Source organism: Euprymna scolopes, chromosome 32, assembly GCF_053919585.1.
Source record: "Euprymna scolopes isolate OS-2025 chromosome 32, ASM5391958v1, whole genome shotgun sequence".
In the NCBI taxonomy this organism is placed as follows: Eukaryota; Metazoa; Mollusca; class Cephalopoda; order Sepiida; family Sepiolidae; genus Euprymna; species Euprymna scolopes.
Genome location: NC_136513.1, coordinates 84,404,100 through 84,476,188, shown reverse-complemented (window position 1 = coordinate 84,476,188; position 72,089 = coordinate 84,404,100). Strand labels below are relative to the sequence as shown.

The 72,089-nt window shown below is 34.8% G+C and overlaps 2 pseudogenes; both read left to right on the top strand.

The window, feature by feature from the left end:
- Nucleotides 1–27,346: 27,346 nt before the first annotated feature.
- LOC145256694 (U11 spliceosomal RNA) lies at nucleotides 27,347–27,464 on the top strand (annotated as a pseudogene).
- A 14,440-nt stretch (nucleotides 27,465–41,904) lies between these two features.
- LOC145256693 (U11 spliceosomal RNA) lies at nucleotides 41,905–42,026 on the top strand (annotated as a pseudogene).
- Nucleotides 42,027–72,089: the final 30,063 nt, after the last annotated feature.

Genomic DNA, 72,089 nt, shown 5'->3' with positions numbered 1-72,089 from the left:
TAGATAAAAAAATGTATACTGTACATGTGTGTGTTTTAATATTGGAATTTTATTGTATGTAGGTTTTGATATTGGAAATTTATTGTGTGTATGTTTTAATATTGGAAATTTATTGTGTGTATGTTTTGATATTGGAAATTTGTTGTGTGTGTATGTTTTAATATTGGAAATTTATTGTGTGTATGTTTTGATATTGGAAATTTTTGTGTGCATGTTTTAATATTGGAGTTTTATTGTGTGTATATTTTAATATTGGAGTTTTATTGTGTGTATGCTTTAATATTAAAATTTATTGCGTGTATGTTTTAATATTAGAAATTTATTGTGTGTATGTTTTAATATTGGAAATTTATTGTGTGTATATTTTAATATTGGAGTTTTATTTTGTGTATGTTTTGATATTGGAATTTTATTGTGCGTATGTTTTAATATTAAAATTTATTGTGTGTATATTTTAATATTGGAATTTTATTGTGTGTATGTTTTAATATTGGAGTTTTATTGTGTGTATGTTTTAATATTGGAGTTTTATTATGTGTATATTTTAATATTGGAATTTTATTGTGTGTATGTTTTAATATTGGAATTTTATTGTGTGTATGTTTTACTATTGGAGTTTTATTGTGTGTATATTTTAATATTGGAATTTCATTGTGTGTATGTTTTAATATCGGAAATTAATTATGTATGTTTTTGAATAATTATTTTAAGATATTTTGAACCTGAAATATGAAAACGTTTATCAAATTATTAAATTTGGCATCAAATATTACCAAAATGTTGACATCCTGGGCCCAACTCTCTGCTTGCCCTACATCAATGATATTCCAAATTACATCTTTAGATTATGCGTAGACATTTATGCTGACGAAACTACCATCTATGGCAGAACATCAAATGCCGTAAACGACCACGTTCTGTCTGATTCTCTCTTCTCTGATCTTGAGCATGTGGTACAATGGGGAAAAGGTGGCTGGTTACTTTTAATGCATCTAAAATAAAGCTTCTCTCTTTACATCATCAATGCTCTGATCCCTATCTGGCATTAATTGAAATGAATGGCTCTCGTCTTGGGGAGGTTCCATGTTTTGACAAGCTTCTGGGCTTGATCTTTATTCTTGACCTAAAATGGAACACATACATCAAATCCGTTGCCAAGGTCGCTGGATAAATGATCTAATCCTTCTATCGATCCAGTAGATATGTACATGCTGATACAATTATCTATCTATATAAGAGCCAGGTACGTCCAAGGATGGAGTATTATTGCAACATCTTGGCAGGAGCTGTTAGAAAGAACTTATCCTGCCTTGATAGAGTTTAAGATAGACTTCGTAGCCTTGTAGGGGATGTCCTTCTCTCTTCTCTGCAACCTCTTTCTCACAGAAGAGACGTTGCGAGCCTGTCTCTGCTCTATCATTATTTATAAACGAAGTGCTCGTCTGGGCTCCAATCTATGGTCCCCCCTCGCCAAACTTTCACAAGCAACACTCGTCCAGCTACAACCACTATCAATAATTTAACCCACTTTTTATCTGTGCCTAAACCTAAACGTAGATTCCATGAACAAAGCTTCTTTCTTAGAACTGCGCAACTGTGGAACTTTGTTCCGTTTGCCTGCTTTCCAACTGACTACAATATGGTCGTCTTCAAGTCCAGCGTAAGCAAGTTCTTGATGAGCCGTTCCCCTTTAAGTAATCCGATTCGCCAGATTTCCACCACTAACGATTACTATATTGTCCCACTGACTACTGTACTCTCTTTAAGCCTTATCCTCGAGTAGCCTCTAGGCCTTGATAAGTGGTGCCTTGTTTGTAAAAAAGAAAAATGCCGTAAAGCAATGCAACCAACGAAATACCAATATGAATAACATGAAGCATGAAACGTTCATAAAAAAAGATTTGGCATCAAAAGGTTGATATGCCGTAAAACTAAACGAACTAAGTAAAATATGAAGTAAACTACGGTGGTTGTTAAAATCGAGTTGACAGATTGACTTTTTAATGTATCCTTTCAAGCAAAAATAATATTACTTATTAAATTTTCATGTCGAAATTTATCATATAAATCTCACTTGTATGTTTAAATGTATGTATGTATGTATGTATGTATGTATGTCTGCCTTAAACTTTCGACAGAGGCGACGGATTTTCACAAGATTGGTATCGTTTTGAAGCTCGACCCTTCAGAAGACAAATATCGAAAAAATTGGTTAAAAACATTAATTCCTTCACCCTAAACAGGGTACTTTTCTACTACGCTTTTTTCGCCGATATTTTTAAAAGACATCTCCTCTTTTCAATTGACTAACCTTTATTAAAACCTTTGCCACTTCCAGTTTGGCGATGGACGAAACAGCAAAGACGTCACTTCTTTTTAACTTTCTTTTCCTCCTTCGCGGTACGGGTTCGAGTCTGCCTGCCTACTACCACTTATTTTTTTGCTCAACACACACCTTCACACACCCGGGCAACGCCGGGTACCCAGGCTAGTTCGTAATAAACCCAAAAATTACCAAAATTCATCGAGTATAAAGTTATTTATAGTTAAAAGTAATTTTTACGTAAAATTGCGTAAAATTGCATTTTTCTTAGGTGTTATAATGTAGACGGCGAAGAGAGTTAACACACAGGAGACATAACTCAGAACGCAACATTTTAATTACACTTATATGTGTAGAGTATAGCGATAGACTCTTTTTTACTCTTCATAATTGTTGGATACATTACTATTATCGACATGTCAAGTAAGTAATATTGCTTTTGCTTGAAAGGACATATTTTAAAAAAATCGATCTGTCGACATGATCATAATACGCACCTCATCCACATTTTGAGGAAACCTAATTCATTATAATGCGAAGTCTTTGGTTTGATACTGCAGGTGTTTTATTGCAGTACGTGTTTACCAGACGAGCATCGTGTAGATGAAAAAAAAGAAGAAAAAGCAAAAAGGGCGGGTTGGCGGAGGAAAATGTAGTAAGGGTGGTGGGGGAGGATGTTTCGCGCACGGGTGTGTACCCGTTTGTTTTGAGCCCGGATATTTGGTACAGCGTACAATGTGCTTCTTGTTCGGCGCTGTGGTACGTGTGTTCAAGGGGGATAACTGGGAATTTCCTATTCAGAACGCCACGACCAAGTGAAACGGATATTTGCGCAGACATGCGGGGGTGGTTTTTCATGCGTGGGAGTCATACGCGGGGGCGGGGAAATACCTCTACCGTATAACAATACGGCAAGAAGAGAGATGGAGAATGAGAGAGAGGGAAAGTAATAGAGAGGAGAGAGAGAGAGAGAGAGAGAGAGAGAGACGAAGAGAAAAGAAGAAAGAAGTTAGCAAACGGATGAATTAAGGAATAACCAACAAGCAGACATAAATCATCTTCAAACACAAACCTTCCGCTTTTCCTCGTCTTCTTCTTCTTCTTCTTCTTCTTCTTCTTCTTCTTCTTCCTCCATTACTACTACTACTACTACTACTACTTCCGCATCTTCTGTTTTCTTTCTCTTCTCTTTCTTCTTTTCCCTCTTCTCTTCCTTTTTCTTTCGCTTCTTCTTCATCTTCTTCTCTTTCTTTTTCCTTTTTTTTTCTTCTATTCATACTGCTGCTGCTTTTTTCTGCTTTTTCTTTTTTTCGTCTTCTTATTCTTATTTTTCCTCTCCATCTTCTTCTTCTGTTTATGCTACTGCTTCTTTTTTTTCTTCTTTTTCTTCTTCTTTCTTCTCCTTTCTTCTTTTTCTTTTCCCTCGTCTTCTTTTTTCTTCTCCATCATCGAGGTCTTCATCATTTTTCTTCTTGTTCTTCACTTTCTCCTTCTTCCTCCATCTATTTTTCTTTTTCCTCTCGTTTTCCTCAAATGCTCCTTGTACTTCTCCAATTTTTCCTCTTCTCCCTTTTTCTTGTTTTCCTCACACTCTACTCTCATTTCTTCATCATATTTTGCCTCTTCCTGTTCTTATTCTTTTACTCCTATTTCTTCTTCTTCTTCTTCTTCTTCTTCTTCTTCTCCTCCTCCTCCTCCTTAAAAATGTTTTCACTTCCTCCTCTTATGTATTCATCATCTTCCGTTCTTCCATATTTTACTTTTCTTCCTTTCCCCTCCTCGTATACATCTCTTATTCTCACCCGTTTTCTTTGCCTCTCATTCTCTCTCTTCTTCCCATCGACGTCTTCTTCTTCTTCTTCTTCTTCTTCTTCGTCGTCGTCGTCGTCGTCGTCTCCGCCTTTTTATCTCCTCTCCTTTCTTTTTCTTTCTTCTCCTTATTCCTCTTCTCCATCTTCTCATCTACCTTCTTCTTCTTCTTCTTCTTCTTCTTCTTCTTCTTCTTCTTCGTCATCATCGTCGTCGTCGTCATCTTCTTCTTCGTCGTCGTCGTTATCTTATTTTTCTTATCTCCTCTTCATCTTCTTCCTCTCTTCTCTCCCTTTCCCGACTCCATCCTAATTTCTATCCCATCCCTTCTATCTTGTTAATAAGACAAGACATCCGGTGTCTTCCCTTTCTCCACTTCAGCCTATTTTGTCATCAACCGACATTTTATATTTTCTGACATTTGTTTCGGTTTGCTTGCCTCCTGGAGAGGGGGGGGGTGAAATAAAACATAAAGTCGATATTAATGTGAATACAATCTTCCACCCCAAAAAGGGCACTCTAGATCGAGACAAAATAAAACTTGCACCAGTCGCGAAGGATGTCTCCTTTCCTGGGCGTGGACAGCAAAATCTGTGAAATTGTATTGTGGTAATCAATCTCTGCCAAATGCGCCTACCTTGAAATAAAAACTTTTCTAGATCATTCACATTTTATGGTTCTTTTAAAATATTCTTAAAAAGCAGTCCATGTGGTTAACGTTTTAGAGCAGTAGTTCCCAACCAATTTTTGTCTACACCCTTTGTCTCAAACCTCACAGGCCCCAAAATTTATATTGTGGTCAAGGTTGTATTAAGTTTATTCAGCCATGTACTCAATGGTCATTTAATAACAATGTATGCATGCAGTGGCCATTTTCTTTTAACAGAGTCGGCGACCACGGCTCTCCAAATTGCAAATAGTAATCTCGGGAAGACAAGTAAAGACGGTAGTTTCCCGTTGCCTTCCGTCTTTATTCGAGGATACATCTCCTCCAGCGAGTTAAACGCGCCTCCAGATACCAACCTGGCATTTACTATGCGGTACATACACGTATTTCATCCATCTAGCGCAGCCGCGGCCGAGATTGAACTCACTACACGAGTTTTTAGTGTCAATCGAATCTTGTAGGTAGCTGAATACTTGATGCTTCGCCACGGCTATCAAGAGTATTTTTATCGTGACGCCATCACTAGACGTGGTGTCTATCACAACTTAAGAAAGTCCCATCTACCCTCGAGAAAAGGATAGACCGCTCCAGTTTCTCAACCTGGTTTTTTACCTCGCGGTACATACAGCGTCTCGCCTTCCTAAAAGGTCGCCCATCTGGTACTGGCCAGGCTCAACGTTGCTTAACTTCAGTAATCGTGCGAGAACCGGTGTGGCAACGTGATTATGCCATAATAACAATACTTTACCCTAAATCCTAACCCTAAAATGAAAGCAATAACTTAGTACAGTGCGAAATAAAAAAAGGTTACATGTACTGCATTTTATCTAAACTTTTGCCGCATCTCCTTGAAATATCGTCCCGGACCTCCAGGAAATGCGAGAACTCTCGGTTGGGAACCCGTGTTCTCGATTATCTGGTAATAAAAACATTTTGTTACGCGTACGGCACAATCATATTGATACACCCGTTCTCGCTAGATCGACGAAGTTAAGCAACGTTAATCCTGGTCAATACCAAATGGGTGACCATTTGGGAAAGCGAGGCGCTGTATATATCGACAGGTAAGATACCAGGTTGAGAAACTGGCGCGGTCCATCCTTTTCTCGAGGGTAGATAGGACTCTCTTAAGCCATTGTAGGCACCCCGTCTAGTGATGGCGTTTTTTTTGTTTGTTTTTTTTTTTTTACACGGTGGTCACCACTTATCAAAGCCCGGAAGCCACTCAGGGATAAGGGTTATTGCAAGTACAGTACGTTAGTGTGAAGATTTGATGAAGTGTTTACTTAATTGGGCGGTTCATTAGGAATTTGTTAACGTTGGACTTGAAGACATCCAAGTTGTAGTCAGGTGGGAAGCAGGCAGACGGAACAGAGTTCCACAGGCGTGCATTTCTAAGAAAGAAGCTTTGTTCATGGCGTCATGATAAAAATACCCTTAATAGCCCTGGAGACGTACCAAGTATTCAGCTACCGACAAGATTTGAATTACACTACAAACTTGTGTAGTGAGTTCAATCTTGGCTGCGGCCGCGCTGGATGAATGGATGTATGGTTAGAATTAGATATGCGAGCGCAAAAATCGTCTGAAAGGGGAGAACTTTAGTGTAGTTTCTGAGTAGGACTATTGAAGTTTTAGTTATCAGTATAAAAAGTACGCGATTTTTAAGGAACAATTTCTTAAAAAACGTAAAAATTGACTGACAGTTTTTCAGACATCATCATCATTATATCGTACGAATCCGAAGATTCTATTGTTGGTGTTGGTTTCCCCGATATTTTTTCAGTCAAAATTCTTTCTAGAAAGGCATCGAGTAATTACAGGAGGAACATGTGAAGGTTGCTAATATCATTATCAAAAGTTATTTTGTGAAACCAACTGAATTCGAACTTGGAACATTCAAGTTGTCAGTCCATCTCGTTAACCACTTGACCACTATCACGTCCCAGATTTTCTGTAGTATAGTAGTATAATGAATATTTTACGGAAGGGTATCATGGATTGGAGCTCAGCCGAGCACCTACCATAGACATGTCCACACAGAAGAGAAAGGCTAGCAACGTCGCTTCTGCGTGAAACAGTATGAAGAAAGGGAAAAAAGCATTTCTTCCACTAGATTGCGTAGTTGGTTTTGTATTTTGTCAATACAAAAAGTGCTCAGAGAAGCATCTCCCCATCTATGACATTTGCACTCCAGCTTATGGAATATCTGCCTCTTATACGGGTAGAGGCTTGCGTTTCGACTAAAGTACATTCTAGAGAGGTAGAATGGTTCAACGATTATTCTTAGCAACTTTAGCTACAGATTTGGTGTAAGTCTTTCAATACATATCTGGTTTGGTTGTTTTGGTTTACGGCATATCAACCCTTTTCGGGTTATTTAATGTCGAATCCAGTTATTTTGAAAATAGTATTTATGTTGCATCGAGTTATTTTGTGAAAGGCTGTTATTCTTCAAGCTTTTATTAATCTTTAATTGCTAGTTTGTAGTGTTTGGTTTGGTTGTTTTATAGTGGATTTTATCGGAGTTTTTTGTCGCCTTCCAATGCAGAACATGAATGAGTTTTGCAATAAGAGAAGAAAAAGGGTTACAGTATTAATGTTTGGTTCATTTATCAGTCAGGAACTGGGGGGGATAGAAAGAGAAAGGGGAAAGAGGAAGAAAGAAAAGGTGGAAAAAGTTTTGTTTTTGGTCTTGCTTTTACAGAACATAATTAAGTTTTACAAAAGGAAGTAGAAAAAATAAAAGGATAAACGTTAAGTGCATTTCGTCTCAGGAAGCCAATATGTTCAGACAGCCTGATCTGGTAGCACCAGAATTCATATGTGGGGTAAAAGTCAGTGCTATAAGCTTATCAAAGAAATAGGATTTTCTTCGAGGAGACAATCCTTCATTTCGACTGGAGAGAAGTGAGGATCCGAGCCTTAGTTGTGAAAAGAGAGAAGCTTGGTTTTAGAGGCGTTTAAATTAATACACCACTCCCTCATTGCACAGCGTGCTCTAAGTCAGAACGATTATGATCATCAATGCCATTCAAAAGTGTTGCCATAGATGCCAGTGTCATCTGCATAGATGTCAACGAAGAATCTTAGAATCTAATTTAGAAATGCATTTATGAAGATCGTGAAAAAATACCGGATTGGATACTTGACGCACGCCAGCATGCATGCTATGTACGTCAATAATTACTTTTATAGACCTATATGAGAAAATTTTATGGTTGAAAGGACGTTTCCAGATATTCCATAACTAAAAACGCTTGTAGAGCAGAGCTCTGTGCCAGACCTTATCAAAGGTATTGGATATATATAAAGAGCTATCGCCCTTGAAATGAAGACTCCGTCGACGGATTTACTGATTCTGTGTGACATCATAGCCAGTACGTCGGCTGTAGATCTAGCAGGACGAAATCCATATTGCTCATCACTAAGAAGATTGTTTTCGTTGAGGTGGTTGAAAGCAAATTGATTTGCTACAGATTTAAGCATATTATTCAGGATGCACAAGAGACTGAATGGTTTGTACTGAAATAACGAGAACTGCAAAGATCAACGAAGTCTTCCAAGGTTTTTCTTTTATAAGCAACGATTAACTAGTAAGGATATGAATTGTTTCAGGTTGAGCTTTCTTGAGTACTAATACCAGAATGTCGTCGGAACCAGCCATCTTGCTGTTATTGAGATTCTTAATAAGTTTGACGACATCTTGGACAGCTATTCGAAGTGACGTCACCGGGGAAGTAAAAAAAGAGTATGTAAAAAAGAGAAAGAGAACGATCAAGAAAGAGACGTAGAGAAGGGAACGAGATAACGTTCAAGATCTCGTGACAGGCTTGGAGAACGTTCTAAACTACGTGGGTAACATCACGGCTGTAGCAATGAGAAGATAAATGTTGCTGATACAAAAATGGCGAGTTGGAGTTATTTCCTATTCTTCGTTTTGGTCTCCTTTGCGACATAGACTAAAAACTACAACTTGTTTTGATTTCTGGACAATATTATGTTCAGATGTCGCTTAGAGTTTTTTTTTTTTTTTTTGAAGTTATGGGAGTGGGTCGTTCGAGGTAGGTGCTCCAGATAGCAAAGTGTGGAATTCGTTGTAAAGTTTTCTGTGAAAATTTTGGCTCTATCAGCTATTGAGGATACCATCTCACGTCTATTAATAATGGTTGGGATAAAATCCCAGAATTTGTTCACGATTTTGTTTATTATCCTTCTTAGTTGTTTCTGAGAACTCGTCAACATCTTCTGCAAGACCACATTACAAATGAGGGAGTTAAGAACGGCTTAAGGCAAATGATGGAGCTACGAGATCTACTGATGAAGAAGAGGAATATAAAGTATGGCACAAGATCGTAAGACAATTCGGCAAACGTTAAAAGTCGTGGCCAGAGCAGAATTAGAGAAAAAAGAAACTGTAGGCATTAAAATAGCTTTATGTTGTTGTTGTCGTTAATTATTTAACTAATTAATTAATTGTTAATTTTTCGGCGCTTCTACACTATTAGGACGAAATTTCAGAAATCATAAAACTGAATTTCACATGAAAACAATGGTATCTACGTATTCCTCGTATTTTTAAGATGATTATATCCAAAAATTACGAAAATCGATGAGGTAAAAAATTATTTATTAAAGAAAGTACAAATAGAATGTGAAGAAAACAATCGTAAAATAGAGAGTTCAAAAAGGAGGTAATTTTCCGTTTCTATTTAAACAAGATGGCCGCAATTTTTTACTTGCTAACACGATTAAAATGTTTTTTTTTTTTTAATAAATCAGTAATATTCAGGTAATTTCGACTGCATAATTTGGAAGCTACTATTGTAATTTATTAGAATTGACAAAAAAAATCAATAGAAACCATCTGAAAACTTCATTTAGCGACTATAAAAATTTCGTTCCAATAGTGTAGAAGCGCCAGTTTTTCTTTTGTTGATTATCAATTCTTTCATCTCTATTTCAAATTTGACTGATTCTCTTTCTTTTGGTCAATTTGTACAATGTTCGCTTTCACCTACATCATCTCCTCCGTATATTCTTTGTCTTATTTCCTCCTTGTTTAATTTTTCTTCATTCCCATCGTGATAGCATGTCGAGTTAAAATCTACTTAATGCATGTAATTTGAGAAAAACACGCTTGAAATGTGCCAACAATCCGTGAATAAGCTGACGACTGAATTTGACCTAATGTTGTGTTATTTCTCTTATTGGTAAAATGTTAGTACATTTTAAAGCGTGCTTTTCTCAAATTTACATTTTTTTCATAGGTGTCATCAAGGCCCGGCGGCCACTCGAGGATAAGGATACAGAGTGTACAGTAGTCAATGGGATAATATTGTAGTAATCGTTAGTAATAGAAACTTGGTAAATAACGAAGCGGTTCATCAAGAATTTGTGAATTTGTTGAAGACAATCAAGTTGTAATCAGCTGGGAAGCAGGCAAGCGGCAAAGAGTTCCACAGGCATGCAGTTCTAAGAAAGAAGCTTTGAACATTGAATCTACGTTTGGATTTAGGCACAGATAAAGAGTGGGGAAAATTATTGACAGTGGTTTCAGCTAGTCGGGTGTTTTTCATGAAAGATTGGCGAGGTGGGATCAGAGATTGGAGTTCAGACGAGCACTTGCCATGGAAATAACGATAAAATAAAGACGGGCTCGCAACGTCTCTTCTGTGGGAATAAGGTAGCAGGGAAGAGAAAAGGGCATCCCTCACTAAGCTACGAAGCCTATTTTGAACTCTGTCAAGGCAGGATAAGCTGCTTCTAGCAGCCCCTGTCCGGATGTGGCAACAGTACTCCATCCTTGGACGTATTTCGCTTTTATATAGATAGAGTGCCTCAGGAGTGAGATATCTACTGGAGCTGTAGAATGGTTCACACAATTTTTCCAGCGACCTTGGCAACAGATTTGATGTACGTGTTTCATTTCAGATTAGGAGTAAAGGTCAAGCCCAAAAGCTTGTCATGCGTAACACTGAATAGATTTTACATCGAAACTATTCCTCATTTAATATTATTTACTATTATATGAAAGGAATTTATGTCTGTGTGGGAGAGTTCGTTTCCTATGGACTCGAAAACGGTTGGTCCGATTTTTATGAAACTTCACACGAGTGTACTTTGTGTGGCTGGCAGTGTTCTTAGATAGGGTTTGTATCGAAATGTCTTCGATAAGTATCGATAATCGGTAATCGAAATAATCCGATGAAATAAGGAACAGGCGATTTTAAACAAAGTTAACTCCTTATACAGCCTAACATCACTAGTGGGGTTGAGAAGTTTTATTACAACACATGCCAAAATGCCCAACATATAAAATCCACAGCAGGTTCTTCGATATGACACGGGCGCGTTTTTGTTCAAAGCACAATTGCACAATGATACTTAACTTTTCATTTTAAACTTAAATTCAAGATACAAGCAGTAAGGCCAGGCATATAAAATCAACAGTAAGTTTTTTTATATGACAGGGGCGCAGTCGAAATGATTGTTTCTGTTTAGAGCATAGCTGAATCATGATACTTGACTTTTGCATTTTAAACTTTAATACAAGGTATTATATAAAAAATTAATTTATAAAATCAACACTAGGTTCTCTACAGTGCAATGTAAACTACAATGTATTGTAGACTAAGTCAGTTCGGGGGGGGCATGTGAAGCTTCCTCTTGGTGGACCGCGTTGGGTCCCCAATTAGAGCAGGCGATCAATCGATTTAATAAAAAAAAATGAGCAATTTCACCGATTTCGATGACAATATGGGAGTGTAAAACATTCGTTGGTCTTCATATTATACCGGGCAACGTCGGTGTCCCTGCTAGTATGAGATAAATAGCAACATACAATCGTTTTAATACCGACGGATTTTTTTTTTTTTTTTTTTTTTTTTTTTTTGCATTCAGCTCGGGACGAGACGTTTTATGTTTGCCAAACATCGAGGGAGAAAGAGGAGCAGACAAAGAAAGTGGTGGGAGGATAAAGCCGGCGCTGAGTAACACGCTTAGGAGAGCAGAAAATCGTGAGGGCTGAGGAAAAGTGGTTGCCAGGTCATCTTTGACGCCCCAACGATTATACACACCACGTGACAGATAATGATATTCATTGGAGTTCGTTCTGTTTCTGTCATTTATTCAGTTCTCCCCCCCCCCATATTTGTCGTCAACGCTACACACATTTGCAGGATTTGTTAAAAATTCAATTATAAAATGCACAACCGGAAAGAGGGACCAAATAGTTTTAATCTCTCTCTCTCTCTCTCTCTCTCTCTCTCTCTATATATATATATATATATATATATATATATATATATATATATATATATATATATATATATATATATATATACTTGGGGGATTAGAACAAGAGTCTAAAGAGCAGAGTATATTTTAATGTATTAGTAAATTCATTAATAAAATTAAAAGAAAAGAAAACAGTGCTCGTTGTAATGTAGATATATAATAAGCTCGATAGGCATATATACACTAGAGCTATTTTAATATTAAGTAAGATGATTGATAATTTATAATTAAAATTAAAAATTAAAAATCGGTTTCATAAGAAAGAACAAACAAAATCAATAAATTGTACGATCGTTTCGGGAACGATGTTTTTATTGTGATAGACATGCTCCGCCTTCTAAAAGTCATACGTATCATCGTCATTGCATTCATTTGGATGGTAAATGAATGTCGCACCATTACGCTATACGGCTGATGCTGTGTGGGTAATGAATTGACGATGTTTTTACATATATATATATATATATATATATATATATGTGTGTGTGTGTGTGTGTGTGTGTGTGTGTGTGTGCGTGTGTGTGTATACACACACATATATATATATATATATATATATATATATATATATATATATATATATATATACACTCATGAGCAAAAAAATGGGCCAAAGTGAAAGAAAGAAGAAATCGATTTTTCAATATTTTTCCATTAACTTTTGTTAATTTTAATTGAAAATTTCTATTTTGCAGGTCATTATTATTATAGCATATAATAATAAGTGGAAAAATTAATCCTTATATATATATATATATATATATATATATATATATATATATATATATATATATATATATATATATATATATACACTCATGAGCAAAAAAATGGGCCAAAGTGAAAGAAAGAAGAAATCGATTTTTCAATATTTTTCCATTAACTTTTGTTAATTTTAATTGAAAATTTCTATTTTGCAGGTCATTATTATTATAGCATATAATAATAAGTGGAAAAATTAATCCTTAATATGGTAGGACCGCGTCTTGGCGAGGATATAAAAAAACGAATTGCAGTCCAAAATGACTTACAAGCAGATGTTTGATATTTTAAGAAAAGAAAAAGTGAAAACATCTCTTTCTGTACTGAAGCAAATTGGTCAAAGGTTCGAAGTGAAATGCTTAGTAAAAGGGAAATCTGGATCTGGTCGCCCTACATCATTCACTTTGAAGGACGAGCACAGGCTTAAATTAACTGTTTTGAAGGATTGAAAGAAAACCTATGTTGACCAGAGCAAAGAATTCAAAACAGGGGCTGGAAATTCTCTTTCTAGATATACAATATCTAGACGAATGAAAGAAATGTGATTTTCTTCTAAAAAGTGTGCAAAAAAGGCATTTTTATCTAAGAAGAACATCAATGATAGAAAGAGATTTTTCTCGTAATATGGCAAGAAAGATACAGACTGGTTCAGGAATATATATATATTATTCCTTAATTGGAATTTTTTTATTTTGAGATGAGCATTTTATGTTAATTTTATTTTTATTTCGGACTATTAGTCTCATCTTTATTAGTTGTTGTTTTTTTTTTTGTTTTTGTTTTTTTTAAAAAAAAAAAAAAAAACAATAACTAATAAAGATGAGACTAATAGTCCGAAATAAAAATAAAATTAACATAAAATGCTCATCTCAAAATAAAAAAATTCCAATTAAGGAATAATATATATATATACTAATCGGTACGGACCCGACTATGGAAGATCAGATGATAAATAAATGTGGATTTATAAGATCAAAGAATCCAACCTTGATCGCCCTTCGGGGCCCGTGGCGCAGTTGATAGAGACGTTGAATCTCTACGGTTCCAGATGAACATTGTCTGAAGATAGCGGTTTCAATCCCACCCAAAGCGTGCCAGAGGTAATTGGTCAAAAATGTGGTGAGACGACAACAACTACGGATGGCAGTGATGGCTGAGAATGCAGTTAGGAGATTCGAAGTTCCTATCCGTCGCGGTTACCACCTGACGAAGGCCAGAGGAAGTTGGCCGAAACGTTGTGAACCAATAAAAAAAAGATTTAAAAAAAAAAACAACAACAACAACTAATAAAGATTGTTCAGGAATGTTTTCTGGTCAGAGGAATCAAGATTTTGTCTTGTTACTGGTGCTCCCGATGCTCCCGAATGGTGCAATCGAAAGAACTGGAGAAAGATTTTTACCAAGTTGCATAAAAACGACAGTTAAACACGGGAATGGAGAGATAATGGTATGAGGAACTTTTACTGCAGCAGGAGTTGGTGAACTTATTAGATGTGAGAAATCAGTCAATGCAAAGGAATACATTCGAATATTATTTTTCTGGTCAAAGGTTATTAAATATTTTCTAGTATTATTTTAATTTCGTCCTGAGCCTTAATAAGTTGTTATTCTTTTGTAAAAACAAGGTATCTTCTTTCTACTAAAGTGTAGTAGTCAAACTAGTTCTTTTTCGTGCCATTAAGAAAGATTTATTTAGTAGAATCAGCGATATTGATTGGTAATATGATTCAATGTCAAAAGAAAAGACTTATTAAACATAGGATTTCAACCCACAAGCATTCTTTTAAAAATCCCTCCCTGATGAACCAAACCACTCTATCTAAACATATTTGGCGACTCAAAGATAAGAATATTTTCTTTCAATTTGAAATGGGAAATAATAGGGCCATATATAGCGCCGGGGGACAGATTCTGTGCACTTTGTATGTATGAGACCCTTAAGATTTTAATATATGACGATATCAAAAATAAAACCACCCTCCTAAATTCAAGGGATGAGCTTTTATCTTCATGCAATCATAAACGTCGGTTTAAATTTAACAAATATAAACCACCATTAGTCATAAAAAAATGTTTATTAATAATCTATCTTAGAATTTTTAATTTATGACTTAATATCCTTATTAATAAAATTTGAATCATCATTATTATTATTATTATTCATTTTAGTTTATCTGATATATTTATCACTATTGTATAAGTTTAACCTATTGTATAAGTTTAACCTATACTATATTTATTAATTTCAATAAATAAATAAATTATTAAAATATTATTAACTTTCAATAAGATCCTAATATATCAATAAGATAAAAAGAATAAACGCTAATTATCCCCATTTTATCATTTTATTAGACAAAAAAGATTATCTCCCCATATTTTTTAAAATCTTTACTTAATTTAAAATTAGGCGTTACTAAAATATTTTAACTGCTAAAAATATTCCATTAGCGTTTATTTTGAAAATTCAACATTTCGTAGATTTATAAGCTACATTCAACATCCAAATGAATACTTTGACGATAATTACAGTTTTCAAAAGGCGAACAATTAAAAGATATATATATATATATATATATATATATATATATATATATATATATATATATAACTACTTCATTTACGCACATAAAATTAATATACGAAAGTATAAATTTATGCGTAAACTTTAAGTATTTACTTCAAAAGTGCTCAATACGTAGGTAAAGCTAGTTAGTAATTTATAGAATATATATGGCGATTAAGCTACACTGAATATTCCGCGTTTCATCCACTCTAGGATTCTTCAGGCTTATGCGCATAAGACTGAAGAATCCTAGAATGGATTAAACGCGGAATATTCAGTGTAGTTTAATCGCCATATATATTTTATAAATTACTATATATATATATATATATATATATATATATATATATATATATATATAATTGTTAAATTTTATTAAAAACATATTATAACCTTATATTTAAACCAAATTCAGATTTATACTTTTATTCTAATTTTTATTCTTAACCCATATTACTTTGCTTATCAACATTAATAAGTAACTATTTTCCTTTGTATTTTAATATTTTCCAGATATATTTTTAAAAAATGCTAGGTTTATTTATGGTGTCTTTTATGTATAAAAAAAAACACCCAATATTTTCGCGTATGAGGAGACTTTGTTTTAAAAAAAAACTATATGTCAAAATTATTGTCCATAATTTAATGTCTATCGCAATAAAAACATCGTTTCCGAAACGATCGTACAATTTATTGACTTTGTTGTGTACTTATTATGAAACAGATTTTTAATCTTTTATTTTAATTTTAAATTATCAATCACCTTACTAAATATTAGAGTAGCTCTAGGATATATGCCTATTGAGCTTATTATATATTTGAATTACAACGAGCACTGTTTTCTTTTTTGTATTTGAATTAAATTAGTAATTTTACTATCACATCAAAATACACTCTGCTCTTTAGACTACTGTTCTAACCCCTTTTAAATTATATATATATATATATAACGATAAAATCCAAAAATGCAACTCAAAGAAAGTTAGTTAAATTTCCATTTGCACAAGTAAAATCCAAGGAAATTTTTATATTATTAATTTTATATAATTTTTATAATTATAAATTTGAATCAGTTTCAACAGGAAAGACAAACAAAAACGTGGATTTATAAGACCAAAATAATCCAAACTTAATCGTCCTCCGGGACCCGTGGCGCAGTGGATAGAGACGTAGAATATCTATGGTTCCAGGTGAGGATTGTCTGAAGATAGCGGTTTCAATCCTACCCAAAACCGGCCAGAAGCTTACTTAGCCAAAAACGTGGTGAGACAACAACAACTATGGAAGGCAGTAATTGCTGAGAATTGAGAGATTCGGAGTTCCTATCCCGTCGCGGTCACCACCTGACGAAGGCCAGAGGAATAGTTGACCCAAACGTCGGGAGTTTTTTGTTTGTTTTTTTTTTTTTTTTTATTCAGAAATACTATGTTTTCTGCCTGAACTACACCATTCTCAGTTAGTTATGTCATAGTTCTCAATCTCCACGTTCGTAATGTTTATGTTTTGTGCAGGTCTTTTACATGTTTCGATGAGTAGAATTCCACTGAAGCGTGTTTCTTCGTCTATTTCCTCATTAATATTTCGCTGTTAATTCTATGTTTAAAAGCTAACCTTTCCTGAGAATAACTTTCGCCTGATCCGCGATATTTTATTTAGCCAGTAGACATGTTCCATATCTCTTTCATCCGTTTCTGATATCCTTGTTCTTTTGGATGGCTTTTGTAATAGCATTCCATTACCAGTCTATTCTATTGTCCATTTCTTCCTCTGTGAGATTTTTGATTCATGGTGGATACTTTTAAAATCTAAAAATAGATAGGGTGCTTACCTGTTTGGAATCTGTGATATTGAACGAGCCAATATTCACAGGATGGTGACTGGATAAACTATGCTGGCCACCGAGGAAGCATCCAACGATCATGACACCAAGACCTTTCTTCTGGGTACCACGATTTGCAATATTTATTTTGGTCATTTTTGCATAGTATAGTTCATGGTCCAGAATTGTTTTACTTGTGGTCCTATCACAGGGATAGTGATTATCTCTCATAGAGAAGGGAGATAATTACACGTTACATGGGACAATGCGCAGATCTTCCGTATTGTCAGTTCTTTGCGGGGAATTTTGTGTGCAGTTCCCAATGACATCAAACTGTGCACTTATTGTCTCTGTAAACACAAGGCGGTTCTTATCCATTAAATTCTTTATGTGACCAATCAACTCTGGTATTCTGACTTCCTTACTCTTCCCACTCCTCTCATCATCCTTCGCAGGCTCCCTGCTTTCCTTGAATCTCTTATACCACTCAAAAACTGATGCGCGATTCATGCAAGATGGTCCAAAAGCAGTCTGAAGCATTCCATACGTTTCGGTAGCTTTTTCCAAATTTAAAACAGAATTTTATTGCAAATCATTCTTCTAAAGTGTCCTCGCGTCCAGATTGCATTTTTGAAATTCACCAGCTGTGACAACCAGGCTTTAGTAGAATGCATTCCAGTTCCTTCTGTAGCTGTTCATTTGAACCTGAAATCATAAAAGTTGGTCAGTCATCTCATAAGCTGTGTAGCAATTACATCGTGAATTTTCAAGTGTCTACGCCAATTTTAAATGCCTGTACAAAACAATGTCTGGGGTGTGATGGTCACAATACTAATAAGTTACTTATCGCCAGCCAGTGTCTGGTGGGTACAGATCACAATACTAAGTTATTTATGGCCAGACAGTGTCTGGTGAGTGCAGGTGACAATACTAAGAAATTATTTATCGCCAGCCAGTATATTGTGGGTGCAGGTCACAATACCAAGTTATTTATCGCCAGCTAGTGTCTAGTAGGTACAGGTCACAATACTAATAATGATTTATCGCCAGCCTATGTGTGGTGGGTACAGGTCACGATACTAAGTTATTTAACGCAAGTCAGTATATAATAATAATAATAATAATAATAATAATAATAATTATTATTATTATTATTATTATTATTATTATTATTATTATTATTTCATATGCTTGAATTATACTGTTGCTTGTAAGCATGTGTCAAAACCAGACAGCGTGGTACTGTATAACCGGAAAGACTCTTGTATGGAATGACATCGTAACCTGTCCTTTTCAAGTAATATATTATGTCCGCCTCTGCAGTTAGTTCCAGCGACAAGCCTTTTTAAAATATGCAGTGTTCGTCGGCAAATACATTTTTTTACGCCTCGTGTGACGTTTGAGAAAGAAACGTTGCATTTTAGGCTGCTCACGTCAATAAACAATATTTGCAAAGACATCATCCGGTGTCTGGACTCTACATATTTAACTGGATTGACATCTTTACACATTTAACTAGATTGACATTTTTTACTAATAAGTTACCACTTTGGAAGCTTGATATATATATATATATATATATATATATATATATATATATATATATATATATATAGAGAGAGAGAGAGAGAGAGAGAGAGAGAGATCTTAATTGTTTTTGTTTTTGCGATACATTTTGAATGAATTCAATTATTTACGAAAGTGCACTTTCACCTAAATCCAAGTTGGGAATAATTTTCCCTTTAACCAATTTGGTACGCCCACATGGGGAGCGGTATATATATTGTTTTTTGTTTGTTTGTTTGTTTGTTTGTTTGTTTGTTTTTTACACGAAGGTCACCACTTATCACCACTTATCAAGGCCCGGAAGCCACTCGGGGATAAGGGTTATTGCGTGTACAGTAATCAATGGGATAGTATCGTAGTAATCATTAGTATTGGATATTTGATAGAGTGTCTTAATTAAGAGGGCGGTTTGTCAGGAATTTGTTTATGTTGGACTTGAAGACATCCAAGTTGCAGTCAGGTGGGAAACAGGCAAACGGAAGAGAGTTCCACAGTCGTGCACTTCTGAGAAAGAAGCTTTGTTCATGGAATCTACGTTTGGATTTAGGCACAGATAAAGAGTTGGAAAAATTAATGACAGTAGTTTCAGCTAGACGGGTGCTTTTCGTGAAAGATTGGTAAGCGGGGGATTAGAGATTGGAGCTCAGACGAGCTCTTGCCATGGAAATAACGATAAAACAAAGACAGGCTCGCAAAGTCTCTTCTGTGGGAGAGAGGCTGCAGTGAAAAGAAAAGGGCATCCCTCACTAAGCCACGAAGTCTATTTTGTACTCTGTCAAGGCAGGATAGGCTGTTTTTAGCAGCTCCTGCCCTGATGTGGCTGCAGTACTCCATCCTTGGATGTATTTGGCTTTTATACAGATAGAGAATTGCATCAGTACTGAGATATCTTCCGTAGCGGTAGAAGGATCCCACCATTTTCCCAGCCTCCTTGGCAACAGACTTGATGTACGTGTTCCATTTCAGATCAGGAGTAAAGGTCAAGCCCAAAAGCTTGTCAAAACATGGAGCGTCCCCAAGATGAGAGCCATCTATTTCAATTGATGCCAGATGGGGATCAGAGCGTTGATGATGTAAAGATAGAAGCTTGGTTTTAGATGCATTAAAAGTAACCAGCCACCTCTTCCCCCAATATACCACGCGCTCAAGATCAGAGGAAAGAGAATCAGAGAGAACTTTGTCATTTACGGCCTTTGATGTGTTGCCATAGATGGCCGTGCCATCAGCATAGATGTCAACGAATGATTTAAATATATGTTTTGAGAGATCATTGATGCAGATCAGGAAGAGAGTTGGGCCCAGGATGGACCCCTGAGGGACTCCAGCATTAATACTGATGGCCTCTGATTTCTGCCAATCAACCACTACTCTTATGAACCTATCGGAGAGAAATGATTTAATAATTGAGAAAACATTTCCAGTTATACCGTAGCTGGAAATCTTGTGAAGTAGGCCCTTATGCCATACCTTATCGAAGGCCTTTGATATGTCAAGAGCAATTGCCCTGGAAAGGAAGCCTTTGTCAAGAGATTCACTAATCCTATGTGATATAACCATTAGCACATCTGCTGTAGATCTTGCAGAGTGGAAACCATATTGCATGTCACTAAGAAGGTTGTTTCTGTTGAGGTGGTTGACTACATCTTTATTTAATATGGATTCCAACAACTTACTCATGACACACAGGAGACTTATTGGTCTGTACTGAGAGGGAGATGACTTTTCACCTGAATTCTTAAATACAGGGCATACTGATGAGGTTTTCCAGGGTGTTGGAAAGCACTTCTCCTTAAGGCAACGCTTAAACAGTTTTGTAAGTATGGGGGCAAGTTCTGGTTTGAGCTTTTTCAGCACTATAACTGGAATGCCGTCAGGGCCAGTTGCTTTACTGGAATCAAGGTTCTTGATTAGCTTGGCGACCTCACGCACAGATCTTTGTATGTTGCATAGCGTGTTGTCTGTTATAGGGGGAATACGGGGAGTTGATGGCCTATGTCGCATATGGTAGAATTAGCTGCAAAGTTCTTAGCAAATAGTCTGGCCTTGTCTGATGCTGACGAGATGACCTCAACGCACGCTTCTGTTCAGGATCCTGTTTGCTATTTGCCAAAACTGGTGGAAATAAAAAAATAAAAAATAAAAAAACGTTTACAAGTGTTTTTGATATAGATTTACATAGGAATACTTTGATAAGTATGTTTTAACTTAAAAAAGGGATGGTAAATTAAAATTGTGGGGTCTGCGTTCGCGTCTGGCCTCCATAGAATGGAAATAGGCACAAACTTTAATAAAGACTTTTCATATCTATCTGCGTAAGTATACTTTGATAATTATGTTTCAGTTTGAAGAAATATGGTATAATAAAATTATGGGGTGTTCGTTCGCACCTGACCTCCATAGAATGGAAATATGTCACAAAGTTTAACAAGGTTTTTTAATATAGATCCACAGAATATTGTGATAAGTGTTTCTGTGTGAACAGGTATGGTATAATAAATTATGGGGTTTATCTATTTTATTTTTACTTTCATCATATTTTGGTTTGGTTTTGATAGCCCCAAATTCGAAGCTATCTCTTTACAACCCTTCCTTTTCATAACTTATCATACTTTCATAAATTAGAGTCCATTTTCTGTACGCTGTTTTTGAACCCAGTCAACGACAGGTACTTTTGCTAGTATATATATATATAAGAAGGTAGGCTCCCTCTACCGTGCTAGAAACCTACTTACGCCTGAAAGTATCCTGTACCTCTATAAGGCAACCATTCGCCCATGTATGGAGTAGTGTTGTCACATTTGGGCTGGTGCATCTGCTACTGGTCTCTCCCTCCTAGATAGGATTCAGAGGAGAGTCGCCAACCTGATAAGTTCTTAACTGTCATCTAAACTTCAGCCTCTGACCCATGGACGAAATGTTGTATCCCTCTGCCTGTTGCACAAGTATTTTAATGGTGAATTCTCTGACGAACTACAAGCACTTTTACTCCCTCGACGTAAATACATCCGACAAACCCGACAAGCAACTGAACCCCACCCCTACACAGTAGAGATCCCTAGGTGTAAGAAACCCTTCTACTCCAATAGTTTCTTCTCCAGAATTGCTAGACTTTGGAACTCCCTTCTGAGATTCTACTTTCCCAACTGTACTGACATGCAGAAGTTCAAGTGTTATGTGAACAGACATCTTGCTATTCATCTCCATTCATAATGTCCCTGCAACTTATGTCCCCGATATTAGCCCCCTACTTCAAATGTCACTGTGCCTTGTTTGGGGTGAAAATTGAATAATATATATATGTGTGTGTGTGTGTGTGTGTGTGTGTGTGTGTGTGTGTGTGCATATGTCATCTAGAGGTTAGATTGTCTGATTGTTTCTATACGTGTCACAGTCGTATGACGTGTGTATATACGTGTGTTCGTCTATGACCGTCCAACGTTGTGATCGTCTAATTTAGAGTTCGTTGTGTATGTATGTATGTATATTTAAATGCAGTCCATGACGGGACAAGAATATACAGAAATACCTTTACAACACAGAATAACACTTATTTGGGATTTCAACAGCTGACCAAACGGGAAGATATCTAGTCCATCTCTGGTCTTGTTTGACAGGAATCTGCAATAAAAATTTCCCCCAAGAAATGATAGAATCTCGGGTTTTATTTTCGGCAACTTCTTATTCCAGAGCGTATTTTCCCTTTTGGGAAGTTTCAACGCTGATTCTTATTATCACCATTTCTGCCCCCACCCATCACGATCTGAAGACCGTCTCTATCTCTTTCTCGACTCTGACTGACTTAACTAATTTCCACGTATCTCAAAAAGACCATTTCCCTTTCTAAATGATATCATTAGTATACGTTAATAAGATAATCACCTGATCTTTTACATGCCATTATATAGAGCCCTTACACAGTCAGAAATTCACAACAAATTGAAAAGCGCACTTACCATGGTTAAGGGGACGTCTCAACAATAACTTGTTTACATTGAACTTAAAGACAGTCCTGGAAAGCAGGTTAGCGGAACCGAATTGCGCAGGCGACCAGTTCTAGGAAAGAACCTTTGTTCGTGGAATTTGCGTTTATATTTAGGCACAGATAAAGAGTGGTTGAAAGTGTTGATAGTCGTTGCAGATAGACGAGTGCTTTTTGTGAAATCTTGGCAGAGGAAGACCATAGATTTCCGACCTCGTATCAAATCATCCCGCCGGGGGAGGAGGTTAATACCTTCTGATGTTTGTCGATCAGCAAATACTTATGAGAGAATCTGATGATTTCGAAAACATTGTTAAATAAATATTCTATAGCTAGCAACTTTGGGGGAAAACTCTTTATGCCAAATCCTATCGAAGGTCTTTAATGTATCAAGGACTATTCCCCTATAAAATAGAATTGGCGGGCGATAAGGTACATTCAAAGATGCAATTACGTTAGCATATTATTATATGAATAATTAGAAAGGCTACCCGACACAAAAGTGTAACATATTGCTATTAAAACTTCTCTTTACCTTTCTCTATCCATCTTCTTTTATTTCTGTCTTTCATCCTCTCCCATTCCTTCTCTCTCTCCCCTGCCCAACCCATTTTTTCTAGGCATACACAATACTTTTTATAGATTCTTTGAGGAATGAGTTGGCATTAGAGAGGTAAATCCATAAGTTGATATAAGTGTTTCGCTGATTTTATGCGATATTACAGTTAACATATTAGCAGTTGCAAGACGGAATCCGTATTGTTTACTGCTAGGTAGATGTTTTTTTTTGTTTTTTTTGTTTTTTTTTTTTTGCTGTTTTGTTTTTGTTTGTTTTGTTTGTTTGTTTGTTTGTTTGTTTGTTTGTTTGTTTTTTGCTGAGTTGGTTAGCAATTGCTTGATTTATCACAGATCCAAATTGATAATGCACAGAAGACTCATCCTTGTGTACTGAGATAAATAAGACTGACCACCGATATTTATCAATGATGTTTTTCAAATAGATAGGATGCGTTTCTTGATTTTTAGTGAGAGGGGGTCACTTTAGATAAGGTATGAAGACAATTGATGTAAGGAACTAAGATGCTATTTCTTCTATAACAAAAATATCCCAGAGACGATATAAAACATTTTCCCAAAAAACTGAGATGTAGAAGAGTTTCAAAGATGAAGGAACCAAAACTATTTTGATCAAAGAGAGAAGAACCATGTTGGGAAAATAAGGATGAAATCGTCAGCGATGTTCTTTTGTGGGTTGAGTGAGGATGCTGCTAATGAACTACGTCAAGCAATCAGAAGAGGACTCTCAATGCATCTGTGAAGACGTTCCAGGTGTGATGACGGATAGAGCGAGATCTGTGCCATTAGCGCAGCTAAATGATGATGATGATGATGATGATGATGATGATGATGATGATGATGATGATGATGATGATGATGATGATGATGATGGTGGTGGTAGATGGTGATAGATGGTGATAGATGGTGGTGGTTGTAGTGTTGTTATCAGTGGTGGTGGTGGTGATAATGATTATGGTGATGATGATGGTAGATGGTGGTGGTTGTGGTGTTGTTATCTCAGTGATGATGATGATGATGATGATGATGATGATGATGATGATGATGATGATGATGATGATGATGATGGTAGATGGTGGTGGTTGTAGTGTTGCTATCAGTGGTGGTGGTGATGATAATGATTATGGTGATGATAATGGTAGATGGTGGTGGTTGTGGTGTTGTTATCTCAGTGATGATGATCATCATCATCATCATTATCATCATCATCATGATTGTTCTCTTTTCCTTATACAAAATCAATACGACTATTGGATACCTGTGAAATATTACTTGATGAAAGGTGTGATAGATCTTGTTATAGGGCCTTATTTTCAATTGTATCCTCGGGCAGATACAGATAAAGACACTACAGAAATATATTCTGCACTTTAATTTTTACAGTTATTTATTTCGACAGATACGTAGTTTGGTCTCCCTTGGGATTTACCGAACTCGGTTCAGAATAAGCGAATGATATCAATGATATCGATTTAGGCATCTGTTTTGTAAAACGACGTTGGCTGCTTGTCATGTCTTAAATTCAACATCCCCTGGAGGCCCAACAACTGATAATACCATCTTACAAAATACTAAGAATTGATAATTTGTTAATTGGGAAAAAATGGCAAAATGCAAATTTAACGAAGGTTCTCGGGATTAGACGAAAAATTCCGAACTTGGCCGAAATAAAACAGACAGTAAATTTACTGATACGAATAAATCAGAGCGAGTAATTCTCTATTTGTAATTTCTTATTTACTTTACTCCACAAATAAAAGAAACGCTTATATAAAAAGCTACTTGTCCTCTGAATGTATGTGCACTGACTGTTCTTTTGTTACTAACGTTCGACCACTGCGACTAACGATATCCAAATGAACCTCGAATGCAGTATTTTGCCTATCTAACAGAAACTATAGAACAAACGTGACCGGTTTCTAGCCGTACTTTTCTCATAATAGTCAATTTTAGTACTAAAAAGCTTAAAAAAAACACACCATATTGATTTTTTTTTATCCACGAACACCCTTAAAATAATGTTACTATCCATTCCAAATTCTATCCAGATCTATTTATTTGAGACCTTTCCACTATGTCCGCTCCCATTTAAAGACTGAGTTGTGGGGGGGATTCGGTTATGCTGGGAAAGAGTGTGCTGTCTACACTTAACAAGTGTTCGGATGACCGAACTAACTTTCTCAGTTAGAATATTGTTCGGTTAATTCATTATTGTTTCTTTTTTAGTGTTTATAACTGGAACAATTCCTCATCGTGTTTCAGGTACATTTTTTAAACAAAAATAAATATGACTATTTTGGGATCTTTATAGTAGGGGTAAACGTAATCTTTATAGTAGGATAAATAGTTTCGAAAAGAAAACTAATTTCATATGACATTTGACACCAACTTTTCTATCAATGGACCAAATATTTCAACCAAAAATAATAATTTACGAGGTACTTTAATAAGATTCAAGGGTGTGTTTGTTTTTGTACATGCATTTAAAATTTTCGTAGACTCTTAAAAATTCAGTTACTGCTATACATCTTATCAAATGACTTATCAACTTTTATGATTTCGGGTTCAAATAAACAGCTACAACACGAACTGGAATACACCCTACTAAAGCCTGATTGTCACAACTGGTGAATTTCAAAAATGCAATCTAGACTTTAGAACACTTTAGAAGACGGATATGCAATAAAATTGTTTTTAAAACTTGGAAAAATACCAGAGAATCGTATGGAATTCTTCAGACTGCTTTTGTACCATTTTGCATGAATCGGGCATTAGTTTTTAAGTGGCATGAGAGATTCAAGGAAGGCAGAGAGTCTGTGAAAGATTATGAAATGTATGGAAGAAGTAAGAAAGTCAGAACATTAGAGTTGATTGGCCAAATGAAGAATTTCATGAATAAGGACCGTGATGTCAGTGTTGGAACTGTACATACAATTATTCGCGAAGAATTGAAGATACGGAAGATGTGCATGTAGTTTGTCGCAAGGGTGCTCAGAGATGAAGTTTTACACTAACAAATAGTAGCAATTTTCTTGTCGATCGTGGAGCAATGGAACATGTAATTGCAAAGGAATCAATTTTAATCCCAACTTTAACACTCAGAGTTACTACGGCAGTCGAGTAAAAGATATTGTTTTGATGAAAGGTGATGTTAAAATCTCGCTAAAAAATAATAAAGGTGAACTTTGTTTCCGTATTTACATATTCCGTAACGCTTTTCTAATCCCGAAATTTAAACAAAATATATTTTCTGTACAAGTCGCCATTAAACCAGGTGCAATTATAAACTTTAGCCCAAATGTATCAAAACTGGTGTTTAGATCAAAAATTGTCTGAAAGGTCAATATTTTTTTAAATTTGTATCCCAATTTGACCTCTTAACATTTATAGTTTTGGGCTCAAATCAAGTCAAAAAGTTTAATCAATGTCCACGTAACCTACATCTAAAATTTCAAGTGTTTAGACGCAAAAAATGGCGGAGGAGTTTAGTAGAGTTTTCAAAGGTCGAATCGTTGAGCTTTGACCCCGTGACAGCCAAATTTCTGGCTGAAAACCGATTAAAAAGATTTTCCCATATTTCAATATCTCTTATGTCAAATTTGGAGTCTGAAAACTGAAAATTGACGGAGTAGATTGGTACACAAACAGACACACAGACAATTTCACGTTTATGTATATATAGATTTATGAAAATATAACGAGAATTATTTCCCTTGTTTGCGATCCAAACATTCCGTCTTGTCAAATAAAGTTGAATTATTTGCAAATAAAACAAATTAATTGCAAAACCTACAAAGTTATAAGATTTTAAATAATGTGAAAATGGCGATTTGGATGCGATAATAATATTAATAACTGTAAAATAATTTAGTATTTTAGGTTTCTTATACAAATGTGCAAATAAGTATAAGCGATTCGTCTGATCGTATGTAATCCGTATATATTGTGAATGGCGAGAAGTTTTCGGAGTGTTACAATTTTAACCTTTGCCGTAGGTGGCACTCAGTTGCACTTCTGAGCGGAATTTTCATCAAGAGATTCCGAGGACCATTTTTTTTAAAACCGCGGCAGCTGTAGCTCATTTAGTACGGCGCCCATAATGAAAAAAAAAAAATAGACATTTTTTTTCTTCTTTTTTATTTTGTTTTATTTTAATCCTCCTCGGTTGGTAATGGAAAATGACAGACGTAGATTAATTCTATCTTAACAAATGAAGCATGGATGGTCTCCCGTGCCAGGGGACGTCAACTCCTGGTGAAAATGAACAAACGGTGCATTTTTAGGCCTTAACATATGTAAATTCGAGTTCTGCATCATGCAAAAAAGAAATGACTAAGTTCATCGTTTGTTCCACCCCTATTTATTCCACCTATTCCACCCCAAAAGTCCCCAAGGCCTCAATATATTTAAATTTGAGTTCAGCACCATTCAAAACTGCTAAGGAAATTTTGGACAAATATGGTAAAATAGTCCCAAAAATGGAGTGTTCTCATTCGCCCTAAAAGTTATCGTGAAGTATAGACAAACAAAATTATATAGAAATCAGTTAGTTTTATAAAAATCAGAAAGTTTTATAAAAATCCAAGGCATCTTTTTTTTTTAATCAGCAAAAAAAAAACTGTCAATTTTAGCCACCTTAACTCGAAAGCCACCGCAGGGGGGAGGGGGCAACCGGAGTTTTCCCGGAAAATTCGTTCTGTTACATTTTTACTTATATAATATTTAATGATTGTACAAAATTTAAAAAAAATCCAAGGCGTAATTATTGAGATAAGTGCGGACAGACGAACGGACGAACGGACAAGGGTGAATTTACAGGTCCATCCTCCTTTTCTCAGGGGACCAAAAATCATATAAATGTAATTTTTTTTTCTGTTTTTATTTTCTTTGCTGATCGGTTTTAATTTTTACTGAATTACTTTTGAGAATATTTACATTTCAATATTCAGTTGATATTGCCACAATGTATAGGAGTATTAACACCGAAACGCTGGTTAACTCGTATAGGCTATTCAATGTTTATATGTATGTACACACATATACGCATGTAAATATAAGTATGTATACATATATGTATATATGTATATATCTATACATATATATAAGTATATATATGCATATATATGTATGCATGCATATATGTATATATGTGTGTATATGTATGCATATATGTATATATGTATTATGTCTATATGTATGTGTACACATGTGTATATATATGTATATATATATATTTATCTATGCATATATATATATGTACATACACACACACACACATATATATATATATATATATATATATATATATATATATATATATATATACTCGGGGTTTTTTATATTCAAAAGTAATGGACTAATGAATTCAATGAGGTTGTTAGATAGTGCTCAATAAAAAGAGCTGATAATACTTGTTTATTGTTATATAAACATGCTCACATCCCGCTGCTACAAATAGCCACTTGTTTCAATCAAACAACAGATATCATCAGGCAGCGACTTTCTCTATTCCTTTTTTTTCTCTTCTCAATCACTCTCTCTCCATTGTAATCTTTTAACTTTATTTGAATTGCCCCTCCCTCTTTACATTTTATAATTAAAGTTCTGTGTTTTAAGTTTTTTAACTCCAACTTTTAAAGAGTTCCTACCTAAAATAAAAATCCATTATTCATTGAACTTTTGAATAGTCAAGTCGCTGCCTGATGATATCTGTTGTTTGATTGAAACAAGTGGCTATTTGTAGCAGCGGGATGTGAGCATGTTTATATAACAATAAACAAGTATATATATATATATATATATATATATATATATATATATACGAGCAAACAGTTAATAAAACATGTTAAAAAACACTTTGAAATGAGTTAAAAACATATTTAATCTGAAAAGGAAAACTAGATGAGTGGATAGTCCTTAATCCGCGGAGTTTCGAATTTAATTAACGTTCTTGAAGTTATACATTTGGATTTTTCCGTCACTGGATTATTTATCTCCCACCAGACTATCCATTCACGTGTAATCATTTTTTTCTTCACCATATTCCCTCTGCTTCACTTTTTTTTTGTTTTCAAGTAAGATCTTTGACTTACTTGTTGTTTCATCAAATACTTTTGAATGCAAAATCCGATCCTCCATTTTGCTAATTCCTACCCTCTGATGAGAAGGGAAGTATTTCTTCGAAACTCCGCGGATTAAGGACTATCCACTTATCTAGTGTTTCCTTTTCAGATTAAATATGTTTTTAATTCATTTCAAAGTGTTTTTAACATGTTTTATTAACTGTTTTCTCGTATTATAAGCTCTATCTCCTATTTGGTTTTATCGAGCTTTTACATCTGGCTGAGATAACTTTATAAATATTAATTCTTTAATATTTATAATATACTTTAGTTTTACCATCTTGGATCATTTTGGTAAATTTAATTGTAATTTTCATTTTATATATATACATATATATATATATATATATATATATATATATATATATATATATATATACATATATATATATATATATATATACCATGCCACAGCGATGTCCATTTAACCCAGTGCAGACATTCGTGTTCATGTGTCATCTTTACTTCAGGCCACATAAATCGGTTGCGCATTTGAAGAGCCACCAACATGGCCATGGGAGATGAACTGGGGTCTGAGGCTGGATATTTTGGTCGTCAGGATGGCGATCAACTGCAAAGATGAAGCAATCATTATGTATGTATGTATGTATGTATGTACGTATGTATGTATGTATGTATGTATCTATGTATGTATGTATGTATGTGAATGTATATCTATATACATATGTATATATATATATATATATAAAACTGTATGTGTATATAAATGTATATATATGTATATATATGAATATATAGATATTAATTTTGTATCCGTCAATATATGCATATATATATATATATATATAATGAATGAATGACAAAAGTCTATATTCCAAAGTTCATCACGTTCACCATCTTATAATTTATTCCTTTAATTCAGTTAACATTTACAATCCTTGACAATATCTGTTTCGTAGCACAAAATCAATCACTTAATTATTATATCAATTCGACTAAAACCTGATAGGAAGTCTACATTAATTTAAATTAAATTAACGTACAAAGCATGAAAATTTAATTTTAATTTATAGAGATTAATATATAAATAAATAATATATTAATATAATATAATATATTAATTATTAATATTATATAAGATTAATATATAAATAAATAACATTGAAAATAAAAATGAAAATATTAGAAATAAAGTAATAATAATGTTTAGGTAGATAAATAAATCTAAATTAAGTATAATAATTTTAATAATAAACTAGACCACCCGTGACCCGTTGGGTCAGTACGTTATATTAGCTATGGAATTCATGTATGAGCGTGACACTTGTGGCATAAAGAAAATAGTTTTTTTTTTTACATAACAGAAGCATTTCTATGAAAGTATATTAAAATGAAAAAAGAATATAGATAGATTTCTATGAGTCGTTCTGTTTATTATAATTGTTATTTTTTTTTAAATTACAGTTACTAAATTATAAGTGGTTGGTCATACTTATAGGTAAATATGCACTGAACAGGTATCATAATCCTTATTATAGTTAAATTCAAATTTTGATATATCATCTTTTAAATGAAATTGTTAGTTGAAAGTACAGAATAATTAAAAAAAAAAACACTCTCCACATGTTAATAATGGCTTTTTAAATAGAAAATGAAAATAAAATGTAACTTTTTTCATTTGATTTAAGCAAACATTCAGTACCCATTGTGTAAAATATTTAATTTGTATGTTAATAATAAGGTCAATAAAATTAAGACAATTCTTTTCTATTTACATTTTTTGTACAATTAATTTTTTTTAAAGAAAACTTTTGTTATCCTTTTGCTTAATTGAGACTTCTTATCAGGTTCTAACTCTCTTATATCCAGATTAATTATATTAATCAATTTATTTTATTGAATATGTATCGCTGAAAAGCACGGGTGCTTAAGCACTTATTGTACAGAAAATAAATATTGTATTCATATGCTAATAATAAGGTCACTAAAACTAAGACAATACTTTTCTATTTACAACATTTTTTGTACAATTTGAGTGTTTTAAAAAAACTTTTATGTTTTCCTTTCGCTTAACTCTACTGAGTGCAACATATAGTTGACCATGTTGAAAGACAGGTTTGTCTAGATAAACTAAAACTTTATGTAAGGTCTGTCCTTGAGACTTATGAATAGCCATAGCAAATGCTAATTGTATAGGAAACTGGACTCTGGCAAACGGAATATTGTCACCTTCAGATAAGACCATTTTCAATCTTGGAATTAAAACGATTTCTCCTTCAAACTGTGATGCAATAATTTTAGCAACAATCAAATTATTATACAGCTCCTCTATTATTAGTCTTGTACCATTACATAAGCGTGGTGGATCAATATTCCTCATACATATGATTGGAGCTCCTTTCTTGAGTTCAAGTTTATGTGGAGGTAATCCTGATAACTATCGAATCAAGAAATTCTGTTGGGTAATGTGTAGCTTCTGTTCCTTCAAGAACAGAATTAAATGACAAATATTCTTTGACTTGTCCAGGAAATTTTTCAATACAATTATGATTTATTGCTCTAACTGTATCATTAAATGGTACTAATATGCAATTTTCCGCAAACATTTCTAGATTGTCAAACGAAGGATAAATGTATTCAATGCATTGGTCAACATTATCTGCACGGATTATCAAATCTTCAGGCAGTTCAATCTCACCATTTTCATTTTTTTCAAGTTTGTCTTCACCAATCTTTATAATAAATTTAGAGTATTCATCATCATCATCTTGAACTCTCATGTTTTGTTTTAAATAAAATTTCTTAAATTTACGCCACAAAAACGACTCTTTGATGCAAGCATTGTAAATGTCAGCATCATTTCCTCTTTTTATGACTGGTAGTAGTTGCCTGAAATCACCACTGCACACCGTCAATATCCCTCCGAATGTTTCATTGTTTCCACATATATCCTTGAGAGTCCTATCGAACGTCTCTAAACTCTCCCTTCTTATCATTGGACATTCGTCCCAAATAATAAGTTTTGCTGCCCTTATCAAGTTGGCTGTTTCTGATTGTTTATCAAAATTACAAACATCATTTTCTCTTACATTGAGAGGAAGCTTGAATCTGGAATGAGCAGTGCGACCACCAGGCATCAATGTTGCAGCAATACCTGATGATGCTACAGCCAGTGCAATTTGTCCTAAGCTCCTTACTTTTGAAAGAAGAAGTTTTATTAAAAAGGTCTTTCCTGTGCCTCCTGGAGCATCGATGAAAATCAATGAAGAAGAGTCTGTGTTTAAGCAACTGCATATAAAGTTGTAGATGATCGATTGTTCGTCATTTAATAAATGTTGATGTGTCTTTACATATGTCATTTGCTCTGCTATATTGTAACTTTGCTCATCCATTATGGCTCTATTTATGTGAATCACATTAGGTAAATTCTGAGGCAAAGGCAATCCAAAATCTTGCAGTGATTTGTCAGCAGCACAAAGTTTATCATTTATGTACCTCAACGTGTTGTTGATGGCATTTTTATTGACCATGTTCTGATTATTGACTTGGATTTGCATTGCATTGTAGTAATCCATTGCCATGGAGTTGGAAAATCTTTCCCACAACTCAAGAGGATTTGAACATTCTGTGTTTAAAAGTATCACAATGAACAGATCCCTTATCGCTCTTGGCATTCTCGTTTTATCTGCATCCTCCATTGTTTGTATCCAGTGGTTGTCATGAAGCAGTAATCCTCTTTCTTTGCAAGCAGTTTTAAATAATGGACATATATGACCTGCTACAGTTCGCAGAGATTCAAAAGAATTAGGTCCTTTTACATGGTGAAGTAGTAGCCGCAAAAAGTACAATTCACCACTATTTGGTGAGACTGTGTACATACGACCAAGAATATTTGCTTCAAAAACTCCTGGGTGGTCAACTATTCTTCTACCCATTTTTCTTCTTTGCCATTTCTTATTTTGCCACACATAGTATTTTGGGACAGCCGAGTAATAGAGTGTTCTGGCAAATTCATCATTCTAGCAAATATTGAAAAACTCTGTTAGAGTTGTGCAATAAGCATTTCTATTAAGGTCTCTGTTGCTTGTCCTTTGAATATAGATCATATGTTGATCAGGGAGATGTATCTGAAGACGAACAACTGCAGGTTCTCTAACATGAATTGGAAATCCCAGTATCATCGAAACTGCTTCTGATGGTCCAATATATCTTCCTGTCAAGTATTGCTTAATTTCGTCTTGGCTTACACTGAAAACTGCCTGATCGCTTCCCTTTAATGTATATTTAATTACATATTTAATGGATTTTACAGAAGTGCATATTTCTACATTTAAGTGACAATTAAATAACTTCAAGAGAGTCATGTTGTAAGGTACAACCCATTTGGAAGTTATAGGTTCATTTCTACCTTCTTTATAGCCTTGATGACCTCCCATTTCTGGTGACCTTCGCCTATAAATAGGGTAGGAATCATATTCTTGTTTCATCACTATATGGTTTTGGGTACCTCTTTGAACAGCTCCCATTTTTCCAGCACATAGATGTACTGTTGCAGTTTGGTCCATGTATCATATGCGTCAATACCAATTCATGTTCTTCTGGATGTTCGACTTTATTTGGTATTTCAGCTTGAACAAAATCATCATAATTCTGGGGTCTGGGTTTAGATTCTTCTTCCATCCATAGCAGGCAATGAAGGTGTGGTAAACCTCTTTTCTGGTATTCAACACTTATAACGTAGGCAATACAATTACCCAACAGACCTTGTGTTCCTGTTAAATATTTAATGAAAAGTTTTCTTTTTAAATCAAAAATTCTTGCAATTATGTCTGGTCGATCGTGAGGAAATTGGTTCTCAATGAGATTATCCTTAATCTCAGGCCAATTTGGATTGCATGTCATTGTGATGAAGTAAGTTGCAGTCCCATATTTTCTAACATACATCATAGCATCTTGACATCTTTCCATCATATATCGTGGACCACCAACAAATGTTGATGACAAAATAACTTTTCTGCCTATGTTACTAAGATCATCATTATCATGTAACGCATCGACAAAACCTCTGTATGTTGTAGATCTAAGAGAGGATTGATTCAATCTAATGTAGTTCAAACGATCTACTTCAATTTTTCCTGCCATATCCACAACATACTGCTGAAACAATCTCCCACCTCTTAATATTTGGTTAAATTCATCATCACGGATCATAATGCGGTAGGCATAATAACGCATAGCAGTTAATTTCCGGTTATTTGTCATTGTCATCTCGGGATGCCAGCCATCCTCACCATCAGGGAAAAACAGTACATACTGTAGTGGATCATATGATCGATGATATTCCGATATTGTTTGAAGCTGACCACCTTTTTCTCTCAATATTATGTGGCGTGATGTTGTTTGCTGTTCATTGTTATTTTGAATAATAATTCCTACTTCATTAAAAATCTGATTATTGTATCGCCTTTCATACTCATTAATCGGTTTCCTCGTAGGATCTATAACAATAACTGCATTAGGTATGTTGTATATCATGTCCTTAGTTTGTTGAAATGCAGTCACATAGATATTAGCACGTCTTAGAATATACTCAATATTTTCTATGATATTCCGACGTAACTCAATGTTCGGGTACATATTCATCCGAACATCAATACTATATTCTTTGTCAAGAAAGTATATCTGAATAAACTGAGCTTGATTGTCTGGCTCAGGTAATAATGATCCAATATAGTGATGAATCTGCCCTTGAATAACTATAGATGGATTCCATCCGTGTTGTGGCTTGATTTCTTTGCAACCAAAAGATGTCATTTGAAACAGGCTATTATATTGTCTCAGGTGTCTTCTGAAGTGGCGAGCTTCTTCACCTTGATCAGCATACAAATAATAGAGTTCATGTGGCAACTTGTGCAACTTTGGCAATCTAACCTTGCCATTCATGCAACAAAAATGTGCAGTTTCTCCAACAAAAAGTTTTGCTTTACAATGAGAACATAGCTTATTCAAATTTCCAACATTTCCCTGTAAGTTTGCTCTGCGCTGTAAATTATATTGACTATTTCGCAAAGCAAGTATGTTGTTTATTTCCACAACATTCTCGTCACCTCGGTTTCGTTCATCTCTTATTCTTTGGCTACTCAGTCTCTCTTCTCTTTGTTGTGCTGTCTCGCTAGCTCGTCTTTGCTCAGCTCTAATTCTCTGCCTGTTCAGTCTCTCTTCTCTCCTCTCTGTTGTTTCATTATTTCTTGTCTCTTGTGTTCGCATTCTTTGCATGCTCAGTCGGTATTCTCTTCGCTGCGGCGTTTCTAAATTTCGATATCTATAATCTTTTTCCCTTTGTTTTTTCAAGCGAATTTCTCTTTGTTCACTTGTTTCAGAAGCTCTTTGAAGTTTATACGTTTCTCTAGAACGAATCAGTCGAGTTCGTCTTTGTTGTTCAGTTTCAGTAAGTTGTGGCATGCCAGAGGGACCAGCTTGTTGCTGATCCACATTGGTTTCGTCGTTGATTTTGGGTTTTTTACTTTTTATTTGGTTGTGTGACATATTAGTAAAGTTCTACAAAGAATGTAAAATAATTTGTTACAGCTTTGTGTAACAACTTCTGAAAAATTTAAAATATTAAATGTGTTAAAAAATGGATGTAATATGTGTAAAACATATGATTCAAGTATTTGTTGTTAAAAAACAACAAAAGGAAACACTATTTAATGTAATAGAAACGTGTGCATTTAGCAATGCGGCTTTCCGTTTTTGTGTAAAAACTTCTGATGAATTTAAAATATTGGATTTAAAAAATATATTGGATTTAAAAAATGGATTTAATATGTATAAAACATATGATTCAGGTATTTGCTGTTTAAAAACAACAAAGGAAAACACTATTTAATGTAATAGAAATGTGTGCATTTACCGATTCAGCTTTCCGTTTGGAAATGTAAGCAGACGACTTTAAAAAACATGGGAAGAAGAAAAAGAAATTTTTTTGTAATAACACCCTCTAGTAAAAAGGTCTGCATTAGTTAAGGGGGATAACTCTATCCAGTTTTACATCGCTCCCTTTTTCTCTCTCTCACACATACACGTAACTATTTCTCGCGTACGTAACGAAAACAGAGGGAGTAGGAGTGTTGAAATCTATGAGAGTGAAAGTGAGAGGTGTTTTCTTTCACCGCCGCTGCTTCTATTAATAATGAGTGTTGTTTTTCTTGTTTGTTTACTTTTGTTTTTTAAAGGGGAGAAGTTTTTTTGAAACTGCGACAGACTTTACGAAGTTGAATGTTTTTAGCCGTTAAAAAAAACAAAAAACTACGGTAGATTTTATAAAATTATTTATTTATAATGACATGAATTAAAGATTTCTCGCGTACGTAACGAAAACAGAGGGAGTAGGAGTGTTGAAATCTATTAGAGGGAAAGTGAGAGGTGTTTTCTTTCACCGCCGCTGCTTCTATTAATAATGAGTGTTGTTTTTCTTGTTTGTTTACTTTTGTTTTTTAAAAGGGAGAAGTTGTTTTGAAACTGCGACAGACTTTACGAAGTTGAATGTTTTTAGCCGTTAAAAAAAAAAAAAAACTACGGTTGATGTTATAAAATTATTTATTTATAATGACATGAATTAAAGATTTCTCGCGTACGTAACGAAAACAGAGGGAGTAGGAGTGTTGAAATCTATTAGAGGGAAAGTGAGAGGTGTTTTCTTTCACCGCCGCTGCTTCTATTAATAATGAGTGTTGTTTTTCTTGTTTGTTTACTTTTGTTTTTTAAAAGGGAGAAGTTTTTTTGAAACTGCGACAGACTTTACGAAGTTGAATGTTTTTAGCCGTTAAAAAAAAACAAAAAACTATTTGATCAAATTAAATGAAATTGTTTGTATTAAAAGCGATATAAAAATTCCGGAATTGGAATAACGGATTGAAGACGTTGCTATTTACGCATGCGCAACCGGATGTTGAAAACCGGAAATCTGATTGCAAACATACAAGATCCATAGAGTTTTAGTATTATATAGATTAAACACAAAATAAATGAAAAGGGTACGAATTTTTGATGTTGTATTAACTGATTTAAAAAATATCACGATAATATATAGTATACACAGTATTAGATTCTATAACATTAATTTATAACTAGTTTAATTGAGTGTAATAACCAAACAGCATATGATAAACTCAGATCAAATAACATTTCGGCTTAAATATAACATACTTTGAAGAATTGGATTAGAAGAAAATATATTAAACTATCATGACATGATAATTTAAGTATTTTCTCTATGTAGATAAATATTTCATATAAAATCTATCTACAGGGTGGTCAAAAAGTCAGGTAACATTTTAAAGAAAAACGATATTAGCAATACAAATAACTTTAAAGACGCTATTGTATCAGGCTTCTTGCCATAAACGCTATCCTTTACATAGCCCCAAAGCCAGAAATCAGGAGGGGTAAGATCCCTATATAAGATTATAATGGATCATATTGTTTTTTCTACCTTTAACATGTTACCTGACTTTTTGACCACCCTGTATATATCTATATATCTATAAAAGTGAACGTATCTGTGTGTCTGTGTGTGTGTACATTTCCATGCTCAATAACTTTGTCAGGTTAAAGTCTACAGACTCGAAATTTGATATACAGAGTACTGAAATTTGGAAAAATCTTTGTTATCGGTTTTTCGGCAAGAAATCTGGCTGTTAAAGGTCAAAGTTCAACGATTTGACCTTTGAGAACTCTACCAAACTCCTCCGACAATTTTGGCTCTAAACAATTGAAATTTTAGATATAGGTTCCTTGGACGTGGATCTAACTTAATAACTTGATTTGAGCCCAAAACAATAAATGTTAAGGAGTCATAATAGGGGTCAAAGTAAAAGAAATTGACCGCTTTTTTTTTCTTTTTTTTTTTTTTGCTCAACATACACCTCCAAACACCCGAGCAACCCCGGGCTGAAATACTAGTATATCTATAAAAGTGAAAGTGTCTGTCTGTGTGTGTATGTCTGTCTGTGTACATTTCCCTACACAATAAATCTGTCAATTTTTAATCTACAGACTCGAAATTTGATATACAGTGGACTGAGATTTGGAGAAATATTTGTAATCCGTTTTCGGCCAGAAATTTGGCTATTAAGGGGTCAAAGTTCAACGATTTGACCTTTGAGAACTCTACCAAACTCCTCCGACAATTTTGGACATAAACAGTTGAAAATTTAGATATACAGTCCTTAGAAATGGATCTAACTTAATAACTTTATTTGAGCCCAAAACAATAAATGTTAAGGGTCATAATAGAGGTCAAAGTTAAGAAAAAAATTGATCTCTGCGGTCTCTACCAAATTACTCAGACAATTTCTGGTCTAAACATTTGAAATTTTACATAAAGGATATTCAGAGATATGGCAAGCTTTTTAATCGGTTTGGGTCGATAATTTTAGTTACTAATATATAAATGTATGTATGTATGTATGTATGTTTGCATGCCTGCCTAAAACTTTCGATAGGGGTGACGGATTTTACTAATATCAGTATCGTTTTGATGTTAGACCTTTCAGACGACAAATATCGAAAAATTGGCTAAAAACATTAATATCTTCCCCTTCAACTGGGCATTTTTTTTTTTTACAGGGGGTCGCTTTTTTCGCCGATATTTTCGAAAGTCATCCTGTCCTTTCGATTGTCTAGCCTTAATTTCAACCCACATCACTTCCGGTTTGGCAGTGGTCGTAACAGCAAAGACGTCGGTTTTTTCCCCTGTATTTTCCTCCTTTGCGGTACAGGTTCGTGCCTGCCTTCCTACTACCAATTTTCTTTTTTTGCTCAACAGATACCTCCAAACACCCGGGCAACGCCGAGCACCCATGCTAGTATAATTATTAAGATAAATAGAATAACAATGGTAAAACTTTCGAAATTAATTAAATAGGCCAAATGTATTTAGATAATGATAGCAAATGATGGCAAGATATGACTAAAATTATATTTTAAATGAACCATGAAGGTAAGTATGATAATATATTTCACATAATGTAGTTTTTAATAGAAAAGTGATAAATAAGACCAGACATCTATATTCTGTAATTAAATATGTATAAAAAATTAAATATTAAATTAGAATATAGAATTGTAGTTAATCGAAATATAATTTCTGGATTGATCGTAATGTTTAGACATGTTAAACTTTAGTTTACTAAGAATATTAGTTTATGGGTTATAAATTTGTAATAATCATAATATTGCATATATATTTATAGTTATGGTTAATGTTGAACCTGTTCACATCCATCAAACAGTGATGACTAAGACTGAAATGCCAAATATTTTGATTTCGATTCTGGCTGATACTACCCACGTTACTTTTTTTTTTAAACTCTTGAAATAACTTATTGGGTACAATATAATAATCAATGGAGAATGTAAACCACAATAAAAATAATTGCGTTATTTGCAATTAAAATATATTAAAGATATTTTACGTCCGTATATCTTGTATATAATAGAGTGGGCGCAATTTTCCCCCTCTGGACAAAATTTGCGTAGATTGAAATTAACAGATGACACATAAAAAATCATTACGTTTACACCATTAGCTATTACCTATTTACCTATTTACCTATAGCACGCATTTACATACACATTATTTTGTATTATTAAAACATTACTTATATTCCGAGGAGCGCCATGTTAATCATCGTCGTAACCTACACAGGGAGTAACTAGATTTTCACCACCTCGTCCACCAGTCCTTTTACGCTCCTATTTCACACGTGTACCTTTATACACAAGTTACGGATACTGCGTTTATACAGTTCTTACCAGATTCATAAACTTATAGCCCAACCATTAAATTCCCGTCTGTCTATTCGAAAAATAATAACTTCTCCCTTACAACTATCGTGATCGTGATTGGCTTAGATCATACCGATCTCTTATTCTAGATCTCTTATTCTACACATTAAAACGAACACTAAATCAATCCGGTATCCAATATGGCGACTATCGCTAGAGGAGGCCAGATTTTTACATTACATAAAGTGCGAGGTAGATATAGAAAAACAGAACCGAAGCGAAAGAAACAGACTGAAAGTGAAAAAGAGATAGATAGAGAGAGATTAGATCATCGTATCACCAGAGAGAGCGAATGAGAGAGAAAGAAAGAGAGAGAGAGAGAAAGAGAGAGAAAGATTGCATTTGTTTCTTTTTCTTACAAGTGACATCTAACATTATTGTAAACAAGTATTGCAGTTAATACAAAAAATATTACATGCTAAATACACGAAATAACCGAGGCGAGAGAAACAGAGTGACAGAGACAGACAGACAGACAGATAGAACGAGAGAAAGAGATTTTAAAATAATCGTATCGGCAGACAGAGAGAGACTAAGAGAGAGACTAAGAAAGAGAAGCATAGAAATAGAGAGATTAGAGATAGACAGACAGAGAGAGAAATAGCGAGAGATAGAGCGAGAGAGAGAGAGGGAGAGAGAGAGAGAGGGAGAGATTTTAGAATCATCGAGATAGAGAGATTAAATTATCCATATTTAACCGACGAGAAAATGTGTGCGTGAAATTTGCATTGTATGCGTAATGCTTGGGCGCATAAGGATAAGAGTAGAATAGAAAAGTTTTATTTACACCGAGGCTCTTCCTGTTATTCGTGGCAATCCAGTGGTGCATTTTGCTGGTGCTGGCAATGGTCCCGTTGTCATAACTTGGATCGGTTGAGAGCATGAGTTGTACAGTGGCGCATCTCCGATCTCGCTCGTTGAACATTGTGTCACTTTCAGACATGATAGAAGGATCCTGTGGCTCTTGGGATTCGTACACAACTTGCCAACAAGTAAACGACCCGCAGAGAAAGAAAGAAAACCAGTTTTCATCAAGCAGAAATGGAATCACGTCGTTTTTTCTAGGTGGAGAACTGTATCGTTCCACCGGGAAAAATTTTATTTGGTATTGATGCCTAAAAATAAACAAAATAAAACAAGAATTTTCAGATTGATTAAAAGAATGGTATAGTCTTTACATTAACGTTTACTTCCAGCCATTTTCAAAACCGGAATTGTTTGGGATAAGTAAATGTGCTTCATAGACTTCACTTTTCTGGACTAAAAAACAAATGCATTAATTTATTTATTTATGAAAATATAACTAAAAGCTTTGCAGAATTATTTCCCTTGTTTGCCATCCAAACATTCCGTCTTGTCAAATCAACTTGAATTATTTGCAAATAAAACAAATTAATCGCAAAATCTACAAAGTTATAATTTTTTAAATAATGTGCAAATGTCGATTTGAATGAGATAATAATATTAATAACTGAAAAATAATTAATTATTGTAGATTTATTATACAAATGTGCAAATAAGTATAAGCGATTCGTCTGATCGTGTGTAATCCGTATATATTTTGAACGGTTAAGACGTTCTCGGAGTCTTACACCGTCAATATCTAATGACGCCCTTGCCGTCAGTGGCACTCAGTTGCATTTCTGAGCGGAATTTTCATCAAGAAATTCCGAGTACCATTTTTTTAAAACCGCGGCAGCTGTAGCTCATTTAGCACGGCGCCCATAATGAAAAAAAAAAGACGTTCTCTTTTTTTTTATCCCTTTGTCATGTATACTGAAACATTTAGATGAATGATCCCCCAAAACACTATCTTTACAAAGTGTGTTATTTTTCTGTTAATATTTTCCTTGCTGATCGTTTTTAACTCACAACGAATTGCATATGAGAGATAAAAAATAAAACTAATATTCAGTTGATCTTTTAGTGTCTAAGTGAAATAAAAAAAAGCTGATTAACTCGTATAGGTTTTAATATATATATATATATATATATATATATATATATATATATATATATATATATATATATATATATATCAAAATATATCAAATAAGAGACGTGTTACATTTAACACTTTAAACCCAAATAACAACGCGATTTTTTTAACCTTTATAAAATAAACGAATGTTTATTTTTAAAGAGAGAGATATATTTCGGAGATATACACTCCTTTTTCAATTTATATATATATATATATATATATATATATATATATATATATATATATATATATATATATATATATATTCCTCTAATTCTTCGTCATGGTGTTGAATGGAAATTTCACTCAACACCTTTTATGGATAAACCTACCCAGACTTTTAAATCACGCGTGACAACGCGTAATTATCCGGCTACCGAAAAACCACAGTTAACAACAAGTGGACTTAACTTAAAATTCTTTCATTCAACACCATGACGAAGAATAAGAGGAAAAACTATATATATAGATTGAAAAAGGAGTGTATATCTCCGAAATATATCTCTCTCTTTAAAAAATAAACATTCGTTTATTTTATAAAGGTTAAAAAAGATCACGCCTCTTATTTGATTTTCAAATTTCACTCAACGCCTTTAATGAATAAACCTACCCAGACTATATATATATATATATATATATATATATATATATATATATATATATATATATATATATATATATTCGACAATTTTCTAATCTACAGACTTGAAATCTGATATATATATATATATAGGACATTCAGACAGGTGGAAAACTTTTTAATCTGCTTTTATCTGGAAAAAGGAGTTAAAATTTAAAATTTCCTACATGGGAGTCAAAATACGCATGCGTGACAGATTACAGATTATTTATGTTAAGAATAAGTTAGTTTGAAAACACTTTTTAAAAACATGGCTAATGGTTATCGTACTTGTCTCACTGTCTTGAACTTTTTGTTTCGATCTCAGCTCGATTTTTATTTTTACTTCCAAGAAGTGAACTGCTTAGAAAAAATATATGTCTCGCATGTCTTAGTTTCTTACCAATTTCTTTACTTAATTTTTTAAAGAAATTTATTGTTAGGTGTAATACCCGCGTTTTTGTTTACAATAAACTGACGGGGGGAGCACCCGACGTTGCCCGGTAGTAAAATACGATTAAATACAAAAAAAAAACTTTAAAAAAAAACAGGATATTGGTGCAATCAACCAGAAGCGAAATGTAAAGCAAATTTTAGTAAGCAAAAAAATACCGCGTAGTGGGCGTGAACTCGCAAACGTACGGCGAACATGTTATCGACCAGACCACGACGACACAGATGTTATGACATTGGAAATTAAGCTTTTAAAAATGAACCGACGAATCGACAGTTTGCGCACGCGAGATTTACAAACAGCGTCGAAACAAGGTTTTTATCTGACCCCGCCCCCCCACACACTTAAATAAAATGACATTTCTACATAATTGACGATTTTTCTCATTTTTCGATATTATGTGACCGAGAGATCACTCTTTCTAAGGATACCACATTTGGGCCACTTCGATGCTAATGAAAAACGTTTTTAGCTGACATACAAATAAACACAAACACACATGCCTGAGATTTATATAATACTAGCAGGGGTACCCGGCGTTGCCCAGGTCTTTGGAGGTGTGTGTGGTATCAAATAAAAAAGAAACCGGGGGGTAGGATCGAACCCGAAGCCCTGAGGCGAAGTTTGAAAATAAAATCGGCCAGCCAGAATGAGTTACTGAAAGATGTTTGAATTTATTTAAGTAAGAACCAAATTGACAGGCACGCACGGAAGTCATCGAGCGTTACGACGACGACGTCAATGACCAGGTTTTTTGTTATAAGCGAAGTAAAAAAAAAGAAAACAACGTTAAAACTTAAGCGGGAGGAGTAATCAAAACATCGGAAAAAAAAACTAACGTAAGGCAAACGAACGATGAAAACAGAAAAAACGAACACGTGAAAAATGGCTTAAACAAGCCTGTTTCGATATTAAAATTTAAAAAATCGGTGGGTACCCGGGTGTTTTTAAGTGTGTGGTCGGGGGTGGATAAGCGAAGTAAAAAAAAAACAGAAAAACGAACGTTACGTGAAAAATGGCTTAAATAACACTGATTCAATATTTGAATTTAAAAACTCGAAAAAAAAAGACATCTCACACCACGATTCGAACCCAAAACGTTCAAATAATGAACCAACGCGTTAACCAACTGCCATAACGCGACGTATATTAAATTTGTTCAGTTTTTCAACTATTTAAAGTAAATCGAGTCATGACGTCATCTGACTCATGCGTAGAACCGGTCGTCATCGTGAGGGGACCATTTTTGTTGACCCCCCTCCCCCGTCGAAAATTGTCGATTTTGGGGTGAAAAAAATGAACGCTTTTGGCCAATTTTTCGATAGTTTTCTGAGCGAAGGATGGAGCTTCGATATGATACCGAGTTTGTAAATTTTTGTTCTGTCTGTCGAAAGTTTTTAGCGAAACACAAACACACATGTATACATACAAACATACATGCACACATTTTCGCTTTTATATATATAGACTAGCGGGGGGTACTCGGCGTTGCCCGGGTGTTTGTAAGTGTGTGTGTTTTTGGGTAAATCGTTGGCCGGGTGCTTGTTTAAAAAAAAAAATAAGCCTTGACGCGCAGTTGGAAAATAATAAAGTGTGAAAAAAATGTGCGACGTTTAATGGCAGGTGCCCGTTTTACACGAGTTAATGACGTCAACTTTGAGTGCGGGACAGTGTTTTATTTACCGCGAGTCTGTTCGCTTCTTTTTTTTTATTCGAAAAAGCTTAATGCACATGCGGCGATCGAAAATTGTTGAATATTTATCTTTTCAAAGTCGGGCAAATTAAATACACAGGCGACCTCGGTTGTTAACTCGTTGATATTATTATTTAGGCGCGATATAAAAAGTTTTAAGAAGTTGTGAGGCGATCGATCGGTTCTCAGAAAAAAGCCTTTCTTGGACATAAACGAAAATGCACACACGCACACACACAAATATTTTCGCTTTTATGTTTATAGATATAAGAATTCTGCATTAATTAAAATATAGTATTTGTGTGTATTTAAACCCCCGCAACAATCAGAGATCTTACCCGTAAGTATTTATCTTAGATTAAAACTCAAATCCAGAGTATACTCCATATCCTGCCTTCATTATGGCAAAATACATAGGAGAAACGCAAAGTAATCTTGATAAGGTTGTATGAACACAAGAGAGATGTGAAAACTAATGCTATGTTCTGTCACATTATGGAGAATGGCCACCATTTTAACTTTAATAATGTGACTCTCCTAAAGCACATATACAATAAATCAACACATCGTCTAATCGAATCTGTTCTCATTTCTCAATCTACTAATACTATTAAACAAAGAAAAGGCTTCTTCCATATTTCTCCTTACCTGTTGAAAATTATTATTAACGAAACTATTTTGATACAAGATAAACCTAAATACTCCTTTTTTAATTTCTTATATATATATATATATATATATATATATATATATATATATATATATATATATACTAGCGGGGCTACCCGGCGTTGCTCGGGACCGTATAAACAATGAGAAAATTGAATTTGGTTTTGTAATATATTTATTATTCTTATGAGAGAGGAATTTTGTATGTTTATGTATCATTTGTTATTTCGAGCAAAAGAATATTTTACCTACATAAGACGGGTATTACACATATGAACTAATTGTATCTTACCTAGGGTAGGTCATTTATAGCATGTATATGAAAGGACGGGTAATATACAACACATTTATCTCATCAAATCCCAAGCGATGCCTATTTCATTCAATCCCGGGCAACGCTGGGTGTTTTGCTAGTATATATCTCAATCAATCTCACTAAATCCTGGGTGACGCAAGGTATTATATATATATATATATATATATATATATATATATATATATATATATATATATGGGGGGGGTAGTGTTAGGGTTATATATATATGGGGGGTATATATATTACAATCAACATAAACTATATATGCATACATACTACGTACATAAACTACGTACATATATGCATACTACTACATCAACATAAACTATATATGCTTCCTAATTTACATAAAGACCTCCTCCCCGTTCGTATATAAAGCCTAAACATTTGACTCTCTCGTCATTGACCATACCTCTCGAAAAAGCCCGCATAAGATGGGTGAAAAGTCGAGCCTCTATATCTCTCTGCTTCCATTTTAATTTCATATATATGAACATAGTTGTTGTGGAGACGCCCACTAATTAACATAGGCGAGTGAGTGAGATATATAAAGGTATTAATCACCAATACCGGAGGAGTCCGGCAACCGACCGTCCAATAGGCAAGACGCCTATATTGCCTCCAGTAAGACATGCAACACGCCACCTGTCGGAATATCTCCGACTGAAGTATATCTGAAGACATGTAAATATGTATATAACTTTTCTTCCCAATATATTATTGTATACCTTTACTTTCCGTGTTCTTGCTAATTATTGTGCAGACACAACAGAGGCGACAGGAATTCGAGAAAAGACTTAGGCGGGATAAAATCCACTATTAAAACGCAACAGCGGCGTCGAGAATTCGAAAAAAGACTTACACAGGATAAAATCCACTAGTAAACACAACAGCGGCGTCGAGAATTCGAAAAAAAGACTTACACAGGATAAAATCCACGAGTAAACACAACAGCGGCGTCGAGAATTTGAAAAAAGACTTACACAGGATAAAATACTCTAGTAAACACAACAGCGGCGTCGAGAATTCGAAAAAAGACTTACACAGGATAAAATCCACTATTAAACACAACAGTGGTCTCGATAATTCGAAAAAAGACTTACACAGGATAAAATCCACTAGTAAACACAACAGCGGTAGCAGTATCAGAAGTTTTGTAGGAATTTTTGACACCCCTAACACGAAACTGCGAATAAAATATAACAATCTCGTAATTTCTCTGTTAAAAGTGGGTTATTTATTTTCTTTATGGATTATACTTCCAAAATAAACTATTACAGTTGTTTTAAAAGTAATAGAAATATTTTTTTTTTTAAAACAGTAATGAATTTTCCGAACTCAATATTTTTCAATTTTTAAACTTTAAAAATCTATCAAAATTTTTCTATTGATTCTATTTTTACGATATTTTCAGGGTCAATGTGAAATTTTATGTTCTTTCCAATAAACTGAATATAATATTTTAGACAAACTTTTTTTTTAATTCACGCCCCCCCCCCCATTTGTGTAAGTGTCACACATTTTCAAGTTTCTCTTAAAAAGTAAATAATTAATTTATGGTTTATAGTTTTATATATCACAAATTGGAGAGAAAAGGTCAATAAATAATATATTCAAATTTAAAACAAAAAAAATCCCTTTTTTAGAAATTTACCTGTAAAGTCCGAAGTTTAAAACCTTTTTTTTTTTTTTTAAATACATTGTTTTTTTGTTTTTTTTTAATGAAACCTTGGTCCTTGCTCCTTTAATTGAAAAAAAAAATTAGGGCTTGAATTACATTTTTCGAGGAGTTATAAGCTTGGAAAGATGGGGTGGAATTATTCACTGTTTTCACGAAATTTCTGACACTGCTACAACAGCGGTGTCGAGAATTCGAAAAAAGACTTACATAGGATAAAATCCACTAGTAAACACAACAGCGGCGTCGAGAATTCGAAAAAAGAAACCTACATAGGATAAAATACATTAGTAAACACAACAGCGGCGTCGAGAATTCAAAAAAAGACTTACACGGGATAAAATCCACTAGTAAACACAACAGCGGCGTCGAGAATTCGAAAAAAGACTTACATAGGATAAAATACACTAGTAAACACAACAGCGGCGTCGAGAATTCGAAAAAAGACTTACACAGGATAAAATACACTAGTAAACACAACAGCGGCGTCGAGAATTCGAAAAAAGACTTACATAGGATAAAATACACTAGTAAACACAACAGCGGCGTCGAGAATTCGAAAAAAGACTTACACAGGATAAAATACACTAGTAAACACAACAGTGGCCTCGAGAATTCGAAAAAAAAACCTACACGGGAAAATCCAACTCTAAACTCAACAGTGGTATACGAAAAATACGTACTCGAAGAAAAAAATATCTACTGTTGAACACAACAGTAACATCGAGGATTTTGAAAAAGATTTACTCGAGAATTCACTGTAGACACAGCGACAGTATTCGAAAAATAGTTTACGCGGAAAGTTATCAAGGTCGAAAAAGAAACAAACCAAAAGCAAACGAAAGTAACTTCAAAAGTTTGTCGAGCGAAGATTTACTCAAAACAAAAGAAAAACAAACGAAAGTAACTACAAAATTGTCGAACGAGTTATTCAAACACTGGGTATTTGAAAGCAAAATACCAATAACCATTTCAAAGTGACTACGAAAGTCAAAGAAAAAAAAGGTTTTCGCTAGTACATCGTGAACAAATTTATGCAAATTGTCTTGAAGGAGAAAAGTGATATTTGTTTTTTTTTCAGCTGTACTAAGAAAGGAATTTTTTTTCTTGTACATAATCAAAGCTTAACGGATTAAGAGAAAAGATAAAATACATTTTTATCCCTCAATAGAAAAAGGGAAAAAGAAAGGGTCAACGCAAAAAATAATATATTGATAGAATTCGGTTGACACAAAAATAAAGAAAAAAAAAGCGAGCCTAAAAACGGGTGTTCGTAGTTATTGTAAAAAGTGAATTAGTAAAATAGACTGATTTTGCTAATCTTTGGAAAAAAAAACAAGATGGAGGAATTTGCTAAAATAATGACACAGTTCATGCAGAATCAGCAGATCTTACAAAAAGAACAGCAAGCACTATACGCACAAAGAGACGAAAGATAAAATGAACGACTCATAAAATGCCTAGAAAGGTAGGAAGAAAGGTTCGCGCAGATGCAACTTGAACAGAAAGAATTTGTTAGAAAGATTAACAGCTAATTCCATATAAGAAAGTAATACAACCTTCTCCAACACAACAATTGTTAACAGCATAGATTTGTTCACATACGTATCGGAAGAGGATAAAACTTTTGATGCATATTTCAAGAGGTATGAAGATATTTTCGGAACAGACTGCGAAAACTGGCCAAATGGAAAGAAAGTAAGTTTATTACTTCGAAAGCTTGGTACCAGTGAACATTGCAAATTTGTTGATTTCATATTGCCAAGGAGAACGAATCAGTTAGATTTTGTTGAGACTGTAAAGCTTCTTAAGGAGTTATTCGGACCGAACATGTCTCTTTTCCACAAGAGATGGTCATGTATGAATCTTAAGAAAACTGATGAGCAGGACTACCTGACATATGCGTCAGTAGTAAAAAAAAACTGCGACAACTTCAAGTTATCGGAACTCACGGTGGACGATTTAAAATGCTTAATCTTTTCACAGAATCTAGTATCCACAAAAAATTCAGAGATCCGAAGACGCGTTTTCTCAAAATTAGAGATAGAACAAGGCCTGACATTGCAGAAATTAGCAGAAGATTTCCAAAGGACAGTATCACTAAAAAAGATTCCAGGGATATAGAAGAAGCAGGAGTGGCATACATTAGGAAGATAAAAAAAACTGTCAGAAACTCAGGACAAAGAAATTTTGAGACTAGTCAAAATTTAAAAAAAATACCCAAATTATAAATACTCAAATTATAATAACTACAGAAAACGAAATTACGATAATAATCAAAGGAATTATAAAAAGACAGTATCAGGTAATAATTGTAGAAGATGTGATGAAAAACATTTGGAAAAGGATTGTCCTTACAAAAATATCAGGTGCTACAACTGCAATAAAGTTGGATATAAGAGTGTTTGCTGCAGAACAAAAAATAGAGTACACCAAATGAGAACAAACGGAAAAGGGAAAAATAATTTACGAAAATATGTATCAGTAAATATTTTCGACAAACAAGTGAAATTTCAGCTTGACTCTGGATCGGATTTGTCGTTAATAAACGTCAACACTTGGAAAAAGCTGGGTAAACCGATTCTTCAAAAGTCAAGTAAAGGTGCACGAACAGTGACAGGAGACGAAATAAAATTCGAAGGAGAGGTCATTCTGCCCATTAATTTAAATGGCACGACGAAGAAATTGAATATCTGCGTGATTAAAGAAAGCGAAAACTTACTGGGAATTGACTGGATGGAAAAATTCAATCTTTGAGATAAACCAATGAACGCTTTTTGTATAAAAATAACCAGTTGCACCTCAACATCAGAAAATATTAAAAACGATTTAAAAAATAAATTCCCAGAAATATTTACTACTGGACTGGGAAGATGCAATAAATTTAAGGCTTCGTTCGAGCTAAAAAAAAGGGGGGTGCAACACCGGTGTGTAAGAAAAAACGGAACGTACCGTTCGCCGGTTTAGACAAAATAAATAGCGAGCTAGATAGACTCGAAAAAAACAGGCATCTTATCGAAAATCGAAACTAGCGTCTGGGCAGCCCCTACGGTGTACGTAAAAAAAAATTCGGAACAAATTCAGGATACTACTTCCGGCAGGAAAGGCTTACTCTCAAATAGAAAAAGATGGGTTAAGCATCATTTTCGCGGGGACGAAATTCCATCGTTACCTGTACGGGAAACACTTTATACTGGAAACTGATCACAAGTCTTTCGGCTCAAAAAAGGGCTTGCCAGTATATACGGCAAATCGCCTACTCCGTTGGGGTACGATCTTGCTAAATTATGACTTTCAAATAAAACATCTGGATTCGAAAAAAATAGGTCATGCGGATGGCCTATCAAGGCTTATATCGAAAATGGAGGAAATCCCTGAAGAGTCAGTAATTGAAGCTATACGTTTCAATTATGAAGAAAAAAACATGGTGGCGAATATAATAAAAGAATTACCAGTCACGTTAACCGATATAAAAAGGGAGGCTGAAAATGACGATGTCATCACAGACATAAAGAAAAAAAATAAGGGAAAATGATGAAAAAACGCAAAGCATATTTTCCGTATGGAATGATGTTTTGTTATGTAGTGAAAGAGTTGTTATCCCGAAAACCTTGCAGAAAACGATCTTGCGTGATTTTCATACAGGACACCCGGGTATAAATAGGATGAAGGCACTTATGCGGAGTTACGTTTACTGGCATAACATGGATGTGGATATTGCACTAATAGTAAACAAGTGTAAAGGTTGTGCGTTAGCCGCTAAGGCATCACCGATAGTCCATAAAACTTGGAAAAAAACTGACCATCCATGGTCACGCATTCATATAGACTTTGCTGGATCGACTGAAGGACAATACTACCTAATTGTAGTAGATAGCTTTTCCAGATGGCCTTAAGTAAAGCGTTTCAAGAAACCGACGACAAATAACACAATAAGTTTTCTTCGTGAAACATTTGCACGTTTTGGTGTGCCAGATATTATAGTCACAAATAACGGAACACAATTTACATCAAGTGATTTCAAGGACTTTTGTGACACTTTTCAGGTAAAACATATAACTACACCACCGTTCCATCCTTGATCAAATGGATTAGCGGAAAGGTTCGTAGACACAATAAAACGTGCACTGAGAATATTAATAGGAACTCCGATGGATAAAGCATTACAACAAATCCTGCAAATATACAGGATAACTAAGAACCCAAATACACCGTCGAAATTATCGCCAGCAGAAAAATAAAATCACCATTTGATAAATTAATACCAAAGCAAGCAATCGTCCATAAAACTACGCACACATAACGTAAAAGGTTTAAACCTGGTGATCGTGTATATTTTAAATGTATGAAAAATAATATTTCATATTGGGAGTTTGGTACGGTAGATAAACGGATCGGCGACTTGGTCTACATGATAAAAGATCAAAAAGGGATACACAAAAGACATCAAAATCAATTGAGAAAACGTCATATAAAAGACAACGAACATGACAAACCTGATGAAAAGGAAGATCCAATTGATATACTATACGAAGCGTTTGATATCGAACCACCACAAACCATGTCCGAACCGAGAAAACCGGGAAGGAAAAGAAAGTTTACAGAACCAATTATAATGAACCTCAAGAGGAAAAGATATTGAAATATACACGACTTCAAATCTTGGAAGGGAGGGTTGTGGAGACGCCCACTAATTAACATAAGGGGTGAGTGAGATATATAAAGGTATCAATCACCAATACCGGGGAGGTTCGGCAACCGACCGTCCAATAGGAAAGACGCCTATATTGCCTCCAGTAAGACATGCAACACGCCACCTGCCGGAATATCTCAAGCTAAAGTATATCTGAAGACATGTAAATATATATATATAACTTTTCTTCCTAATATATTATTGTATGCCTTTACTTTCTGTGTTTTTGTTAATTGTCGTGCAGACTCAACAATATTTCATACATACATATATATATTATATATATATATATATATATTGATATTTATATATATATATATATAATTTATAAAATATATATGGCGATTAAGCTACACTGAATATTCGGCGTTTCATCCACTCTAGGAATTTTCAGGCTTATGCGCGAATTATATGGTTGTTTATCGTTTTTATATGCTCCTCTTCTATTGAGATTTTAGCCAATCAGCTTTCTAGTATCCACCGCGCCCCTTCCTATGAGCCAATGGGTATGCATTTTATCGGACAAAGGATCTGTTTTAAAACTAGGTTAGTGTTTTTTTTATTGTTAGTTTATATATAAATATATATATGTGTACATACATATATGCACACATATATATACACACACACACATATATATATATATGATTTACTCTAGGATAGCGATACAAAATAGTTTTTAAACTAACAAAAACAATAGAAAATAAACAAATAAATAAATTAAATAAATTAATAAATTAAATAAACATGTATATATATATATACATATATACATATATGTGCTATAGTTTATGTATATTCATTTTTATTTAATTTATTTATTTGTTTATTTTCTATTGTTTTTGTTAGTTTTAAAACTATTTTGTATCGCTATCCTAGAGTAAATCATATATATATATATATTTATATATATATATATATATATATATATATATATATATATATAGAGAGAGAGAGAGAGAGAGAGGGTGACCCAAAAAAAACAAAAAACATAGAAAGTATATCAAGAACATATGCTGTAGAACGGAGAAAAAAAGGCCAAGGACCGTAGTGTTTTGATGTGATGTTTTGAGTATAATAAACTAGTTATGACTAAAGTTTCATTTCATTCAGACAAAACACTAAGAAACGGGGTCTAATTAGAGTTGGAACCCGTTTTTTCGGGGGGGGGGTCACCCTACATATATATATATATATATATATATATATATATATATATATATAAATATATATATATATATATACAGGTGCGGGGGGTAGAAGATATCAGATGTGAGGATATGTAAAGAATAAAAGGGGGAATAAACATGATCAGCCATTACAAAATCACACGAGACGTTGGCGTGGTATGTACATAAAAATAGATGATAAAAAACCCGTCGATGTGACTGGTTAAACTTTGCTTGAATAATTGATGTCATAATAGAGCAATGTTATTTGGTTTGTTTAATTATGGACTCCGATTTTGTGAGGGTTTAAGTGAGAAATCAATAATGAGTAGTGGTCGTCTGAAACGGAAGTGAACAGAAATAGATCAATTCGTAAGATGCGCTCGTCCAATCTACGCGGTCAGCGTTTAAAAAAAAAAAGAATTTTTTTTAACCTTTAAGCATGACAGACCAAAGATATCAATCATTTGTTTTAAGCAAACGTGACAGATTGATGAAATTGCTGTTCTCTACTAAATCGTTACAAACTGCCGGTGATGCTATTTAAAACTTGAAGTGATGTACTGAAATTATATTTTAAAGTTTAGCGTGACAGACCGACAAACGGGCTGAACTTGGATGCACGTCAGTTTTCTCGGCGATTCTACAATCGGATCACTGAACATGTATTCGAAACTTCAGCATGACAGACCACCGAACATGTATTTAAAACTCAAGCATGACAAACCAACCAACATGTACATGAAACTTACGAATGACAGACCACCGGTTATGTATTTGAAACTTAAACATGACATACCACCAAACATATAGTTGAAACTTAAGCATGACAGACCACCGAACATGTATTTGAAACTTAAGCATGAAAAACTATCGGCCATTTGTTTGAAACATAAGCATGACAGATTACCGAACATGTATTTAAAACTCAAGCATGACAGACCACCGAACATGTATTGGTAAACTTACGAATGACAGACCACCGAACATGTATTTGAAACTTAAGAATTACAGACCACCGAACATGTATAAGGAGGAGATAGACTCTGTCTATCGCTCGGCTTTCATACTCCTTCTTTGCCTATTGGCCAGGCGTAGAGGTACTATCACAGGGACTCGCTTGAATCACCCAGTGGTTGACCTTGTTTCCTGACTAGGGTAATGAACGCCGCTTTTCCCCACTCCTGCCACATCCCATCCCCCTAAACTGGACACAGTGGGGTGCTTCAGTGCCATATATGTCAGTGCAGTTGGACTGGGCTGGCTTTGCCTAATGGATTGAGGGTACCGGATTGACAGTTCCTGGCTGCTGTTTCCGACTGATAGTACAGGAGCCCTAACTCTTTGGTAGCGCTTAGAGCGGCTGCTCCATCAACAGTTGTAAAATATCGGGATGTTTGTAGTGCCATGTCGCGCATGGAAAGGGACCCTGCACTCATCCCCGGTGGGCTTTCCTGAGGCCACAATCCTGTGGGTGAGGACAGCTGATAGTCTACTTGTATTGCATGTCTGGTATTCTGCACAACTACTTGTCCAGCACCCCCCTCACTCATCCACCCTAACTGAAACTTTTAAATAAAATAAAATGAAATGACAGCTCAAGCAAAAGTTACGTTTAAACCAGGACCAAACTCAAAGAAAACCAACCTGCCTCCTCCCTTGAGGCTTGCATTTACTAATATCCGCGGGCTTAGAACTAACTTAGATGATGTTGAGTCATTTCTCCTTGTAAACACCCCGGATATCTTAGCATTAAGTGAAACTAACCTTCACTCCTCCATACCCTCTAACCACTTTAACATGCCTGGTTATCTCCCACTCTACCGTAAGGACTCGGACAGACATATGCATGGACTTGGAGTCTATATTCGAAACACCCTCCCCCTAACTAGAGAAATAAAACTAGAATCAGAGGGCCAGGCCTTTATGTGCTTCAGACTAAATATGCAACACAATATTAGCTACTTATATTTTCTCTACCGCTCTCCCTCAAACCAAGACTGTACCCTAATAAACAAAGTCTCAGACAGCATAGATATAGCACTCTCCCTCGATACTAGCGCACAAATACATGTATTTGGTGACTTCAATGTCCACCACAGTAACTGGCTAGGATTCTCAAATCACACAGACGTAGCTGGTAGCGCCACATATAGCTTCTCTATATCTCATTCCCTATCTCAGATGGTTACATTTCTGACACGTTTCCCAGACCAGCACGATCAACATGCCTCACTTCTAGATCTCTTTCTGACAACCGTTCCCAATGACTGTACAACAAATGCCCATAGCCCACTCGGGAATGCTGATCACGCTGTGATAATGGTAGAAATCAGCCTAAATTCTCGCCCTAAAACTGAAGACCCACTACTCAAAACAACGAGGTATTACAAAAAGGCTGATTGGGAAGCCATCAGGGAGCTCATCAGAGATGCCCCATGGCAAAATATCTTTACTCTTCCAGCGGAACAGTGTGCAAATGAGACAACTGAATGGTTCAAAACTGCTATTGAAGCACATGTTCCCGCACGGAAATACTATAGCAAGCCCCACTCCCCCCAATGGTTTACTTCTGCTTGTGCAGCTGCCATTTGTCAAAGGTAGCATGCGTTCCGCAGATTCAACCGACATAAGTCCAGCTCAAATAAACAGAAGTTTATAGAAGCTATAAATAATTGTAAGAGAGTGATAGACACAGCTAAGTCAGATTACTCTGAAACCACCAGAAAGCGCATCGAAGCACAGAAATTAGGAACCCGGGATTTTTGGAAAATCTATAACAGCGTAGTTAATAATGGACAGTCAATTATTCCCCCACTAACAAACAATCATGAGGTTGCTTGCACGGCAACTGACAAGGCTAATCTGCTTGCCAGTCGGTTTGCCTCAAACTCCACACTGAACTCGGTACACCACTCACTCCCTGATTTTCCTCTGCGAACAGACGCCACACTTGACGACTTGAAAATCACCCCTTCTCAGGTACATGCTATTATAAAAAACCTAGACACCTCTAAAGCATGTGGACCAGATCTCATCCCGGCTGTGCTATTAAAAAAAATGCTCTGCCGAGGTTGCTCCAGTTCTGTCCAAACTTTACAATAAATGCCTTAACGAATCTTGTTTTCCCGACTGCTGGAAAACCGCCTCTGTGGTACCAGTCTTCAAGAATTCTGGTGAAAGAACTGACCCACTAAATTATCGCCCCATTAGCCTCCTCCCGCTTTTCGTCAAAATATTTGAGTCCTTAGTTAATAAAGCCCTAGTCCAGCACCTAACAGCTGCTAAACTCTTGACTGACAAACAATATGGATTCAGGCAAGCCCGTTCAACAGCAGATATCTTAACTGTAGTTTCTGAACGTATATACCGTTCATTGGATAAAACAGGGGAGGGTAGAGCGGTAGCCCTTGATATATCTAAGGCTTTTGACAGGGTATGGCACGATGGTCTTCTAAGGAAAATTAGATCATATGGAATCACTGGAAGAATTCATAACGTAATTAAATCCTTCTTAAGTAATAGAAAAATCAAAGTTGTCCTCGACGGACGTACATCCAAACAATATGACATAAATGCGGGAGTGCCTCAGGGGTCTATCCTTGGACCTCTATTGTTCCTGATATTCATAAACGACCTCCCTGATAATATTGTTTCGGAGATGGGTATATTTGCCGATGACACCACTCTCTATAACAGATATGAAGGGAAAACAAATGAACACATATCCAAGAAAATGGCAGAAACACTAGAGGATGACCTCCAATCCGTAGTGGAATGGGGACAAAAATGGTTGGTCTCATTCAATGCTGCTAAGACTAAGCTTGTTTCCTTCAATAACTACAAGAAACCTTCTCTACCACCAATAGCAATGGCCAAGAACACATTGCCTGAAAGTACTTCTTTTAAACTCCTCGGCCTAACGTTTACAGGGAATATGAACTGGAATAGATACATTGAGAGCATTGCCAAGGCTGCTGCAAGGAAGGTTGGCTCCCTCTACCGTGCTAGAAAACTACTTACGCCTGCCAGTATCCTATACCTCTATAAGGCAACCATTCGCCCATGTATGGAGTACTGTTGTCACATCTGGGCTGGTGCATCTGCTGCTTGTCTCTCGCTCCTGGACAGGGTTCAAAAAAGAGTCGCAAACCTGATAGGTCCTGAACTGTCATCTGGGCTTCAACCTCTGTCCCATCGACGAGATGTTGCATCCCTCTGCCTGTTCTACAAATACTTTAATGGTGAATGCTCTGACGAACTGCAAACACTTGTACCTCCCCGACGTAACTACCCCCGACAAACCCGACAAGCTACTAAATCTCATCCCTTTACAGTGGAGATCCCTAGGTGCAAGAAAGCCTTTTACTCCAATAGTTTCTTCCCCAGAACTGCGGGTCTTTGGAACTCCCTTCCGGGATTCTGCTTTCCCAACTGCAATGATATGCAGAAGTTCAAGTGTAATGTTAACAAACATCTTTCTACTCTTCTCCCTTCATAATGAATAAATAAAATTAATTCCCTAATAGTAGCCCCCTGCTTCAAAGTGGCACTGTGCCTTGTTTGGGGTGAAAATTGAATAAAAAAAAAATAAAATAAAATAAAAAATATGAAACTTAAGCACGACAGATTGCCGAACATGTATTTGAAACTTAAGCATGACAGACCACCGAACATGTATTTGAAACTTAAGCATGACAGACCACCAAGTATTTATTTGAAACTTAAGGGTGACAAACCACTGAACATGTATTTGAAACTTAAGCATGACAGACTACCGAACATGTATTTGAAACTCAAGCATGACAAACTATCGGCCATTTGTTTGAAACTTACGATGACAGACCACGGAACATGTATTTAAAACTTAACCATTACAGACCACCGAACATGCATTTGAAACTTAAGCATGACAGACCACCGAACATATATTTGAAACTTATGGTAGACCACCAAACATGTGTTTGCAACTTAAGCATTTCAGATCACCGAACATATAGTTGAAACATAAGAGTGATAGACAACTGAACATTTCTTACAAGCTTAATCATGACAGACCACCGAACATGTATTTAAAACTTAATCATGACAGACCACCGAACGTGTATTTAAAACTTAATCATGACAGACCACCGAACATGTATTTAAAACTTAATCATGACAGACCACCGAACATGTATTTAAAACTTAATCATGACAGACCACCGAGCATGTATTTGAAACTTAAGTATGACAGACTACTGAACATATATTTGAAGCTTACGACAGACAAATCAAGCTTTATTTATTTATTTTTGCATATGTATACGTGTTTACTAAGTCGCAGAGGCAGTGCCTTTTTTGTTGTTTTTCTTTTTCTTTTTCTTTTTTTCTTTCTCTCTCTCTCTCTCTTTTCGTCCCTTATCTTGTTCAGCAAACACATGGTAAAACACTAAACCAATTCGTTGTAAGTGACAAAAAAAAAAAACAGATTCATTTATCAGATGTTTCCATTCATTTTGTGCGTTTAGCGCTGAAAATAAACCAGGATATTTCAATTTAAGATGGCGAGCGAAGTTTTATGGAAATGCGAAGGCTCAACTAAAGCAATCAATAAAAGCCGGAAGAAGCCATGATATTCAGAAAGAGGATTTCAAGTTTGACATCCTGTAAGGCGAAAGAGTTCGCAGTTTCTGTGTGTGACCTGCAGATCCCGTAGTCAGCTGACAATAAACAAAAAAAAAACATAGGAAAAACAAGAAATATAGGAAGGGGGTTAGGCCAGTTCATTGGTGAACTTCGACGATGACTCAATGGATAAAAGCTCAAACCACAAACAAAACTGTCTGAAACATGTTTAGCCAAACTGAAGAGTTGTGATGTAGCGAAGGTTTGCTTGCAGATGACTATATATTGAACTCTCTTTTTTTTTACACAGTGGTCCACTTATCAAGGCCCGGAAGCCACTCAGGGATAAGGGATATTGCAAGTACAGTACGTTAGTGTGGAGATTTGATGAAGTGTTTACTTAAGGGGGCGGTTTATTAGGAATTTGTTAACGTTGGACTTGAAGACATCCAAGTTGTAGTCAGGTGAGAAGCAGGCAGACGGAACAGTTCCACAGGCGTGCAGTTCTAAGAAAGAAGCTTTGTTCATGGAATCCACGTTTTGATTTAGGCACAGATAAAGAGTGGGGGAAATTTTTCACAGTGGATTCAGCTAGACGGGTGTTTTTCGTGAAAGGTTGGCGAGGGGGGGCAGAGATTGGAGTTCAGACGAGCACCTGCCATGGAAATAACGATAAAACAAGGATAGGCTCGCAACGTCTCTTCTGTAGGAGATAGGTTGCAGGGTAGAGAAAAGGACATCCCCCACTAAGCCACGAAGTCTATTTTGTACTCTGTCAAGGCAGGATAGGCTGTTTTTAGCAGCTCCTGCCCAGATATGGCAGCAGTATTCCATCCTTGGACGTACTTGGCTTTTATATAGATAGAGAATTGCATCAGTAGTGAGATATCTCACCAGTCGAATAAGGTTCGAGCAACTAAGTTGACCGGAATCTACCATATAATCTGTTTTCGTGTGGTGAACACTGTGTGGGACCATCCACATTTTTGGAACCACTGTTAACATGCAAATGATTACTAAAAACCATATATATATATATATATATATATATATATATATATATATATATATTGTCATTGAAGAACATTTTCCTCATAAAAGTAGTAAAATATTACAATTTCTTATAATCATATGAAAAATGTATAATTATTACTATTTAAAAAACATTAAAATTTGAATATAAAAATGTTCTTTTTAAGGGTTTCTGGAAAGTTCTAAATACAGAATATAAACATGTTCTTTTTCAAGATTTTCTGGAATGTTCTAAGTTCTAGTGTTCCATTAAATTATTAAGATTAGGAACTTGCTTACACCACTTGTAAATAATTTTTTGTTTGTTTAATGCACAATAAATACGTTTTATTTTTCTTTAAATCTGAGTTTTATTTTTTTTAATATATGTTGCATGATGTATACCCTAGACTTAAACACGTGATTATATACATATATATATATATATATATATATATATATATATATATATATATATATATATATATATATATATATATATATAAATATGGGTGCCCGGCGTTGCCCAAGCGTTTGGAGGTATATATTGAGCAAAAAAAGGGTAAATTTTTTTGACTTTGACCCCTATTATGACCCCTTAACATTTATTGTTTTTGTCTCAAACCATATTATTAAGTTAGATGCATGTCCAAAGAACCTATATCTAAAATTTCAAGTGTTTAAACCCAAAATTGTTGGAGGAGTTTGGTAGAGTTCTCAAAAGTCAAATCGTTGAACTTTGACACCTTAACAGCCAAATTACTGGCCGAAAACCAATCACAGAGATTTTACCAAATCTCAGCACCCTGTATATCATATTTCGAGTCTGTAGACTAAAAATTGACAGAGTTATTGCGTAGGAAAATGTACACAGACAGACGCACAGACACACATATACACAGACAGACACACAGACACGTTCACTTTTATTGATATATAGATAGACTAATATTTCAGCCCGGCGTTGCCCGGGTGTTTGGAGGTGTATATTGAGCAAAAAAAAAGCGGTCAATTTTTTTAACTTTGACCCGTGAACATTGTGATTGTTTTGGGCTTAAATCAAGTTATTACGTTAGATCCATGTCCAAGGAACCTATATATAAAATTTCCAGTGTTTATCGGAGGAGTTTGGTAGAGTTTTCAAAGGTCAAATCGTTGAACTTTGATCCCTTAACAGCTAAATTTCCGGCCGAAATCGTATCACAAATATTTTCCAAAATCTCAGTACTCTCTACATCAAATTTCGAAAATTTCGAGTCTGTAGACTAAATATTGACAGAGTTATTGCGTAGGGAAATGTACACACAGACACACAGACAGACACACAGACACGTTCACTTTTATAGATATATGGATAGATAGACTAATAGATTAAACAAAAATATATACGTATACATAAATATATATATGGAAACAATTTTTTGTTTACTGTAAAGATTTTAAGCAAATATTTGGCAAGTATAAATCATGTAGAATATCTGCATGAATATAATTACACGTAATAGTTGACTAAAGACGATCATCCCATAAGAAAATCGAAAAAACTAATAGGGAATTAATTAAAATGAATGTTTAAAAGAATATGCAAATTAAGTAAGATCTTTTGCTAGTTAATGCATTTCCACAACCCTTATATAAGAAAATTGTAATTTATTTTTAAATAAATAGAAAAGAGAGTTTTTAATATGAATATCAATACACAAAAGAAAAATGAATTTATAGGTGTATATATATATATGTGTATGTATATATATATATATATATATATATATATATATATATATATATATATATATATATATATATGAGCAAACAGTTAATAAAATATGTCAAAAACACTTTGAAATGAGTTAAAAACTTATTTAATCTTAAAAGGAAACACTAGATAAATGGATAGTCCTTAATCCGCGGAGTTTCGGAGAAATACTTTCCTTCTCATCAGAGGGTAGGAATTAGCAAAATGCGGAATCGGATTTTGCATGCAGAAGTATTTGATGAAACAACAAGTAAGTCAAAGATCTTACTTGAAAACAAAAAAAGTGAAGCAGAGGGAATATACTGAAGAAAAAGGTGATTACGCATGAATGGATAGTCTGGTGGAAAATAAAAAATCCAGTGACGGTAAAATCCAAGTATAAAACTTCAAGAAAGTTAAAAGAATTTCCATTTGTACAAGTAAAATCCAAGGAAATCCCGTAATTGGAAGAAGATGGTCCATAATAATCCAAAGGCAGAAATCCATGGAATAATTCACAAAAATGTGTACAAGGAAGTGAATTTGGTTTTATCGAGCTTTTACATCTGGCTGAGATAATTTTATAAATATTATTTCTTTAATATTTATAATATACTTTAATTTTACCATCTTGGACCATTTTGGTAAATTTAATTGCAATTTTTATTATTATATATATATATATATATATATATATATATATATATATATATATATATATATATATATATATATATATATATATATATACGACCATATACAGTGCCGGCAAAAAAAAGTCCGCATTTGTATTTTTTTCAAAACTGCAAATTTAAGCGTAATTTAATGTAAATGTCTAAACAACCTATACCTCATTTGATTCGCCTTTTATTCCTCTATAATTTTACCTATTCATATTTTACTTTTAATTGAAATATTCTAGTGTTCACTACAATTTAAAAAAATAACTTCATGTATATATCTGCTAGTCAATTTCTGTTCGCTTACCGCCGTATGTCCCTATTATGTAACATGAGAATTTATAGGTCAAGGTAACAAAAAAAAACAGAAAAATTTGACTCACGTGACACATGACGTCACAGATAGCGAGTTAATGTTGGAAATCTAAGTGAAGAAATATCTATCTACTATCATAAAAAAGAACTTTGTATTTGTGTGTGAGTTTGTTCCAAATGTACTCAGAAACAGCTGGGTCAATTTTTATGAAATTTTACTCGAAGGTACTTTACGTGCCTGGCAGTATTCTTAAATAGGTTTCGATAATTGATAATCGAAATAATCCGATGAAAGAAGGAACAGGCGATTTTGACCAAAATTAACATTTTGCACAGCCGAACATCACAAGTGGATTTTTGAAGTTTTATTACAACAAAAGCTGAAAGTTTCAACATATAAAATCAACAGTAAGTTATTTGATATGCCAGATGCGCGTTCGAAATGAATGTTTCTGTTTAAAGCACATTTTCACAATGATACTTGACTTTTTCATTTTAAACTTAAATTCAATCGATTGTCATTGCACAACCAGTAATGCAAGGCATATAAAATGAACTGTATGTTCTTTGATATAACAAGGGCGCGTTTGAAATGAATGTTTCTTTTTAGAGCACAATTGAAGCATGATACTTGACTTTTGCCTTTGAAAATTAAATACGAGTCATCATATATATATATATATATAAATAAAATGAACTCATTTTTCTCGTCTGATTTTGACCTTAATAGGATTAAAAATCAAGATATTTCATGCAAATATAATATGCACAAACGGCAGAACAATATCTGAGGTGTGTTATAGGCTTATTATTTCTCAAATTCCTCGATAATCTTAGATTTCTATACTTTTTCTGCTGAGAAGTCACGGCCAAAATCGGTTAAGATCAATGGAAGTGGTAAAATATTTTCTCTCTTATAAATTCCTCCTCCCCCTGCCACCACTTAACACCGTTTGGGGATCGTTCACAAAGAACAGTTGAGAAGAGAACACCGGTTTGGCTTCGTAGTTCTTTCATGTGAAGTTATTTAAAATCACTAAACTAAGATTCAGTGCTCTGTGGCGTAGTGGTTAGCGTGCTGGACAATTCACATTATATTTTCACGTTCGCGCCGACCTACCGTCGTCGTTTTTTTTTTTCCTAAACAACTGGAATGGACTTTTCTTGGTGGCCGAACTGTTAACGTTGCAGATGTTTTTTTTTTTTGTTTTTTGTTTTTTCACACTTTATTTTCCTACTTTTACTCATGACTCCGGGTTTGATCCTACCTACTTACCTACCATAACATTTTTTAAAACTCCTCCCCCCGTCCCGGAAACAAACACTCGGGCAACGCCGGGTACCCCTGCTAGTATATATATATATATATATATATATATATATATAAGTAGGATGCACAGGAAGAACAACCCTGACGATGGTCAATCGAGACCGAAAACGTTCGGTAAACTAGGGGACTTTATAAGAACTTTGGATCCCACAACAAAAATACTTGTACGATAACAAGAAAAATTCGAAAGAAAGATCATAAAAAGAAGAACGAAGATCCTCTTCAATAAAATATGCGCGAATATATATATATATATATATATATATATATATATATATATATATATTTATATATATATATATATAACCAACGGTAAGTTCTGTATAGTGCAATGTAGATTACAATATATTGTGAATTGTCACTGCGAGAGCCATGTGAAGCTTCCTCCACGTGCATCGCGATAGTTTCCAATTAGAGCAGGAAATCCATCGATTTGATTGAAAATATTGGTTATTTCATCGATTTTAATGACACTAAAAATATGGTCGTGTGAAACATTTGTTGAATCATCATTCAATCCTGGGCAACGTCGGGTCACCTTGCTGGTTTGATCTAATCGATTTCATTTTAGCGACAGAAATGATTAGCTAAAATTAAAGTATCTGAACTCGTTTGAACTTCTTCGGGACAAGATCAAAGTGTAGTATCTATTCTTCAGATGCTGCACTTCAGTTTCTTGTTCTCTGTCAGTGGAAGAGAAATCTTTCACGACTGAGACAATCTTTTTTTTTATTTTTGTTCCTTTTCTCCACGTTAAAAAAACGACCCTGGTGTCTAACTCTGCCTTTGCATTGTAAATAGGAACCGGAAAAGTTTGTACCTATTTTCCGATGCCTAAAACGATTCTTTTAATTGTTTCAGTTTTGTCTTTGTTTAATTAAAACTAAAAATTTTTTATAGTTGTACTAAAGATTAAATAATAAATATTTATAGATTTTAAAATATGAATAAAACAAACATCACAAGTGTATTTTTACGTTTGCAAATAAAGGGTGCTCCTTCAGTCTTTGAGAGATTATGGATACCAAAAAAGGAGTGCCTACGCGTGAAGTTTTTGTGGCAGGAGGTGTGCAATCTCCAACCACTCCTCTCCTGAGTCGACATTGTTAAATACCAGTGGCAAGTGAAGTGTCTGTACAGGATGGGTGGAAACAAAGGCCGAGGTAAGCGGAGAGCACATACAGCGCCTACAATTCCCAAATAGTTACCCATCTCGTTCTAACCAGGCTCAACGTTGCTTAACTTCGGTGAGCTGATTGTTCGCAAATATACATGCACATGTTACACGGGGATTTACAGTAAAGCCCCCTAAAAAATCTCTATAGCTTAATATCCAAAGATTTAAAAATAATCGGAATTGGAATCGGTAACTGTATCGGAATCGATAATTGTATCGGATCCGGTAATTTCAAACAGAAACAGCAATTGTATCAGAATCGGTGAAAATATTGGATTCGTCCCATCACTAATGATTAGTAAGAATGTTTATTACTACTGAAGGTTTTATTTTTTATTTTATTTTATTTATTTATTTATCTATTTATTATTGGTTTTTCAATAATAGCAGCTGAATCTGTAAGGCTATCATACGGTAACGCATTAACTTAAATACTAGTTTCGAATTTTGCTACAGTCAGCCACGCTGATGAAACATACGATGGCGAAACACAGTCCCCTTGATAGTAATATTTTATAATTAAAAATACATATATGCACCTCTCAGATATTGTCTGGAATGATGATCGCATGACAACACAATTTAGATTGCAATACCCCCTCAGAGGGTGAAGGGTTTTTTGTTGTTGTATTTTTTTTTTGTACAAAGGAGTCACTACTTATCAAGCCCTGGAAGCCACTCAAGGATAAGGGTTAAAAAGTGTACGGTAGTCAATGGGAAAATATCGTAGTAATCGTTAGTAGTGGAAATTTGTAAATTGGATTACTTAAGGGGGAACGACTCATCAAGAATTTGTTTACGTTAGACTTGAAGATGACCATATTGTAGTCAGTTGGAAAGCAGGCAAATGGAATAGAGTTCCACAGGTGTGCAGTTGTAAGAAAGAAGCTTTGTTCATGGAATCTACGTTTAGACTTAGGTTAAGATAATGAGTGTGGGAAAAATTATTGATAGTGGTTTCAGCTTGACGAGTGTTTTTCGTGACAATCAGGTCAGCTGGGACCATAGATTGAAGCTGAGACGAACACTTGGTTTGAAAATAATGATAAAGCAGAGACAGGCTCGCAACGTCTCTTCTGTGACGAAAGAGGTTCCGGGGAAGAGAAAAGGGCATCCCCAACTAGGTTACGAAGTATGTTTTGAACTCTGTTAAGGCAGGATAAAAAGAAGGAGGTAACACCTGTGAGTATTTTTATATGACTAATAAACAAATACATATAAAGAAAGTATACTTTGGATTTTCTTTCAGAGTCTCCTAACTCTCGCTTCTCTTATTTTCTCCCTTAATATTCTTATTTCATGATCCCTGTTTCTGACAAAGGGGGGAAATTGTTGCTTTCTGTGTTGGAGTCTATTAATCTAATATTTATCGTTAGATAGTTTTTGCCAACGAGGTAGCAATGTTTAGCTCCTTACATCAAGTGGCTTCACACGTTGCCTGAAACGAGTTCCATGAAATAATATACAATACTACCCTCTTAAAAAACAGGATGATGGACTCATGATTACAAAACATTGTTTTATAAATATTTTAATGAAATGGACTCTGACGAACTTGTAGCACTTGTTCCCCTTTGATGTACATAACCTCAACTAACGCGAACAGCAGCAACATCCCACCCCTTCACTGTTGAGGCCATTTGATGCCGAAAACCCTTCTACTTTAATTGTTTCTTCCCTTGAATCGCTAAACTTTGGAATTCTCTCCCTGTTTCCTGCTTCCTTGACTGTCTAGGTTGGAACAATAAATTTGTCGCCCTAAAGAAAACGACACTACAGCTTTATTTTAAAACTTTTATCGAAAAAGATCAGTTAAAGTAACTTGATTATGTAGTAGAACTGATATCTATCCAATGTAGCCGCCTTCAGCGTCAATCACCGCCTTGATACGGGTCTGGAACCGGGAGCGTGTCATTTCCACAAGCGCCTGCGGGAGCTCAGCGAATACTCGGCAGATGGTGGTGATCAGGCTGGCTTTGGTGTTGTGGGAGGTCATCTTGGTGCTGTTCTCGACGTATGAAAAATCGAAGTAGTCCAGCGGGTTCAGGTCGGGAGAGAATGGAAGGGCAGTCAGAGAAGGGTAGAAAATCGTAGCACTTCTTCTGAAGCCAAGCCTAGGTCTCTTTGGATTTGTGGGCCGGCGTCGAGTCCTGTTGCCACACCCAGGGTCAGCAAGCAGTCACCCTATTGCACCAGGGTATCGCCACACTCTTCAACACATCCAGGTACACTTTGGTGTTGACTATCAAACCAACTTCGAACATGTGACGTGGCACGATGTGGCCCACACTTGAACTCACACCAAAGACCATAACCGTGTCCGGAAACTTTGTTTTCATCACCATGCATTTTTAGGGTGTGGAAATGGTCCTGTTGTCATAACCTTGATCGGTAGAGAGCATGAGTTGTACAGCGGCGCATCTCCGATCACGCTCAGTGAATCTTGTGTAACTTTCAGACATAATAGAAGGCTCCTATCGCTCTGAGGATTTGTACACAACTGGCCAACTAGTACATGGTCTGCAACAAAAAAGAAACCCGGTTTTTATCAAACGGAAATGGAATCATGTCGTCTTTAGTAGGGCGACAATTTTATCATTCCACGCTGTAACGTGAACAAACGGACACCTCGCTTCTCAACTCTCCGCAATCTTTTGATAAACATGATTCCTCATAGCTGCCCTTTACGTCCAAGTGACATACGTCATAATCACGTTTACTCATCGGATCTTGATAGATCACCGAAGTTAAGCAATGTTTAGCCTGGTCAGTACCAGATGAGTGGCCAATTTGGGGATACCAGGTGCTGCAGAAGTTTATATGTAATATGAACAGACATCTTGCTGCTCAGCTCCCAGCAGTCGCCTATCTGACACGATCCCAAGTAGTAGCCCCTTACGTTCTAAGTGTCTTGCTTTGGGGTGAAAAAGAAACTAAATTGCGTCACATTTCTCAATGTTTTCAGCTGAGGATTGGTTATTTGTATTATTTGGATTCTTCGGATAACTGTGAGAGATTCAAAAGTCGGGTACGGCTGACCATACCTTGGAGGTGGAAACCATCTACTATTGTGTGACGAAGCAATCTGTAATACTAATTGCTTCCCCACGAGAGCAATATGTGACAAAAGGTCGATTTTAATGTGGAGGAAAACCAGCTTCCTAAAAAAAGGAACACTCTGGCAGTAGGCAAAAATAATAATTTAAAAAAAAACAGCACCAGAACAGATACTGCACTCAACGAAGCGAGAATTATAGACAAAAAAAGGACGGTGGAGTGTAAGACGACTCAAAGAAGCAGCATATATGTTGGGCGATAATCAATTACTAAGTAGACCTAGTATACAATTTAATACGCTATGGGGGACGATTAATTATTAATAATAGATAATATGTACAGTAATAATAATAATAATAATAATAATAATAATAATAATAATAATAATAATAATACTAATAATAATAGATAACAATAATAAATAACAATAATGAAAACAGCTGAAATATTAAGGAAAACCCTTGAATGCAGAAACTAATACACACAAGTCACATGCACGGACTACGCAAGCTACTGCAGAGACAAAACATGAAGATGCGTTACATTGAACTAAGAACATTGAAGATGCATATCCATAAGTTCTCTATCCCGTCCCCCATCCCCTCCCATTACCCAATCACCGCCCCCCCCCCGAAAAAAAGAATGAAGTCAAATAGGCGAGAAGTGTCAAGTAGGGTGGAAAGACCAAGGAGAGAGCACTGACCAGACCTCCGCTGGACAAGTATGAGGAGAACTGGGATCTTGGGGAGATTTATTGCCACTCAAATTCCAATGGAGACCAATGACCGCTGCACTGCCAGCGAGAAATTAATGGTAAGCGGCGGTTGCGATAATGCAAATCCATTTGCAAATGATATCAAGAGGGGGAGAGTACTGGAAAACTTGGGAGACTTGTTGTCACCCAGCTTCCTGGAAACACCAGAGGTTGTTTTCAAGGAGAGATCCTTTATGACCTGTGTGAAAGCTTCTTGTGAGATAATAATAATTATAATATATGTGCGTGTATACAGTAATAATAATTATAGTATATGTGCGTGTATACAGTAATAATAATTATAATATATGTGCGTGTATACAGTAATAATAATTATAATATATGTGCGTGTATACAGTAATAATAATTAGTACTAAATAGTGATATCTACAACTAGAGATAAAATAGGTTTAAGGCACCTTAAAGTAGTACTAGAACTGTCCCGTGGCGCAGTGGTTAGAGTACTTGGAAAAATCGATTTTACAGGTGATATTCTCCTGAAGATTAAAGGTTCAATCCTTAGTGTGGTTGACTAATAAATACAATTGCGAATTACTTTGCACCTCTGTCTATTCATGGCTGACGGGACGAGAGCATACTACTCCCGTGAAGTAAATAAAGAGTCCCGTTTGAAATACTATCCCGTTTGAAATACTATCCGAGAGTTCAACAGCAACATTCCCGAGTTTGACAAGATACCCCTGAAGGTTACATCGGCCGAAACGTTGTGCAAATGACACTCGAGATGAGAGAAATAGTTCGAGGCTTCTAAATAATATAAGTTACTGAATCGAACATTAAAAGTTACTATAATAGTACATTGGTCGTATGATTTCTGTTTTAAACAGAACATATCTATTAGAGAAATAGTCACCATTGTTATCTCTTCTTGTTCGATGGAAACTAGGTTTTGGGTAATATTCCATGACTAACAAGCATATAAATATAAGAGGAGCAGCACGTCGGACTTGGGTTTACTTCCGGCAAATTCGTAACTCTCTTTTCTCTTATTTTATCCTTTAACCCTCAAATCTACGATCTAATGTTTCTAACAAAGGGGAAATAACTCTTGTTTTCCGGGTCGGAATTTATTCATCTCACACTTATCTTTGACCAGTTTTTTCTACATCAAAATGCTATTTCTTAGCCCCTTAGATCAAGTGGCTTCACGTCTTGTCTGAAACAATTTCCACAGAATATACTAACGTACCTTCTTAAAGAAGGAGGGATGATGGTCTCAGGACAATTGAACAGATTCCTGAATTTAGTAATAAAAGTTAGTATAATTGTCCATTATTAAAATTATCGTACAGTTTTTGTTTTGGACAGCAACTGTCCATTAGAGAAATGGGCGCCATTGTGATTTCTTCGTGGTCGAGAGAAATTCAAAGTTGATTTTGGAGTTTTAAATTGTTAATTCTAAATTAATTTCTGGTTAGAATTAAAGTTTATAGGGCAAAATCAAGTATCATGGCTTGTTTTATTTTTTTAGAGAGAAGGCGTCACTATTTCCTGTGTTTTTCGTTTGTTCTTAGAAAATGCAGTATTTCTCGAGACGCCACTATTCTCGAAAACAATCGAATTCTGTGTGAATTTAAGAGACAGCCATAACACTGGCTCACAAATAAAAAAAAAGATGCTTGCTCCGAGGCGAGCATGTAAAGAAGAAGAAGAAGAAGAAGAAGAAGAAGAAGAAGAAGAAGAAACGTGAAGAGAAAGAAGTAGCAGAGTAAATAGAAGAGAAAGAAGAAAAAGAAAAAAGAAGAAAAAGAAAAAAGAAGAAAATGAAACGAAAGAAGAAAATGAAACGAAAGAAGAAAATGAAACGAAAGAAGAAAATGAAACGAAAGAAGAGAAAGAAAAAGAAGAGAAAGAAAAAATAAAAAGAAGAGAAATTAGAAAGAGGAGAAGGAGAAAAGACTAAGAAAAGAGGAAGAGAATAAAATAAAGAAGAAGAAATGAAAAATTAAGAACAAGAAGAGAAAGAAGAAGGAGAGGAATAAAATAAGGGAAAGAAAAAAGAAAAATAGTAAGAATAAGAGAAAAGAAGAACGAAAATAAAGAAAAAAGAAAGAAAAGAAGAAAAAGGAAAGAAAGAAAAAGAAAAAAAGTAGAAGACAAGAAGAGAAAGAAAAAGGAGAAGACAAAGAAAAAAAAGAAGGAAAAGAAAAAGAAAATATTCAGGGAAATGGCGAAACACACAGACAATCCCATTTTATTATAAAATAAAATACGCATTAAGTACGCTGGAAAGTCAAATGACAACGCAATATTAGTAAAATAAACCAATATTTTACTTGTTTGAAATTTATAACATAAATATATTTCAGAGCTAAACTCCATCCTCAGTATGTTGTTTTCTTTTTTCGTTTTTTTCCTAATATTATGTTGTGATTTGGCTTTCAAGCGCACTTGATGCGTATTTTACTTTATTCAAATTGAATCAACGTTTCTATATGGAACTCACACCCTTGACCCATTTTATTATTTAACTTAAGCAAGGAGATCGAAACGTGCTTATAGTTAACAAGAAATTAGTTTGAGGTTTAGTCCAAATTTGATCACACAAGATTAGCTATTGTTTGTTCAGTTCTGTTGGGAATTCATGAGGATTGGTCAGAGATGGTTTCGGTTCTTTATAGATTATCAAACAATCTCGACATCTCATAGAGATTCCATTGTGCTTTCTGTATCAAGCTGTATAATTTACTATTTAAAATCATATTCATTTCGAAATAATAAATTCTTGACAGTGTCAATACTATTAAGAAGAAATGACCCTTACTTCTTCCATAAAACTAATTGACATAAATATTCTGCGAAAAACAAAAACGTTTGTCTTATTTAA